The following is a 61408-nucleotide window of genomic DNA, read 5'->3' on the forward strand; positions in this document are numbered from 1 at the left end:
TACTAACCCATTACTCCCAGTAGCCACTTTTTTTCTTTCATTGTTATTTTCTTTTTGATAAGTCAGAGAGAAATTGAGAGGGGAGGGAAAGAGAGACAGACACCTGCAGCCTTGCTTTACCACTTGTGAAGCACCCCCCTGCAGGTAGGGATTGGTGGGGGTGTGTGGAAGTGGGCTTGAACCTGGGCCCTTGACCATGGTGTTTTGTTACTTCGAAGCCCAGAACTTGAAGCTCACCTCCATTCCCCCCCCCCTTTGTACTTTCTGGGGTGACTGTTTTGCTCGGGTGGCTGAGGGTTGGGGGCAGGGCGGTTGGGGAGGTGTCGGCAGCGCAGGCGCGAGGAGCCACCGTTCCGGGAGGTCTAGGGATGAAGGGCCCCCAGAAGGAGCCCCCCAAGAGAGCCTCCAGGCCTCCGGGCCCCGCCAGCTGCCGCAAAGAAGATGCCAGCTGCTCCAAAGCCAAGAGCAAGGACAAGGCGCCAGAGGCCCAGAAGAACAGGAGCCTGGACTCCACGGACCAAACCCGCAGGTTGTCCCTGCTGGCCGCGTTGAAAGCCTATGGCCGACTGAAGCTGTCTATAGTGGAGAAGCGCCAGGCCCGGCTGCAGCAGCTCTATGACCCTCTGACCTTGGACAAGGACATGCTGAAGCCCGAGAAGGAGAACCTGGTTCCCGAGAAGACGTTCTGGGGCGACCAGGAGCCCCTCTCCAAGGTCAGGCCGGGCCCCTGGGGCAGGGGGGCAGGGGGGCAGGGGGGCAGGGGCTGTGGCCTGGGACTTGTCAGGGTGGCGGCGGGCACACTAGCTGGCCAGGGGAAACCAGAGGGACCTGCCTAGCTTCCCCGGGCCGGAGGGAAGTCCAGGGAGTCGTGTCTCCCCGCCCCCCACTGGCACATATGCTAGAGTGATTCTCTCTTTTACATTCTTGTAAACGTTTTATTATCTTTATTTATTGGATAGTAACAGAAATTGAGAGGAAGGGGGAGTAGAGAGACACCTGCAGTACTGCTTCACTTGGGAAACTTTCCCCCTGCAGGTGGAGACCCAGGACTTGAACCCAGATCCTTGAGCATTGTAACATGTGCATTCAACCAGGTGTGCCACCACCCGGCCCCTCTGGTTCTTTTTTCTATTGATAGATAAATATATAAAGCTTTCCTTCCATTCTTTTCTTTCTTTCTTTCTTCTTGTCTTCTTCTTTCCTATCTTCCTACCTTCCTTTCTTCCTTTTTCTTTTCTTGTTTTTTAACTAGAGCACTGCTTAACTCTGGTTTATAGTGGTGTCAGGTGTTGAACCTGAGATCATGGGACCTCAGGCATGTGAAAGTCTTTTGCATAACCATTGCACTATTTTCTGGCCCAAATAAATAAATTTTTTAAATTAATTATTTTTATATTTATGTTCCCTTTTTGTTGCCCCTGTTGTTTTATTGTACTTAATTATTGTTGTTGTTATTGATGTTGCCATTGTTGGATAGGACAGAGAAAAGTGGAGATAGGAGGGGAAGACAGGGGGGACAAGAGAAAGACAGATACCTGCAGACCTGCTTCACCGCTTGTGAAGCGACTCCCCTGCAGGTGGGAAGCCGGGGCTTGAACCCAGATCCTTAAGCCGGTCCTTGCGCTTCACACCACGTGCACTTAACCCCCTGAGCTACCACCCAACTCCCCTCTCTCTTCCTTTTTATCTGTTTCTCACCCTCTGTCTAGAGGAGAAGAAAAGAAAAAGAAATAAATGACTGGGGGGAGAGAAGAGATACCATAATGGTTTTGCAAAAAGTCTCTTGCGCCTGAGGCACCAAAAGTCCCAGGTTCAATCCCCAGCACCACCATAAACCAAAGCTGAGCAGTGCTCTGGTAAAACAGCAGCAATGAGGATCTGTGGAGTTTTGTAGAGGCTGAGCCCCAGTGATAACTCCAATAGAAAATAATAACAATTATAATAATTTCTAGAAATTGACTTTAGAGCCAGACTGCACAGTGCTCTGGTTTAAAAAGAGAAAAAGTTTGTGGTCTGGGAGGTGGCACAATGGATAAAGCATTAGATTCTCAAGCATGAGGTCCCAAATTCAATCCCCAGCAGCACATGTACCAGAGTGATGTCTGGTTCTTTCTCTCTCCTCCTGTCTTTCTCATAAATAAATAAAATCTTTAAAAAAAATAAAAAGAGAGAAAAAGTTCTAGAAATCAAGCCCATAGGATTTTTTGAGAACTCAAAGAAAAAAACATAATAAAGGAACAATAAATATAAAGGAACAAATGAGAAGGGGTCAGGCTGTAGCGCAGCGGGTTAAGTGCACATAGCACAAAGCACAAGGACTGGCATAAGGATCCTGCGGCTCCTCACCTGCAGTGGAGGTCGCTTCACAAGTGGTGAAGGAGGGCTGCAGGTGTCTCTCTGTTTCTCTCTCTCTCTGTCTCTGTCTCTCTCCCTCTCTGTCACCCCTTACCCTCCTAATTTCTGGCTGTCTCTATTCAATAAATAAATAAAGATTAAAAAAAAAGTTAAAACAACAAATGAGAGGCATACAGGAAAGCTCCCAGAGAGCCAACCTGTGTGAATGGTGTTAGGGAGGAGAGGAAGCAGTGAGGACAGCGGAGAAGGCAACAATGAAGGCATTCTTCCCAGGCTGGGAAAGACAAAAACCAAACCCAACCCAACCCAGTCCACACAGGACTCATCTGTTGGCTGGCTGCCTCTGTCCCTAGGGGTGATAGGGTCTCCGTGAGGAAGTCTGTTTGAAGAGGAACGCAGTGTGTGCCAGTGCTTCCCTGTGTTTTCAACTGTGATCTTGTTTCTGTCTTTTTTTTTTTTTTTTTTTTTTGTAAACTTAAAGGGTCACACAGGAATTATATGTATATATTTAGTTTCAGGGTCTGGAAATTGAACTCGGGCCTCATCACATGAGAAGCATAGAATCTGCTACAGAGCTACATCTTGGCCCTTGTATTTTTTTTTTTTTAAATAATTTATTTATTTACTAATGAGAAAGATAGGAGGAGAGAAAGAACCAGATATCACTCTAGTACATGTGTAGCCGGGGATCGAACTCAGGTTGAGAGTCCAATGCTTTATCCACTGCGCCACCTTCCGGACCACTATTTTATTTTATTTTTTATATATTTTTTCTCTCTCTCTGTCTCTTTCTCTTTCTCTCTTCCTTCCTCCCCTTCTCCCTCCTTCTCTCCTACTCCTAGTTTATTTGACCGGACAGTGAGAAACTGAGGGGGGAGAGAGAGAGCGAGCGAGAAACATCCGCAACACTGCTTCACCACCTGTGAAGCTTCCCCCACTTCCTGCATGGAATGTTGGAACCATCACTCAACACTTGTTCATTCAGAGGCTCAGTACAGTCCCAAGATTCAAATTCAATTGTTAAAAGTGTGTGTGTGTGTGTGTTTTTTTTTTCCCCTCAATAAAAAGCAAATTGGGTGGCAGTCCCTCTCCCACAAGCTATCGCATTGTTTCTCTCTATGGGAAGCAATAAGTGCCTCTAGGTTCTTGTCTCCTTACAGAGAATATCTCTGATAGATCAGCATATATAAGTCTATCCTACAGCTCCCAACCCCCCTTTTATTGCTTTTCACATATGTGGGGACATTAGTCCCCTCCACCTAATCTTTAGAATTAAAAAAAAAGGTTTTTTTTTTGATATTTATTTCCTTTTGTTGCCCTTGTTGTTTTATTGTTGTGGTTATTATTGTTGTTGTTATTGATGTCATCGTTGTTGGATAGGACAGAGAGAAATGGAGAGAGGAGGGGAAGACAGAGAGGGGGAGAGAAAGACAGACACCTGCAGGCCTGTTTCACCGCCTGTGAAGTGACTCCCCTGCAGGTGGGGAGCCGGGGGGATCCTTGAACCGGGATCCTTATACCGGTCCTTGCGCTTTGCGCCACATGTGCTTAACCCGCTGTGCTATCGCCCAACTCCCTCCTTAGAATTTTTTTAAGATGACATAACTGAAGTTAAAAATAGAAATCAAAACTGTTTACACCTTGGGAACAGCCTGCTCTACATTCTTTGGGGTGTAATGAGTCAATGTGTACTTTCACTTCAGCGATAAATCCTTCCTGTATGAAAAAGAAGAGGAAAAAAATCCATTAATGCACCTACTTAAAATGCTTTTTCCCCCCTTCTTTTTAAATTTAACACCAGAGCACTGCAGAGATCTGGTTTATGGTGGTGCTGGGGATTGAACCTGCGACCTTTGGTGCCTTTTTTTGGTTTTGTTTTTTGGTTATCTTTATTTATTGGCTAGAGACAGCCGGAAGTCAAGAGGGAAGGAGGAGACAGAGAGGGAGAGAGAGACAGAGAGACACCTGGAACACTGCTTCACCACTCACAAAGTTTTCCCTCTCTCTGGGGGTGGGGTCTGGAATCCAGGTCCTTGAGCTATAATTATAACATGTGCACTCAACCAAGTGTGCCACCACCCGGCCTGGGGATGAATTTTAAAATTTTATTTATTGATTGATTGGAGAGATAGAAATTGAGAAGGGAGTGGAAAGTAGAGAGACAGAGAGACACCTGCTCAATCTCTTGCAAAGCTTTCCTTCTGTGGGTGGAGAATGGGAAGGGAGAGTGTGGACCAGGGCCCTTGCTCTTATAACGTGTGCTCAACCAGGTGCACCACCACCTGGCCCTATTATTATTATTTTTTTTTGTATAACCATTAGGCTGTCTTCCCAACTCCCTAAAATAGTTTTCTTTCATATATATATCTTGGCTCTGGTTCATGGTGGTGGTAGTACTTGAACTTGGGACCTTGGAGCCTTGGACTTGAAAGTCTGTTTGTATAACTACCATGTTATCCCCTTGGCCAAATTTTAAAATATTAAAAAAAAATTATTTACTCCTTTTTGTTGCCCTTGTTGTTTTTATTGTTGTTGTTATTGATGCTGTTGTTGTTGGATAGGACAGAGAGCAATCGAGAGAGGAGAAGACAGAGAGGGGAAGAGAAAGATAAAACACCTGCAGACCTGCTTCACCGCTTGTGAAGCGACTCCCCTTGCAGGTAAGGTGGGGGGGGGGGCTTGAAATCGGATCCTCTTTGTGCTTTGCACCATGTGCGCTTAACCTACTGTTCTACCGCCCAACTCGCCCCCCCCTTTTTTTTTTAACCAGAGCACTGCTCAGCTCTGGTTTATGGTGGTTTGGGGGATTGAACCTGAGACTTTGGAGCCTCAGGCAGTAAAGTCTTTTTGCATAACCATTATGCTATCTACCCCCACTTGCCAAAATTTCTATTAAATGAGATGTACTAAGAAAGAGCTTAGAGATTTTCCCTACCAGTGCATTTTAAACAACTTATTGTGATCCCCTCTCCTCCGCACCCACTGAATAGTATTCCACTGGCTAGCCAGTTGTCCCCTGATGACTTTAATCACTCTCCACTGGATGTACATTTCCATGATTTTTGGCTTCTTTTTTGGTTTTGTTTTGTTTCCTTTTTTTTTTTTTTTAATATCTTTATTTATTTATTGGACAGAGACAGCCAGAAAATGAGAGGGAAAGGGGGTGGTAGAGAATGGAGAGAGAGAGACACCTGCAACACTGCTTCACCACTTGCAAAGCTGCAGGTGGGGGCTGGGGCCTCGAACCCGGGTCCTTGAGCATTGCGACATGTGCACTTAACCAGGTTTGCCACCACCCAGCCCCTTTTTTGTTTTTCTTATCTGAGTTGTTTTTGATCCATCAAATCCTCAGAACCTGAGATCTATTCAATATAAAGCTCTGAAAATCTGTGACCTAAGGCTTGTTTTTGTTTTAAAGGTTTATGTATTATTTATGATAGCGGCAGATTGCAGACTGGAGTGTTTTGTCCAGAGCAAAAGCGGCAGCAGCAGAGCCCACTAACTGGTCGCGCAGCACAAAGGGTTCAAGGCCACTGGCGCCCCAGACCAGCCCTTGGCAACTGAGTAGAGCCATGCCGCGTCTGCCCCCTGGCGGCCGAGCCCCGTCTCTGCAGTCCCTGGAGCGGGGCGGGGGTCGAGATCAAGTCCTGCCGCTCAGTATCCTCATTCTTGGTGTTCCCACACTTCTGGGCATGTCCATGATTACCGAGTTCTGTGGAGGCCAACCCTCTTCTTAACCCTCATCTGAACCCTTCTGGCTGACCCCACCTTAGTCTTTGGAGTTTTCTGACCCACCCTGGGTGCTGCCAGTGTGGCGCCACTTTCTACCTGAATCCCAACATCTAGACCCTAACTTACATGCCAGCCTGGAAAACCCAAGTCCACTATTCTTTTCCTTGCCAACTTATCATATGGATATATGCTACATTTTGTAGACTCATTTATCAATGGGTGAACATTTTGGGTTGGTTCCATTTTTTTTTTTTATTGTTCTGAATAATGCTGCAATAAAAACCTATGGTCAGGTTTTTTTTTTTTAAGATTAATTTTTTTTTTTTTTTTTTTTTTTTTTTTACCAATGAGTGTTTCACATATGACAGAGAGAGATCGAGAGAGAGAGGGAGAGAGAAGGCAGAGCACCACTCCTTCCTGTACATAGGATTATGCTGGGGATTAAACTGCCAGCGTCAGGCATCAAGTCTAGCATTCTACCAGTAGAGCCATTATCCTGGATAGCTGCCCATATTCAAACATTTTTAGTGATTTATTTATTTATTGTGTGTGGCTGAGGCTGGAACCAGGACTTCTCATCTGTAAGGCATGTGCTCCTTCTGTTAGCTGTGGCTTTCCGCGCCCCCCCCCCCCAATTAGAGGGATAAGTGGTTTATAGTAAATACAATTGTTGATACATGTGTAAAATTTCTCAATTTTCTGCAAAACACTCTCCTCCTTCACCATCATGCACCAGGACCTGAAAGCACCCGCCCCTCCCCAACCCTCCATCCTGAGTCCCTTACTTTGTTATAATCCACCAAACACAGGCCAAGTTCTGCTTTGTGTTTCCCCTTCTGTTCTTATTTTACAACTTCTGTCTATGAGTGAGATCATCCCATATTCATCCTTCTCTTTCTGGTTTATCTCAACTTAACATGATTCCTTCAAGCTCCATCCAAGATGGGGATGAAGAAGGTGAAGTCACCATTTTTAATAGCTGAGTAGTATTCCATTGTGTGTATATATACCACAACTTGCTCAGCCACTCATCTGTTGTTGGACATCTGGGTTGCTTCCAGGGTTTGGCTATTACAAATTGTGCTGCTATGAATATAGGTGTACACAGAGCGTTTTGAATGGGTTAGCTCTGTCTTTAGCCACCAACTGAGCTGTCTTACCATCCTTGAACTCTGTGTGTGTGTGTGTGTGTGTGTGTGTGTGTGTGTGTGTGTGTTTGCACATGCATGCTTAGATGGAAGCAGAGAGGCAGAGAGAATGAAAGAGACGCCAATACTGAAGCTCCATTCAGTTTGATAGAGACTGGGCTCAAACCTGCCGAGCAGTATCAGTTGAACTATTTGCCAGTCCTTGAGCCACATTCATTTTTTTTTCCCCTCCAGGGTTATCTCTGGCACTTGGTGCCTACACTACAAATCCACTGCTCCTGGAGGCCATTTTCCCCATTTTGTTCCCCTTGTTGTTATTGTTATTGTTGTGGTTGTTGTTGGATAGGACAGAGAGAAATGGAGAGAAGAGAGAAGACAGAAAGGGAGAAAGATAGACACCTGCAGACCTGCCTCATTGCTTGTGAGGTGACCCCTCCCCTGCAGGTGGGGCACTGGGGGCTCGAACCGGGATCCTTCTGCCACCGGTCAGTGCACTTGGTGCCATGTGCACTTAACCCGCTGCGCTATCTATCGCCTGGCTCCTAAGCTGCATTCTTATGTATATGCAGGTCCACTAGTTCCAGCAACAATTTTTAAAACTTCCTTCAATGTGGTGGGGGTCAGTCTTGAACCTGGGTTGGGTTCCGTGCTAGCCAAGTGAGTTACTTCACTGACCCTGAGTGATCCCTTTTTAAAAGCCGACCTGAGTTCTACAGCCTGCTGATCTGACTCAGCCCCTTCTTGTTTCAGATTCCATTTAAACTGCTGAAGGGACACCAGCATACGGTGAACTCCTGCCACTTCTGTGTGGAGGACACAAAGATCCTCAGCGGCTCCTATGACTGCTCCCTCCTGCTGTGGGTAGGTCACCCAGTGTCAGGTGGTAGCATTGAGTCACTGCATTAGCCGATGCCTCCTTCCCCTCCTCCTCCTTTCTTCTTTTTAAATTGCTATCTTTATCTACTGGATAGAGACAGCCAGAAATCGAGAAAAAAGGGAATGATAGAGACGGAGAGAGACATCTGCCCACCTGTCGGAGGGCAGCTTCATGAGTGGTGAAGCAGTGCTACAGCTGTCTCTTTTCCTCTCTCTCTATCATCCCGCCCCTCTCAATTTCTCTTTGTTCTATCTAATAAAAGAAAAAAGAGACAGAAAAAAGAAAGAGTGGAAGAAAGAAAAAGAAAGAAAGAATGAGAGAAAGAAAGAAAAAGAAAGCGAAAGGCCTCTGAAAGTGGTGGATTAATCCTGCAGGCTTAGCTTGGTGGCAAAAATAAAAAATCTAGTGGTCTGGGAGGTGGCGCAGTGGATAAAGCATCACACTCTTGAGCATGAGGTCCTGAGTTCAATCCCCGGCAGCACATGTACTAGAGTGATATCTGGTTCTTTCTCTCTCTCTCCTCCTATCTTTCTCATTAATTAATAAATAAAAATCTTTAAAAAATAAACAGTCAAATAAAGCATGTGAATTAGAAAAAAAAGAAAAGTTCTTGAAAGATGTTGCTGGAGGCCTCCATGCTGTTTTGGGTAGTCTGCAACTCTGCCCACAGAAAGGCTGCTTTGCCATTGGTGCTTGTGGAATCGTGGGGAGCTTTTTAGGGTGCCATGCTTAGTGAGGTGCCCCCCTACTCCCAGAAGAGGTCAGGGAGGCTTGCTTGCCCCTTTGAGCAGAGGGAGACCTAAGCCTGTGCAGGTTCCAGCCTCGGCGGACCCCGAGTGACCTCCTGCTCTCTATCCTGTTGATTTGAGGACGCCATGGAAGGCACTGTGATTCGGGACTTTCAGGCTCAGCACAGAGCTCCTATCTTTGAGTGCAGCATCACTGCTGACAACAGGAGGTGAGCACCCCTTTGTCTTTTTGTTGTCCTTGTCTCTGGAGCCTCACTGCTTTTTTTTTTTTTCTTGAGGGGGGGTTGGACTTTTTTTATTAAAGATTTTATTTCATTTGACAGGACAGAGAGAAATTGAAAGTGGAAGGGAAGAGAGGAAGAGAGGAAGAGAGAAGGGAGCCGGGTGGTAGCACACAGGGTTAAGCGCATGGATCTTGGTTGGAGGCCCCAGCTCCCCATCTGAAGGGAGGAAGCTTCACAAGTGGTGAAGCAGGTCTGCAGGTATCTGTGGCCCTCTCTTTATCTCCCCCCACCTCTCTCAGTTTCTCTCTGTCCTAGCCAATAAAAAAAAATGGAAAAAACAGCCTTCAGGAGCAGTGAATTTGTAGTGTAGGCAATAAGCCCCAGCAATAACCCCAGAAGCAAAAAAAAAAAAAGAGAGAGAGAGGGAGAAGAGGGAGAAGAGGGAATAGCGGGAGAGAGAAAGAGAGACACCTATTGCCCTGTTTCACCATTTGTGAAGCTTCCCCCCTGCAGGTGGGGAACAGGGGTTCTAACCTGAATCTTTGTGCACTCAACCAAGTGCACCACCCTCGTGGGCAGATTTTCTTACAGAGAGCTGAAGCCAGACGGGGGGCGGGGAGGGAGAAGATAGACAGACAGACAAACAGGCAGACAGACAGACTTAGGTCAACCCAACTTAGGTCCTTTTCAGCTACTGTGCACCAGGAGCCTAAAGGATCCTCAGCCTCTTCCTTACCACTCCCTCCCCAGAGTCCTTTACTGTGGCGCACTATAGCTATTTTTTTTTTAAGGAGTTGGAATATATTTATTATATTTCACCAAATAAAAAATTTTACAGTTTTACAGTTCAATGTCTTGGCAAAATTCAGTGGGGAAATATATCTTTTCCCAGTTAAGAAATCACCACTTCCAGAGTTGGGTGATAGTGCAGAGGGTTAAGCGCAGGTGGCGCAAAGCACAAGGACCCGGCATGGCATAAGGATCCCGGTTCAGTTTGAGCCCCTGGCTCCCCACCTGCAGGGAAGTTGCTTCACAAGCGGTGAAGCAGGTCTGCAGGTGTCTATCTTTCTCTCCCCCTCTCAGTCTTCCCCTCCTCTCTCCATTTCTCTCTGTCCTATCTAACAATGATGACATCAAGAACAACAACAATAACTACAACAACAATAAAAAAATAGCAACAAGAAATCACCACTTCTTAGGCAATGTGGTGGTATACCCAGTAGAGCGTGCATGTTACAGTGAAGAAGGTCCCGAGTTCAAACCCCTGGCCCCCAACAGCAAGTGAAGTAGTGCTGCAGGCCTCTCTCTCATCTACTCTGCCTCCTAGATTTCTCTGTCTCTATCCCAAAATAAATAAATAAGGATTTAAAAAAAAAAGAAAGAAAAAGACTGTCGCCATTTTATTGGCCTGTCTCTGCCTTCCTGCAGTGTCTTTCCTTCATCTTTTGCTCAGATCCACCACCTCAACAGAAGCTAAACTGATCAACTTCAACCAGAGGATTCATTTCCTCCAGGTTTCATAAGAATCTTTAAAAAAATATTTATTTATTTATTCCCTTTTGTTGCCCTTGTTGTTTCATTGTTGTAGTTATTATTGATGCCGCCGTTGTTGGATAGGACAGAGAGAAATGGAGAGAGGAGGGAGAGACAGGGAGGAGGAGAGAAAGACAGACACCTGCAGACCTGCTTCACCGCCTGTGAAGCGACTCCCCTACAGGTGGGGAGCCAGGGGCTTGAACCGGGTTCCTTACACCGGTTCTTGAGCTTTGCGCCATGTGCGCTTAACCCGTTGTGACTCCCGTTTCATAAGACTCTTGAGTTTAGGGGCTGGGTAGTGGAGCACCTGGTTGAGCTTGTGTGTTACTATGCACAAGGACCTGGGTTCAAGTCCCGCCTCTGCACCTGATGGGGAAAAGCTTCCAGAGTGGTGAAGCAGAGCTGCAGGTCTCTCTCTCTCTCTCCCTCTTCCCTCTTGATTTCTCTGTCTCTCTCTCCAATAAATGATAAATAAATAAATATTTTTTAAATGTTGAGAATAAAAAAGCGTCTTGGGTTTTGATACCAAGAGCACAACATGGAAGGAATTTTACCTCCCCCCCAAAAAATATTCCTTTGAAGGAAAGCCTTTCTAAAGAGTAAACTCCAGGATCGCAAACACAAATCAAATTGTATGTATGTATTTTTACTACTTATTCACTTTACCAGAGCCTTGCTCAGCTCTGGCATATGGTGGTGCCTGTGCCTCAAGCATGAACATCTTTTGCATAACCACAACCACTTTACAGTCTCCCTTGCCCTTATTGAGGTTTTTTTTTTTTTTTTTTTTTTGCCTCCAGGGTTATCGCTGGGGTTTGGCACCTGTATGATGAATCCACTGTTCCTGGTGAACTTTTTTTTTTTCCATTTTATTGGAAAGGACAGAGAGAAATTGAGAAGGGAGGGGAAGATAGAGAGGGAGAGAGAAAGATAGACACCTGCAGACCTGCTTCACCATTTGTGAGGGGGCTTGAACTAGGATCCTCGGGCGGGTCCTTGTGCTTTGTACTATGTGTGCTTAACCTGCTGCACTACTGCCTGGTCCCCCTTATTGAGATTTTCTTTTTTAATTTTTTAAAATTATTTTTATTTATTTATTAGCTAGAGACAGCCAGAAATCAAGAGGGAGGGAGGACAGAGAAAGGAAGAGAGACACTTGCAGCACTGCTTCACCACTCACAAAGCTTTCCTTTTGCAGGTGGGGATTGGGGGCTCGAACCTGGGTCCTTATACATTGTAACATATGTGCTCAGCCACATGCACCACCTCCTGGCCCCCCTTATTGAGATTTTCTATGAAGTTTTTTTTTTTTAATGGTTCCTCATAGGAGCCACTCATAGGAGTATACTTCACTGCCTCTGTCATAAATGTTCTCTGTCATTTTATTCCCAGAGTGATTGCAGGATCCTATGACAAAAAAGTGAACGCTTGGGACTTTGAAACAGGCCAGCTGCTGGTAAGCATGCCAGGTCCCACGGGTGGCTTCTCAACATAGTATCTAGGCTGGGCCTTTAGAGCCTGGCGGTGGGTTGTGGGTGGGAGGAGTAGCTGACCTAACAGTGGCCGAGTTGGTAGAAAGACGATGGACCTCGGAGAAGGGAAGGCTTCCAGAGCCAGCAGAGGAGGGCTGGGGAAGGCTGGCTGCATGGGAAGCAAAGGGCTGAGTTGTGGGGAGGTGCATGGCATTCCAGGCTGTGGGATGGCATGAGAAGAGACCCTTCCTCCCCTGTGGAGCGTTTAGATTTAAGGAGGCAGAAGGAGAGAAGCCGAGGCCATGGGGCATAGGGGTAAAGGCCCTGTGACTGAGTCATGGAGGCTTCTGGATCCTCTCCGACCTGTTCTCTCTTCATGTTGGAAGTGCTCAGTGGTTAGCATTGAAAAAGAAAAAAAAGATCTGTTTATTTATTTATTAATGAGGGAGAGAGAAGAGAACCAGAGCATCATTCTAGCACATGTGATATGTTAATCTCATGCTTCTGTAATTCTAGCCATTGTGACACCTCTTAGGTATGTATGTATGTATGTATTATTATTATTATTATTACTACTACTACCAGGGTTACTGCTGGGGCTCAGTGCCTGCACTACAAATCTGTTGCTCCTGACAGCCATTCCCCCCCCCATTTTTTGATAGGCACAGAGAGAAACTGAGAGGGGAGGGTAAAGGAAGGTAGGGGAAAGAGGAAGAGAGAGAGAGAAAGAGAGGTACTTGTAGCATAACTGCACTACTTGTGAAAGTTTCCCCCCTGTAGATGGAAACTGGGGCCGTAAACCCCGGCCCTTGAGCATGGCAGTGTGTTCACTCTGCCAGGTACACCACTACTCAGCTATGAAGAACTACACACACACACACACACACACACACACACACACACACACACACAAATCTTCATAGAAAATCTCAATAAGGAGGGCCGGGCGGTGGCGCACGTGGTTGAGCGCATATGTTACCACGTGTAAGGACCTGGGTTCTAGCCCCCAATCCTGACCAGCAAAAGGAAAGCTTTGTGAGTGGTGAAGCAGTGCTGCAAGTATCTCTCTCCCTTTCTCTCTCCTCCCTCCCTCTTGATTTCTGGCTGTCTCTAGCCAATAAATAAAATTGAAGAGAAACAAAGTGTAAGAGAACAAAAGGGACACACACACACACACACACACACACACACCAGAGTACCACTTGGTACCAAGGGTTAAACTTAGGCGTCAGGTGTGTGAGTCCAGTGCTGAACTATCTCCCCAACCCCAGTCCTTAGGATCTAGGATAGTACATAGATAAAGCACTTCTATCATCGTAGAAGGTTCTGGACAGCTAGGTTAATCAGAAAACAAACTCTGTGTGTGTGTGTGTCACTAGGACTTCATGCATGAGCAGTGTCACTACTCTGGACCACTTTTTCATTTCATCCAGAGAGATAGGAGAGAGACAGAGAGATGAAGAGAAAAGAGAGAGAGAAAGAGAGACCACAGTACCTGGGCTTCCCTGGATTCTATAGCACTTCCCATTTGGTGTTGGGGCTCAAGCCTATCTATCTGGAGGTGACCCTACCCACTGAAAAATCTCTTTGGCCAGAAATCAACCTTTTGAATGTTGCCCTGTTTCAGTGGGAGATGAGTCATGATACCCTCATACTCTCGTGTAAGATTTCTCCTGATGGTAAATACGTGGTCTCTTGCCTGGATGTGGACCGTGGAATCTGTGTATCAGATGCAGAGAGCACTGCCACCTTGTCCCACATCAAAGGTGAGTGTGTGAACTCCTGCTTCTTCTCTGTCACCCTGACAGTAGCCACTTGTGATTTGATTGACAGTGACTTTCCATTGCTTCATTTGGTGAAGCCATAATGGTGTGAACCATGCCCATAAAGATAGGACCGAGGTAGAGTGATCAGTCCACTGGTGCTTAAATCCAAGACTGATATCACCAGCTCTGTGACTGTGATAAATAAAACAGACTTTGGCTCCAGCCTCATGTGCACATTTAAAGCCTAATCACATCCGTCCCTTCCTCTCTCCCCCTTTCTTTCCTTTGTCTCTTTCTCCCTCCCTCCTCCATTCCCTCCACTTATTTCTTTCAGCAGAGAAAGTGAAAGAGACCACAGTACCAATGCTACATTTAAAAATTTTTATTATCTTTATTAATTAGAGACAGCCAGAAATCGAGAGGGGAGGGGGTGATAGAGAGGGAGAGAGACAGAGAGACACCTGCAGCCCTGCTTCACCACTCACAAAGCTTTTCCCTTGCAGGTGGGGACCGGGGGCTTGAACCTGGGTCCTTGTGCATTGTAGCATGTGCGCTCAACCAGGTGCACCACCACTTGGCCCCCCAAAGCTTCTTGCAATACTGCAAGGGCTTGGCTTGAACCTGGGTCTCATACATGGCAAAGCAGTGCACTGTTCAAGTGAGCTATTTTGCCAGACCCTTACAACTTTAAATTATTCATATATATATTTAAATTTATTATTATTATTTTTGCCTCCAGGGTCATCACTGAGGCTTGGTGCCGGCACTATGAATCCACTGCTGCTGGAGGCTATTTTCCCCCTTTCGTTGCCCTTGTTGTTTATCGTTGTTGTTGTTGTTATTATTATTGTTATTATTGCTGTCATTGTTGTTGGATAGGACAGACAGAAGGGAAGACAGAGAGGGGGAGAGATAGACACCTGCAGACCTGCTTCACTGCCTGTGAAGTGGGATCCTTACGCTGGTCCTTGCACTTTGCACCATGTGTACTTAACCCACTGTGCTACTGCCCAGCCCATATAGATATACATACATAGATAGATATAGATATATAGATATAGATATAGATATAGATATAGATATAGATATAGATATAGACATAGATATATATAGATACAGAGATAGAGATAGATAGAGATAGAGAAAGATATAGATACAGAGATAGAGATAGATAGAGATAGAGATATAGATAGATATATAGATAGAGATAGATAGAGATAGAGAGATAGATATAGATAGAGATAGATATAGATAGAGACAGAGATAGATATATAGATATAGATAGAGATATAGATAGATATAGATAGATATAGATGTAGATGTAGATAGAGATAGAGATAGATAGAGATAGAGACAGAGATAGAGACAGAGATAGATATATAGATAGATATATAGATAGATATAGATATAGATATAGATATAGATATAGATATAGATATAGATATAGATATAGATATAGATATAGATATAGATATAGATATAGATATAGATATATATGTTTTACTGACACCAAGGGTTATCCCTGGGGTTTGCTGCCGGGACTACAAATCCATAGTTTCAGGTGGTCATTTTTTCTTTTCTTTTCCTTCTGTATATTTTAGTAGATAGGAACAGAGAGAAATTGAGAGGAGGGGGAGACAAAAAGAGCTTGCAAATCTATTTCATTGGCTGTGAAGCATCTCCCCTGCAGGTGGGAAATGGGGGCTTGAACCGAGGACACTGTTTATGGTAATATGTGTATTCAACCAGGTGTACCACTGCCAGGTGCACCAGCAATGCCCCCCTTGTATTTGTGTTTCTTTTTCTATGTGGTGCTAAAGATAGAATCCAGGGCCTTATGCATAGGAGCAAAGACCACAGCACCAAAGTTTCGCTCAAACCTGGTTCAGGCATATAGCAAGAGCAGTGCAGTATCCAGGAAGTAAACTATGACTCCAGTCCACTTGTATTTTTCAAATATGAAGATAATCAGCACGTTTTAAAAATATATTTATTTATTTGATAGGACAGAGATTGAGAGAGATAGGGAGATTGGGAGATAGGGAGAGAGACAGAAAAACGCCTGTCAACCTATTCCACCTTTTTAAAAAAATTTTAATTTATTTATAAAAATGAAACACTTTGGGAGTCGGCGGTAGCAAGGTGGGTTAAGCACATGTGGCGCAAAGCGCAAGGACCAGCATAAGGACCCCGGTTTAAGCCCCCCGCTCCCCACCTGCAGGGGAGTCTCTTCACAGGTGGTGAAGCAGGTCTGCAGGTGGCTATCTTTCTCTTCCCCTCTCTGTCTTCCCCTCCTCTCTCCATTTCTCTCTGTCCTATCCAACAATGATGATATTAATAACAATAACAACAACAATAATTATTTTATTTTATTTTTATTTTATTTTTTTAAAATATTTATTTTATTTATTTATTCCCTTTTGTTGCCCTTGTTGTTTTATTGTTGTAGTTATTATTGTTGTCATTGTTGGATAGGACAGAGAGAAATGGAGAGAAGAGGGGAAGACAGAGAGGAGGAGAGAAAGATAGACACCTGCAGACCTGCTTCACCGCCTGTGAAGCGATTCCCCTGCAGGTGGGGAGCCGGGGCTCGAACCGGGATCCTTATGCCAGTCCTTGTGCTTTGCGCCACCTGCGCTTAACCCACTGTGCTACAGCCCGACTCCCAACAATAATAATTTTAAAATGGCAAAAACAGGGAAAATAAATAAAAAAAATAAAAAAGGAAACACTTATAAAACCATAGGATAAGAGGGGTACAGCTCCACACAGTTCCCACCACCAGAACTCCAGAACTCCATATCCCATCATCCCTTCTCTTTTGCCTCCAGGGTTATCACTGGGGTTCTGTGTCAGCAGTACAAATCCACGGCTCCATTGAGAGAGATGGGGGAGGTAGAGAGGGAGAAAAACAGATACCTGCAGATCTGTTTGGCTTTTTGTGAAGTGTAGGGAGCCGGAAGCTGATCCTTGCATGGGTCTTATGTGTGCTGAGCCAAGCATGCCACCACCTCCCTCTCCTGTTCTACCACTTGTGAAACTTCCCCCTTGCAGGTGGGGACTGTGTGCTTGAACCTGGATCCTTGTGCATGGTCATGTGTATGCTCTACTGGGTGTGCCATCACCCCGTCCCAGCCTGATGGGTATTTTTTTAATAATGGACACTAGGTATTCCAGTGTTAAACACATGCTGGTTATTAGCAAGATTATCATTATTTCAATATTTTATTTATTTATTAATGAGAGGGATAGGAGGAGAGAAAGACCCAGAGATATCAGTCTGGCACATGTGCTGCTTAGGATTGAACTTGGGACCTCATGCTTGAGAGTCCAATATTTTATCCACTGTGCTACCTCCTGAACCACATGATTATCATTATTTATTTATTTATTTATTTATTTATTTTCCCTTTTGTTGCCCTTGTTGTTTAACATTGTTGTGGTTATTATTGTTGTTGTTGGATAGAACAGAGAGAAATGGAGAGAGGAAGGGAAGGAAGACAGAGAGGGGGAGAGAAAGACAGACACCTGCAGACCTGCTTCACTCCCTTGCAGCTGGGGAGCCGGGGGCTTGAACCGGGATCCTTACACCAGTCCTTGCCCTTTGTGCCACATGCACTTAACCTGCTACACCACTGCCCGACTCCCGATCATCATTATTAATCATGTAGAAAGAAACATATTCAAGGGGCCGGGAGATAGCTCACCTGGTAGTGTGTGTCTTACTCTGACAAAACTCTGGGTTTGAGCCCCAAACCATGTAGGAGCACTGTAGCACTGGGAGCAACTCCATGGATGGTGGAGTGCTGCTTTTGTGAATCTCTTACTCTCTCTCTCTCTCCTATCTGAAAAAAAAAAAGAATGAAAAAATTGGCCTGGGAGCTATGGAATTGTACGGGTGAAAGGCTTGGCTTCATACTATGTGGGCTTGGCTGTTGAAAATAAATAAATAAACAAGTAAGATTAGTATAGATGGGGCCGGGTGGTAACACACCGGGTTAAGCGCATATAGTGTGAAACTCAAGGACTTGTTCAAGGATCCTGGTTCAAGCTCCTGGCTCCCTACCTGAAGGGGGGTCGTTTCACAAGTGGTGAAGCAGGTCTGCAGGTGTCTATCTTTCTCTCCCCGTCTCTGTCTTCCCCGCCTCTCTGTTTTTCTCTGTCCTATCAAACAACAACAACAACAATGGAAAAAGATAGTCTCCAGTAGCAATGGATTCGTAGTGCACCGAGCCCCACTGAGAACCCTGGAGGCAAAAAAAAAAAAAAAAGAAAAGAAAAAGAAAAAGAAAAAAGAAAAGAAAAAAATTTGGATCAGTGAAGGGAGTCGGGCAGTAGTGCAGCGGCTTCAGTGCACGTGGTCCAAAGTGCAAGGACCAGTGTAAGGATCCTGGTTCAAGCCCCCAGCTCCCCACTTGCAGGGGAGCTGCTTTACAGGCCGTGAAGCGGGTCTGCAGGTGTCTCTTTTTCTCTCTCCCTCTCTGTTTTCCCTCCTCTCTCCATTTCTCTCTGTCCTAGCCAACAACGACAACATCCATAACAATAATAACTACAACAACAATGAGAAACAAGGGCAACAAAAAGGAAAATAAACAAATAAATATAAAAAGATTTTTTAAAAAAATCTTAAAAAAAAAAAAAAGATTGGATCAGTGAAATATTTCAGTTGGATACCTTACTGCTTTACCATGTGCATAACCCAGGTTTGAGCTGCCCTCACCACAGCAATGTATCTCTTTTCATTCTCTCTCTGCCTTTCTGTCTTCATTAAAAGAGAGAGAGAGAGAGAGAGAGAGAGAGAGGGGGAGGGAGAGAGAGAGAGGGAGAGGGAGAGAAAGGAAAAGTAAAGTAAGAGGTAGAGATAGCCCGTCTGTCATGCTTAAGGCTCCAAACTCTCAGGTTCAGTCCTCTAAACTACTGTAAACCAGATCTAAACACTAGTGCTCTGGCAAAAAGAAAAACGCATTTTGGGCAAGGAGCAAGGGTCAAGCCCTGAGTCCCCAACTGTAGGAGGGAAATCTTCAAAAGTGGTGAAGCAATGCTGCAGGTGTCTCTCTTCCTTGAGATCTTCTCCATCCCTCTTGATTTCTCTGTGCCTGTCCCATAAATAAATAAATAAATAAATATAAAAAAGTAAATCCACTTCAGTGGGATATTAAAAAAAAAAAGGAAGGAAGGAATGACATTTACTTAAAAAATAATGATCTTATATCAGTTTCCTGACTGTGATCCCATATCCCAAATTCTACAAAATTTTACCAGTGAGGGAAGCTGGGTAATAGGACACTGGCTTGCTCTTTTATCATTCCTTACAGCTGCCTGAAAACTGACAGTTGTCAAAAGTTTACAAAACATAATCATAATTGTTCTAAATTTTTTTTTTTTGGTATGTGTGGAAAGTAAGAAGTGAAAGGATGCTCTACTTCTGTCCTCTCCCCAGTTTGTTAGTGATACCTTCGTGTGTGTTTGTGTGTGTGTGTGTGTGTGTGTGTGTGAGAGAGAGAGAGAGAGAGAGAGAGAGAGAGAGTGAGAGAGAGAGAGACAGAGAGATTTCTTTTTCTCAACTTGGGACCCAGATGAGGTATGCAATACCCACAACATGCAAGTTCCCCTTATTGTCTGACCTCACATTTGCCTCTCTTCACACATCATACACATCCTGTTGCTTCTCTCAGCTTTGACCTACCTCTGGGCCTTTACACACGTTGATCCCTCTGCCTGGAGCACTGTTTCTTTCCTGCTTTTTCTTGCTTCTCTGCTCATGTTTAGGGCCCTTTCCAAGCTTTCAGGGTTGAATTAGGCTTCTGTGGCTATTTTCCTGGGCATACTGTGTGCTCCTTCCACTGGTCTGGGGGTTGTTCTGTGAGCTGTTGTCTGCTCAGAGGTGTCTCCTCAGTGAGCTGGAGGAAGGGGGACTTTGAGGGATGGGATGGAGGGAAGTAGCTGTTTACTGTGCTCTGTGTTCAAAGCCTGACACATAGCAGGCTCTCCAGAACTGTCTGTGCGAAGGACTCGTCCCTTATGGGGACTAGAACTGGGCTTCCCCCTAGGCTGCTGTCTGGGGGTGTAGTTGGGCCTCTGGATCACAGTGAAGCCATCACGTAGAGCACGTGGCACCAGCCCCCCTTCTCTGTGTCTCAGATTATCATGAAAAGTCCATCACGGCCTGTTGCTTTGACCCAGATAGCCAGAGGGTGGCTTCCGTCTCCTTGGACAGGAACATCAAGATCTGGGACGTGTCATCCCAGGCTGCGGTGCTCACCATCACCAAGTGAGGAGTAGTCCTGGGGTTGGGCAGCAGGAAGTGGGGTGGGGGCCCTCACTCCTGCCCTCCCGCCTTCAGCTTGGTTGCTGGTGTCTGGTCGGGCAGCTTCTACTTGGCCATAGTGCCGGAGGAAGCTGGGATGGGGAAGGGTGAGATTTGTGTGTTTGGGGTAGGAGTATAGGCTCACTGACTGTAGCCTGTGGGTGGGCTTGTCTTGCTCGTTTCTGTGGGAAAACAAAATGCTGAGTGTCCTCTCATTATGTGTGAATTTTGGACATTTTGTACTTTGCATTGTAAGGTTTCCCTCCTCCATTGTTAGGTTTACCTTGTTAGGTGTTTTATCTTTTTTAAAATTTTTTAAAAAATTTTTAAAAATCTTTATTTATTGGATAAGGGCAGCCAGAAATCAAGAGGGAAGGGGGTGATAGAGAGGGAGAGAGACAGAGAGACACCTGCAGCACTGCTTCACCACTTGCAAAGCTTTCCCCCTGCAGGTGGGGACCGGGGGCTCGAACCTGCATCCTTGTGCCCTGTGATACATGTGCTCAACCAGGTGCGCCACCACTTGGCCCCAGGTGTTTTATCTTTTTTAATTAAAAAAGGTGATGATAATGGGGGTTGTATATATTTATTTTATTTTTTAATCTTTATGTATTTATTGGCTAAAGACAGCCAGAAATAGAGAGGGAAGGGGGCGATAGAGAGGGTGAGAGACGCCTGCAGCCCTGCTTCACCACTCGCAAAGCTTTCCCCATGCAGATTAAGACTGGGGCCTCGAACTCGGGTCCTTGTGCATTGCAACATGTGCGCTCAACCAGATGTGCTGCCACCCACCCCTGCTAATGAGGAGCTGGGGAGCATAACCACTATGCTATCCACCCCAGCCCATAGTATTTTATCTTTATTTATTTTTAAAATAGTCTATTTATTTATTATTGATAGAGACAGAGAAATTGAGAGTGGAGGGGGAGATAGAGAGGGAGAGAGACAGAGAGACACCTGTAGCCCTGCTTCGCTGCTCATGAAGCTTTCGCCCTGCAGGTGGGGATCAAGGGCTTGAACCTGGGTCTTTGAACACTGTAGTGTGTGTACCTGATGCTCCACCGCCTGGTCCCCTGTTTTGTCTTTTTTTGTGTGCCACATGTAAATGGGATTGCTACCTTGATTTCCTTTTTCTCTGGGGACATTTCTGTTTATTCCATTACAGGAACTGCTGGCATTTAGTGGGTGGAGTCCAGGAAAGATGCTAGATATTCTTTTTCTTCTCCCTTCCCTCTTCCTCCTCCTCCACCCCAACCTCCTCCTCCTCCTTCTTTAAGTATGTTGTCTTTTAAATATATGTGTTACTTATTTTTTATTGGATAAAGCCAGAGGGAGGGAACACACACACATACACAGAGAGAGAGAGATAGGTGCACCTGCATCACTGCTTCACCACTCTTGAAGCTTTCCCCCTGCAGGTGGGGACCTGGGACTTGAACCCATATTCTTGCGTGTCCTAACAGGTGTGCCTAACTGGGTGCATCACCACTTGGCCCTAGATGCTGGCTATTCCACAATGCGTAGGCTAGCCCTGTGCTACAGAGAATTGCTTACCACACTGGCCAGCATTATTGTGATGGAGAGACTCTGGAATAGTGTGGTATCATCGGAGCAATTGCTATCTCAATCCTAACAAGCAGTTATCAAAAGAGTGATGTCCATGAAATCCCATTGGGATTGGCTCCAGCTCCTCCTCTCCTGCCTCCCTGTGGGTGGGTCCTCAGATCCCCCAGGAGCGAAATGCTAACACATGCACCATTTCCTCTGTGTTTCAGGGCACATACTAATGCGATCTCCAACTGCTGTTTCACCTCCAGTGGTCATTTTCTGTGTACAAGCTCTTGGGATAAAACCTTAAAGATATGGAATGTCCACACAGGGGAGTTTCGACACTGTGGCGCCTGTGTGACTCTGATGAAGGGCCACGAAGGTTGTGTGAGCTCCTGTCACTTCTCCAGGGACAGTGAGTAATTAATGTGTGGGAAGCTTCTGCATCCAGACAGGTGCTGGGGCCAGGGAGCTCCTTGTGTTCCATTCCTGAGGACTTTCTTTAGTACAAAGAGGCAATTCCCTGTGATGCTGACAGTGGAGGGGAGGGGGGGATAGGGGATGGGGGTGGGGTTTTATCTTCTACATGAACCCAAAAACCGAAAGGGAGATTCACAAATGCCCATTCAAAAGTGACAAAAACTCAACTCCACATGACATATGCATTAACAACAAAATGATCAGCCCTAGGTGAGGCAAAAGTCCAGGAGGAGTCTTGCTTCAAGTGTGCCTGGGAGCAGATACTGTCACCTGTCTCTCAGCTCAGCTTTTCTCTCTGTTTCTTTTTTTGAAATATATATATATATATATATTTCTTACCCAAGCTCTTCATAGTTCTAGCTTATGATGGTCCTAGAGATTGGACCTGAGACCTTTTGTACTTCAAGCACGAAAACCTTTTTACATGACCATTATGCTGTCTCTCCATTCATTTTTAAATCAGAGAGCACTGCTCAGTTCTGGCTAATGGTGGTGCTAGGGACTGAATCTGGGAATTCAGAGCCTCAGGTGTGAGAGCCTTTTGCGGTCTCCTCCATCCTCTCCCATTTTTAAAAGATTTATTTATTAACACGGGAATACATGGGTGAAAGAGAGAGAGAGAGAGGAAGAAAGAGAGAAAGAAAGAAAGAGAGAGGACACAAAAGCATCACTTTGGCATATTCGATGCTTGGATTCTACCCTGGTATTGGTCTTTATCTTCAAGGAGGCAAAGATGGCTTCTGGTAGTCTAGGCCAGAGCTTATTCTGGCTCCTAACAGTCCTGGAGAGATCATCTTTTTTTTTTTTTTTCTTTCAGTTGAGAGAAGGAGATAGAGATAGGGGGAGAGAGAGGAAGGTGAGGGTAGATAGCCTAAAGGTTATGCAAAGAGACTCTGATGCTTGAGGCTCCCATGTCACAGGTTCAGTCCCTTACACCACCATAAACTAGAGCTAATCCGTGCTCTGGTAAAAGAGAGAGGGAGAGGGAGAGGGGAGAGGGAGAGAGAAAGCTCCAGCAAAGCACTACTCACATGTGCAAAGCATTCTCCTTCCCCTCCTCTCCCTTAGTTGAGAGACCACTAGTTTGGAAGTGCCAGCACAAATCCCAGAGAAGACTCCCATTGGCTCATGTTGGATCACGTGGCCAACCTCTGAACCAATTAGCAGAGTCTCATGACTCTTACTGGTCAGGTCTGAGTGACACACCCACCCTGACAGCTAGAGGCTGAGGTTGGTATCCTTTGAATCAGAGGGACTGAGAGTAAGGGTTTTTCCCCCATGGGAAATCGGAGCATATGAATAATGATAATTGACACTAATTGGTTGGGGACTCAGAACCACACTGAGAAGGGATTTGAATGTCCTCAGAGTGGGCCTGGTGGCATCTCACAAATGTATGGTCAAATATTTGACCTCACCAGGAGCAGGAGCACTTGAATGGTGTAGATGACCCCTAAGGCTCTTTCAATTTGTGTTGCAGCCTCTGTTCTTGCATCTGGAGGGTATGACAGGGCCGTGGTCATTTGGGATGTGGCAGAAGGCTACAAGAAGCTCTCCTTGAAGGTACCACTGCCAGCATCATATAGCTAGTCAGACATCACCATAATTTATGTCCTTTGACATTATTTGTATATAGCTGTGCTACCGGTTGCTTCTGTTCTCCCTGGCATAGGCTTTATTTATTTATTTATTTTCCCTTTTGTTGCCCTTGTTGTGTTTTATTATTGTTATAGTTATTATTATTGTTGTAATTGATGTTTTTGTTGTTAGGACAGAGACAAATGGAGAGAGGAAGGGAAGACAGAGGGGGAGAGAAAGACACTTACAGACCTGCTTCACCGCCTGAGAAGCGACGCCCCTGTAGGTGGGAAGTGGGGGCTCGGACCGGGATTCTTACGCTTGTCCTTGCACTTCAGGCCACCTGTGCTTAACCTACTGAGCTACCTCCCAACTCCCCTGGTCTAGGCTTTTGAGAGAGTCAACATATCAAAGACTCAGCCTATGTATTAAAAAGACTCGGTATGTGCTTTAAAAAGTTTGAGACATACAATCAATTTTTCCCCTCCCATATTAATTAAATAGTGATTTATATGATTACAAATTTATAAGAGTGTACATAAACACCATTCCCACCACCAAAAGACTGTGTCCCATCCCATCCCCCACTCCCACCCCATGAAGCCAAACATCCACCCTCACCTCAGGTTTTTTGCTTTGGTGCCCTACTCCAAATTCAGTCAAATCCTGCTTTTAGTTTCCCTTTCAGATCTTCTTTCTCAATTTCTGTTGATGAGTGGGATCATCCCATACTCATCTTTATCTTTCTGACTTAGTTCACTTAACATAATTCTTTCTAGCTTCATCCAAGATGGGTCAGAGAAGGTGGGTTCATTGTTCTTAATAGCTGCGTAGGGGTATACTTTCACATGAAACTCTGTGCTCGGGTGGAGGGTAGATAGCACAATGGTTATGCAAAGAAACTCATGCCTGAGGCTCCAAAGCCCCAGGTTCAATCCCCCACACCACCATAAGCCAGAGCTGAGCAGTGCTCTGGAGAGAAAGAAAACAAACAAACAAACAATGTGCTCATGCCTGTACATTTTACATAATCATGTCCAAGAGATGATTTGGCTGACTTTTTTTTTTTTTTGCTAGTTCATATATTTCAATTCTCTGTAATCAACATATAAATGAAGCCATTCAATATTTGTGCTCCGTCTCTTTTTGCTTATTTCACTTAACATAAGCACCTCCAGTTCCATCCATTTTCTTCCAGATGACATAATCTCATCTTTTTTTTTTTTGACTGTAGATTAGTGTTCCATTGACTAGAGATTCCGTGAATTCTTTTAGAAGTGTGTCTTTTATATTTATTTATTTATTTATTTATTTTTATCAGAGCACTGCTCTGCTCTGGCTTATGATGGAGCCATGGATTGAACCTGGAACCCCGGTGCCTCAGCCATGAAAGACTGTTGCATAAACCACTGTACTATCTCCCCAAACACGAAAAGCCTATTTGTTCCAGTGAACATCAAGTTCTCATCCTCTTCCTCTTCTCTTTTATTTATTTATTTTCCCTTTTGTTGCCCTTATTTTTTTTATTGTTGTTGTAGTTATTATTGTTGTTATTATTGATGTCATTGTTGTTAGGACAAAGAGAAATGGAGAGAAGAGGGGAAGACAGAGAGGGGGAGAGAAAGATAGACACCTGCAGACTTGCTTCACTGTGAAGTGATTCCCTGGCAGGTGGGGAGCCGGGGGCTCGAACTGGGATCCTTACTCTGGTCTTTGTGCTTCACGTCACGTGCACTTAAGCCGCTGCACTACCGCCCGACTCCCCCATTCCTCTTCTTTTTCTGTCTTTCTACTTTTATCCCTTCCTCTTTTCTTTTTATATATTTCTACCCTCAAGCTCCGGTCCTTTGTCCTGCAAAACAGTTGAACCTTTCTGTAGCTTCTTGTCCTCCTATCATTTGCTATGTTGCCCCTTTCTATAGGGAAAAGGCCAAAGAACAAGAAAGAGGCAGACTGGTCCTGGAGTTGGTGCAGTGGGTATAGTGTTGGACTTTTAAACAGGCGATCCCTAGTTCTATTCCTAGCAGCACATGTATCAGAGTGTCTGGTTCTCTTTCTGTCTCCTGTCTCTCTCATTAATAAGCAAATAAAACCTTTAAAAGAAAAATAGAAAGAGTGGTCCGGGAGGTGGGGCAGTGGCTAAGGCACTAGATTCTCATGCATGAGGTCCTGAGTTCGATCCCCGGCAGCACATGTACCAGAGTGATGTCTGATTCTTTCTCTCTCTCTCTCTCTCCTATCTTTCTCATTAATAAATAAATAAAAATCTTAAAAAAAAGATAGAAAGAGAAAGATGCTGACACAGAACCTAGGAGCCAATAAATATCTGACCCAGCCCCAATATTTGCCCCCACCCCCCACCCCTCGACAGGGTTCCTGAGGAGCACCGCCCACCCTCCCTTGATTAAACCACAGTAGAGAGAATTGCTGTTACTTAAAGTCATAGGTCCCAACCCAATGGGATTTCCAAGTGGGGTTTCTTAGAACAAGGAATACAAATACATCTGCAAGAGGTGCCGTGGGACTAGCTGGAAATGTAATAATTTTTCCCATCCTGCTGAGAGCTTTGTTTTAAAAAAATATTTTATTTATTTATGAGAAAGATAGGAGAGAGAAAGAACCAGACATCACTCAGGCACATGTGCTGTTGGGGATTAAACTCAGGACCTCATGCTTGAGGGTCCAATGCCTTATCCACTATGCCACCTCCTGGACTACATGATAGCTTTCTTTCTTTCTTTCTTTTAGATAGGACAGAGAGAAATGGAGAGAGGAGGGAAGACAGAGAGGGGAGGGAAAGACAGACAGCTGCAGACCTGCTTCACCACTTGTGAAGTGACCCCCCTGCAGATGAGGAGCCGGGGGCTCGAATGGGGATCCTTCCACCAGTCCTTGTGCTTGGCGCCACGTGTGCTTAATCTGCTGTGCTACCGCCCGACTCCCGCATGATAGCTTTAAAAAAGATATTTACTTATTTATTATCAGATAGAGACAGAGAGAAATTGAGAGAGGAGGGAGAAGTAGAGAGGGGAGAGAGACAGAGAGACACCTGCAGCCCTGCTTCACCACTTTGGAAGCTTTCCACCTATAGGTGGGGACCAGGGGCTTGAACCTGGGTCTTTGCACATTCATTGTAATGTGAACATTTAACCATGTGAGCCACTACCTGGCCCCACTTTTTTTTTTTTAAGATTTAGTTTGTTTTATTACATATGAGGGTATTTCTTTGTTTTAGATTTTATTTATTTATTAATGAGAAAAGATAGGAAGAGAGAAAAAGAACCAGGCATCACTCTGGTACATGTGCTGTTGGGGATTGAACTCAGGACCTCAGGCTTCAGAGTCTAATGATTTATCCACTGCACCACCTCCTGGACCACTGAGAGAATTTCACAAGACCGGGGCCGGGGGCAGGGGTGGTTAGTCAGGTGGTGCCAGGGATTGAACCTAGAACTTCTGGTGCCTCAGCAATGGGAGAGAGGGAGAGTGGAAGAGGGAGCGGGAGAAAGAGAGAGGTGTGTATGTGCACGCACAGGGAGGTCAGGACACCACTATGGTTTATTTGACACCAGGAGCAAACTAGAAACATTAGGCATGAAAGTCCAGTGCTCCTTCAGTGGAACTATTTCCCGGCCACCAGAATACTCTTTCTAAAAAAAAAGCAAAAACATACATACAGGGCTATGGTCCACACACAGATAGTATCCTTTGTATCCAGTGCTTCCTATTCCACCTTAAATGTCACTAGTGTTAGTACGTGTGTTGCTCTTTTTAAAGCAAATTATTTTCATTTATTTAATTTTGACAAGACAAGAGATTAACTGGGGGGGGGGGGACTGAGTAGGAGAAAGAAAGAAACAGGGAGTTGGGTGGTAGCACGGCAAGTTAAGGTGGTGCAAAGCACAAGGACCAGTGTAAGGATCCCGGTTGTAGCCCCCAGCTCCCCAACTGCAAGGGAGTCGTTTCACAGGTGGTGAAGAAGGTCTGCAGGTGTCTATCTTTCTCTGCCCCCCTCTGTTTTCCCCTTCTCTCTCAATTTCTCTCTGTCCTATTCAACAACAACAGCATCAGTAACTATGACAATGAAAAACAACAAGGGCAACCAAAAGTAATAAATAAATAAATAAATAAATATTTAAAAAAGACAGAGAAACCTGCAGTACTGCTACATTGCTTATAAAGCCTCCCCTCCTGTATATGGGGAGCAAGGATTTGAACCCAGGTTCATGGTAGCATGTACTTAGTGTAAGCAACAGTGGGTTCCTGACTTTCCTGGTTTTGTTCATGAAGTTCTTATAGAGGCTCTTCCTTTCACTCCTTGCTGAAATTCTGTTATTCTTGTTCTTTTTTAAAGACTTTCTTTTATATTTATTTATTTTCCCTTTTGTTGCCCTTGTTGTTTAACATTGTTGTGGTTATTGATGTCATCATTGTTGTTGGATAGGACAGAGAGAAATGGAGAGAGGAGGGGAAGACAGAGAGGGGGAGAGAAAGACAGACATCTGCAGATCTGCTTCACCGCCTGTGAAGCGACTCCCCTGCAGGTGGGGAGCCAGGGGCTCAAACCGGGATCCTTATGCTGGTCCTTGAGCTTTGTGCCATGTGTGCTTAACCTGCTGCACCACTGCCCGACTCCCGACATTCTGTTATTCTTCAGGGCCACGATGACTGGGTGACGGATATTGCCATCAGTGCCAACAAGAAATGGCTCCTGTCTGCCTCCAAGGTAAAGGCGGCCAGCCTCTGTTGCACTTGTGAGAATTGTGTTTTTGTCAACTAAATTCCTGAGCAGGTTTGGTCCCCTCAACCATGTCCGAGGTGCTGCCTGTCTGTTCACAGTGGAGTGGGAATGGGGGGCTGCGGGGTATGTCTGCACTGCTGACATTTGAGTTTTGTTGGAGTAAGGCCAGACTGGTGAGTGATAAGGTCACTAGGGGCCTTGAAGGGGAGACAGTAGCTTAAAGACAAGCAGCAGAGACCCCAACACACACTCCCTGAATTCACAGGTGGGTTGTCCCATCCTATGTCATGACACCAAAAGAACTCCCATTCTAAGGGCACATAACAGCTAGACTGGACTATCCCATGGCTGTTTTCCAGGTGTGAACATTAGAGAAATTGGGGGAGAAATCATCTTTGATTCCCACCCACCTTGCCCCTCATCTTTGATTTTGTTGTTGTTGATTTTTTCCTGGCTCATTGTTTCAGATAGAGACAGGGAGGGAAACATACCACAGCACCAAAGCTTCCTTCAGTGCGGTGGAGGTTGGACTTGAACCTGAGTCATGTCCATGACAAAGCAAGTGCTCTAACCAGGGGAGATATTTTGCTGGCCTGTCTCTCACCTTATTTAGAGCCATGCTATTCTCTAGACTGGGACTTTTTGGAAAATGATTTATTTATTTATTTATAAAAATATTTATTTATTTATTTATTGGATTCAGACAACCAGAAATTGAGAGGACAAGGAGAGGTAGAGAGGGAGAGAGACAGAGACACGTGCAACACTGCTTCACCATTCTCAAAGCTTTCCTCTTGCAGGTGGGGACCAGGGGCATGAACCTGGGTCCTTGCACACTGTAACATGTGCACTCAACCAGGTGCACCAGCACCCAACCCCTTTTTTTGTTTATGTGTTTGTGTGAAAGAGAGAGAGAGAGAGAATGAGAACATCAGAGCATCACTTTGACACAATGTCAGGGATCAAAACTGGGAGTTTTAATTTTTTTAAATTTCTTTATTGGGGAATTAATGTTTTACATTCGACATGCCTATTTTTTTTTTAATTCTTTTGAGTATGTTCTCAGGAGTAGAACTGCTGGGTTATATGACAACTCTATATGTTTAACCACTTGAAGAACTGCCAGGCTATATTCCTAAGTGTTTAATTCCTTTACCATCAGCCCCATTACCATCAGCAGATAAAGTCAAAGGCAGCCTTTTTTTTTTTTTTAAAGATTTTATTATTTATGAGAAAGATAGGAGGAGAGAGAAAGAACCAGACATCACTCTGGCACATATGCTGCTGGGGATCGAACTCGGGACCTCATGCTTGAGAGTCCAAAGCTTTACCATTGCGCCACCTCCTGGACCACCTGTTTTTTTTTTAATATTTATTTATTTTCCCTTTTGTTGCCCTTGTTTTTTATTGTTGTTGTTATTGATGTCGTTGTTGTTAGACAGAGAGAAATGGAGAGAGGAGGGGAAGACAGAGAGGGGGAGAGAAAGACACCTGCAGACCTGCTTCACCGCCTGTGAAGTGACTCCCCTGCAGGTGGGGAGCCGGGGAATCGAACCAGGATGCTTATTCCTATCCTTCCGCTGTGCTACAGGCTGATTCCTGGCAGTCTGTTTTAACTGTTACATTTATAATGCAGTTAGATTATTTTATTTATCTTTGTCATTGCCAACTTTTTTCAGATAGAAAGAGAGAGAATGAGGGAAAGACACCACAGCCACTGCCAAAGCTTCTTCCTGTGCAGTGTGGCCAGGTTTGAACCTGGGTCACCTGGAAAACAAAACAGGCACCTTCCCAGGTGAGTTATCCTGCCAGCCTACACTGCAGTTAGATACTTAACTGGTGTCACTAGAAGTGAATCACATTAATGGAAGATCCATTTCAAAGATCTGAAAACAGTGACAGCACATGAGAAAAGACCCTATCCATTTGAAAAAAGGTCCTATCCATATGGGGTTAAAAAAGAGTCCTGATATGTGGAAAGCTGAGCAATGTTACACATGTACCAGCTAGTGTATTTTACTGTTGAGTATAAACCATTAATCCCCCCAATATAGAAAAAGAAAAAAAAAGGGGTCAGGTAGTGGCACACCTGAAGAGTGCTTATGTTACAATGCGCAAGGACCCAGGTTCAAGCCCCTGGTCCTCACCTGCAGGGGAAAGCTTTGCAAGTGGTGAAACAGGGATGCAGGTGTCTCTCTGTCTCTCTCCCTCTCTATCTCCCCTTCCCTCTCGATTTCTGGCTGTCTCTATCTAATAAATAAAGATAATTAAAAAAAAAAGAAAAAAAAGTAGTCCTTGTTTTAGGAGTGGCACACCCAGTAGAGCTCACATATTAACAATGTGTGAGGACTGAGGTTCAAACCTTCTACTAATTACAAGGGGGAAGCTTCATAGGCAACGGAGCAGTGCTAGCAGTTGTCTTTTTTCTCTTCCTCTTCCCCTCCTTATCTCTATCTCTATTAGAAAGGAGAAAAAAATAGTCATATCCATTTGGTTGTGCACCCAATAGAGTGCACGCATTTCCATGTACAAGCCCCAGCTCTCCACTTGCAGCAGGGAAGCCTCATGAGTGGTGGAGCAGTGTTGCATGTGTTTCTCCTCTTTGTTACTTTCATGTTATTTATTTATTTTCCCTTTTGTTGCCCTTGTTGTTTTTTATTGTTGTTGTAGTTATTATTGTTGTTATTGATGTCATTGTTATTGGATAGGACAGAGAGAAATGGAGAGAAGAGGAGAAGACAGAGAGGAGGAGAGAAAGACAGACACCTGCAGACCTGCTTCACCACCCGTGAAGCGACTCCCCTGCAGGTGGGGAGTTGGGGGCTTGAACCGGGATCCTTACGCTGGTACGGCTGTGCTACTGCTTGACTCCCTATCTCATTCCCATTTTTATTTCTCTGTCTCTTGTCCTATTAAAAAGGAAAAAAAGCAAATCCTTGCCCCACTAGGGGAAGAGAGAGACAGGCTGGGAGTATGGATCGACCTGTCGACGCCCATGTTCAACGGGGAAGCAATTACAGAAGTCAGATTTTCCACCTTCTGCATCCCATAATGACCCTGGGTCCATGTTCCCAGAGGGTTAAACAATAGGAAAACTATCAGGGGAGGGGATGGGATATGGTGTTCCGCTGGTGGGAATTGTACCCCTCTTATCCTATGGTCTTATCAGTGTTTCCATTTTATAAATAAAAACTTAAATAAATAAAAAAAAGACCATGAGGAAACAGTGGTAGAGCCATGTAGACATTGAGCCCCAGTGATAACCCTCATGACAAAACAAGGTCCTATTTGGGAGGCCGACATATGGGTTTTGTATTCTCTTTCCTGTCCCAGTGTCCACAATGAGAAATGGGACTTTTGCACCCCTGAAGGAGGTTTCTGGGTAAGCAGTGGGATGTGAGGCTTAGTGTGTTACAGTTGTGAGAGTGCTGGTGAATCCAGGACAGCTGGTCACCCTAACTCTGAATGTGATGCACCTCTCTGGGTAACCCTCCCCTTCCTGCCCCCTATTAACTAGCCCACTCTGTGACTTCTGGCTTGCTGTTTGTTTTAGGATAAGACCATGAAATTATGGAATATTGAAGAACTTGACCAAATCCCTCAGGTTATTGAGAACAAAAAGGCCTTGGGCTTAAAGATCGGAAAGGTTGGTACTATAGAATGCCATACATTAAGAAAAAAAAAAGTTGATGAAACGGAGTCATTCATTATTTCTGCCTCAAATTTATTGATTCTTTTTTTAATATTTATTTATTTATTCCCTTTTGTTGCCCTAGTTTTTTTATTGTTGTAGTTATTATTGTTGTTGGATAGGACAGAGAGAAATGGAGAGAAGAGGGGAAGACAGAGAGGGGGAGAGAAAGATAGACACCTGCAGACCTGCTTCACCGATTGTGAAGCGACTCCCCTGCAGGTGGGGAGCCAGGGGCTCGAACCCGGATCCTTAGGCCGGTCCTTGTGCTTTGTGCAACCTGCGCTTAACCCGCTGTGCTACTGCCCGGCTCCCTAAATTTATTGATTCTTTGCAGAAACTACTGACTGGGGATGAAACCATGAACAAATGCATTGAAGTCTTGCCCCAAGGGAGCTTATTTCTTCTTCTTTTTAAATTTCTTTATTGGGGAATTAATGCTTTACATTACAGTAAATACAATAATTTGTGCATGCATAACATTTCCCAGTTTTCATATAACAATACAACCCCCACTAGGTCCTCTGTCATTCTTCTTGGACCTGTATTCTCCCCACCCTCCACCCCAGAGTCTTTTACTTTGGTGCAATACATCAATTCCAGTTCAGGTTCTATTTGTGTTTTCTCTTCTGATCTTGTTTTTCAACTTCTACCTGAGAGTGAGATCATCCCTTCTAAAAAGGAAGACAGTGACAAAACTGGTGTTAAGTTTCATAGTGATCAATAATCTTGGAGAAAAATACCATAGGAAAGGGGAATGGAAGTGCAGATGGTTGCAATATTTTCTGTATTTATTATTTATCTTAAAAATAAAAAAGATTTAAGGGGCCAGGCAGTGGTGCACCTGGTTAGTGCACATGTTACAGGGTGCAAGGACCCAGGTTCAAGCCTCTGGTCCCCACCTGCCGAGGAAAAGCTTCATGAATGGTGAAGCAGTGCTGTAGGTGTCTCTCTGTCTTTTTCCCTTTCCCCTCTCAATTTCTTTCTGTCTCTACCCAATAATCAATAAATAAAAATATTTATTTAAATTTTTTTCCCCTTTTGTTGCCCTTGTTATTTAACATTGTGGTTATTATTATTGTTGTTTTTAATGTCGCCGTTGTTGGATAGGACAGATAGAAATGGAGAGAGGAGGGGAAGACAGAGAGAGGGAGAGAAAGATAGACACCTGCAGATCTGCTTTACCACTTGTGAAGCGATTCCCCTGCAGGTGGGGAGCTGGGGGCTCGAACCGGGATCCTCACACCGGTCCTTGTGATTCGTACCAGGTGTGCTTTACCCACTGTGCTACTGCCTGGCCCCCAATAAAACTATTTTTAAAAAAAGAAAAGAAAAAAGATTTATTTATGATAAATGAGGGAGTTTCACATGAGACACAGGAAAGAGATAAGCCAAACACCAATAGGTTCTATGCAGCACTGATGATCAAACCAGGAATCTCATGTATGCAAGTCCAGTGCTCTACCAGTTGAGCTTTTGCCCTAGTCAGATAGCAGCCTTTTATTTTATTTATTTATTTTTAATATTTATTTATTTATTCCCTTTTGTTGTCCTTGTTTTATTGTTGTAGTTATTACTGTTGTTATTTGATGTTGTCATTGTTGGATAGGACAGAGAGAAATGGAAAGAGGAGGGGAAGACAAAGGGGGAGAGAAAGATAGACACCTTCAGGCCTGCTTCACCGCCTGTGAAGCGACTCCCCTGCAGGTGGGGAGCCGGGGGTTCGAACCGGGATCCTTCAGTCGGTCCTTGCGCTTTGCGCCACATGCGCTTAATCTGCTGCACTACCACCTGACTCCCCTTTTATTTTATTTTTAAAATAATATCTATTTATTTTAGATATTTACAGAGATAGAGATTCTCTCTCTCTCTCTCTCTCTCTCTCTCTTTCTCTCTCTCTATAGCACCAAAGCTTCCTTCAGTGCAGTGGGGCCTGGGCTCGAACCTGGGTCATGCACATGGCAAAGCAGAACACCATTCATATGAGCTATTTCACCTTACCTCAAGCCAGAGCTGAGTAGTGTTCTGGTAAAAAAAAAAAAAAAAATTCTATCTTCGAACTGAAAACTGTAACAATGAGGAACCTTCTGAATTTGATTCCTTCTGGGTCTATGAGAAACTCAGAGGCCATTTTCCAGAGGGCAGGGCTTGCCTGTCTCTTTTACACACTTGAGCTAGAAGTGGCCAAGGGGTGGGGGTCAGGGGGTTCCAGGATAGGAGAATGCCACCTTGCAGGGCAACCATGAGTGGCTCTGAGCAGCCCCTGTCTACTTGCTGAAAATCCAGCCTGTGGCTTTGCTCACTCATTTTTATTTTTGCTTTTATCTCTTTTTTGAAAGATAGATACAGAGAGAGAGAGAGAGAGAGAGAGAGAATCACAGTGCTTCCTCTAATGCCAGATTGGGTCGCCCATATGGCAAATCAGCACACTACCCAAAGTGAGCCATTTTACCTGCCTTTGCTTGATTGTTTATGGGAAGCAGAGGTTGGAGTGAATTTTTAATTTATTTTGGATAGAGACAAAAAGAGAGAGAGACATAGAGAGAGAAGAGGGAGACCTACACCACTGCTTCACCACGTGTGAAGCTTCCCCCCTGCAGGTGGGGACCAGGATTTTGAACCTTGTCCTTGTGCGTTGTAATGTGAGTGCTTAACCAGGTGTGCCAACTCTTGGCTTCTTGCTCAGAAATTTTACCTACTTGCTTCCATGGTTCTGTTAGAGTTAAGTGTACCCATGATGTTGGGGAGTTAGCATGTCTCTTCAGTTCTGCTCTGCACAGAACAACAGACAAAGTTACACACCCACCCTGTCCATCCATTCCACTGCCAGGTGACTTGCCACTTTTTACTCTCGGACCCCAGGGCATGAGCAGTCAGTCCGTGTATAGCTTTGGATAGCTCTGGTGGGGGGGGGGGGGCGGGAACCTGTACTCATTCTTTCTTACTGGGCTGCAATTTCCAACTTGTAGATCTAGAGAGGAAAAGGAAGCTCTTTCCTGGGCCCAGCCCAAGGTGAATCAGGTGAGAGAATCCTTGATCCTTTCTAACCGAAGCCTTCTTTCTTTTGAAATATTTCTTTTCTTTTCTCTTTTCTTTTTTCTTTTTTACCAGAGCTCAGCTCTGGCTTATGGTGGTGTGGGGGAATTGAACCTGGAACCTGGGAGCTTCAGCCTTGAAAATCTGCATAACCATTGTGCTATCTCCCCCACCCGAAATGTTTCTTATCAGTGCAAAGTATGTGACAGGCCTTTCTCCAACTATGAAAGTGACATCTTCTCCGACGCAGTCACCAAGTGTGCCCTCTGCCGGATGAATGAAACTAGTCACTAGAGAACTCATCGAAATCACTGGACAAAGAGCCCTCGATAGGGGTCCCAAGAGAGGAGCCCTGCAAGAACAATGATGACTAATGCCCACCAGACCCTGTGAGTGACGAGAAAAAAAGAAAAAGTCATCCTCATGTAGTTATGGGGCTCTGCAGGGACCTTTTGTGAAAGCCCTTCCTTGCCTGGATGGGCCTGTCAGTGGGGGTAGGGGGTAGAGGTTGGGATGGGAGGGGTTGTCAGCAAGCTCTGACAAGTCTCCCACCACTCTGCAGCCGCCTCAGCTCCAAGCACGCTTGGGGACTGAAGACTAATTGTAAATTTTCGTGTAGAATAAATCTAGATTGCTCTGGGACAGTGTGCATGTGGGTTCTAGCATCGGATCTGCTATTTCTAAGCTTGTCTCATTTTCGTGACTTATTCCTTGGTGTGACTCCTGTCTCATTTTCGTGACTTATTCTGGATTCGAATCGTCCTGTAGGGTAGGACCCCACCCCCCACCCCAGAGCTGCTGAATGAATGGGAAGATGGTGGGGCCTCTTCACTGAGGAGACCCAAATGGGGCGAGAGAGGAGGCCGGATAGGGAGGATCCGTGAGCCCAGAAGAGAGCCAAAGATGCCAGCAGGGGCTCGTTTTCGCCGGACAGACCAGGGGACACATCCCCTGCGCCAGCTGTAGAAGGTGAGAGGGCCGGAGCGCCAGTGAATCTCCCTTGGGAGCAGTGTATATAGAAAGGTCTGCCCACGGGCTCCCGGGCCCCGCCCACGACGTGTCACTCAAACTTCCGGCTTCCGCTTTTGACTCGGGATTGCGAACGCCACACACAGGATGAGTTTGCGCATGCGCATAGTTCGCAATGTGAATGGTGATGAGGAACAGATTCTGGCGCTGTCTTCGCGGGCGGCGCCGTGGCTTAGTTGGTTAAAGCGCCTGTCTAGTAAACAGGAGATCCTGGGTTCGAATCCCAGCGGTGCCTCGTTTCAATTTTCATTTTACTCTTTGCTCCTGCTTTAATTCTTTCCGTTGCGGGAGTCAGCTAATGAGTGTGAGGAATCCTTTTAGTTAGCTGAGCCCTCCCCTGCCCACAACGAGATGGGGCGCTGCCACCTTGAAGCCCAGACTCAGGCCTCTGCTAGCTGCCCAGCTGCAGACCGGACATCTCCGGGAGGCAGGGGGCTCTGAATTTGCCCGCGTGCGAGAGTGGCTGTGAAGCCCATGGGGCGGGCAAGGCGCGTAGCTTCCCCGCGTCTTTGGGGGGAGACAGAGCAGCGGCGCCCCCCTCGCTCCAGGCTGCAATCGGTTCCTTACCCACAGGTTGCAGACACGGCGCTGCTCGGTCAGATGAGGCCCAGAGTCACGGCGGGGAAACGCCCCACATCTGAGAGCTCCAGGCAGAGGTCAGGGGGGCTCCAGAAGGCTAGGTGTGATGCTGAACCCCAAGGCCCGCTGTGCACGTGACAGTTGTGGGGTCTGACCCAGCAATAGCACTGGGGTCTCTTGGGGTGAGTCATAGTCTCATAGTCAAGTTATCTAGAGATTCTTTCTTTTCTTTTCTTTTTTTCTTTCCCTTTGGTCATGCTCTAAGTGGCCCATGACTTTAATAACTGACTTGAGCTTGGTAGTTAACATGCAGGTGACATGAAAGTATTGTCTGGGAAGATGGTGTCAGAGTTGAGAATAGGGCTAGAAAGTGGGATTGGGTTCAGAGACTAGCTAACAGACTCGAAGCAAATATATAAATACAATGACCTGTTTACCCCATCCATCCTGTGTCACCTCTGAGTCGCAGGTGGTCCGACCTCACAGTTCACGGTCACAGCTGGGAACATTCTAGGCTGCACTCATGTCAGGACCAATCTCCCTTGAGTGGCAGAGTAGGATGTCACAACCTCCCTTGGGAGAGAAGATCCTCATCACAAACTCAATACATTTCATGCCAGATCCAATGGGATAGCCCAACGATAACAATTGCAGGTGTGTCAGTTCAGCCTGTGTTCCCAATACTCAAATCCATCAGCTTAGACCAGCTCTTCTAGGCTTCTCCCAGTGGTGTGAGTTTAGTGTGTGTGTATGTGTTTTCTCCCCTTTCTTATGTTTTTGTCCTCTACAACATGGCTGTTTTTTTTTTTTTTTATCCTGCTTTGTATCTTTTTAAAAATTTATTTATAAAGAGGAAACATTGACAAAATCATAGGATAAGAGGGGTACAACTCCACACAATTCCCACCACCAGATCTCTGTATCCCAACCCCTCCCCTGATAGTTTTCCTATTCTTTAACCCTCTGGGAGTATGGACCCAGGGTCATTATGGGATGCAGAAGGTGGAAAGTCTGGCTTCTGTAATTGCTTCCCCGCTGAATATGAGTGTTGGCAGGTTGATCCATACTCCCAGCCTGTCTCTCTCCCTAGTGGGGAAGAGCTCTGGGGAAGCGGAGCTCCAGGACACATGGATGGGGTTGTCTGTCCAGGGAAGTCTGGTAGGCATTCTGCTGGCATCTGGAACCTGGTGGAGTTGCATTTGGTGAGTCTTAGGGGAGTCCTCTCCTCCCTTCAGCCATCTTTTTGTTGGTGAAACAGACTGGAGGTGGTGTCTCAACTGGTAAACTGCCGGACTGCTACCAGCCACTTAATCTCTCCCTAGGCTCCTCTCTGGCCACGAGCCACATGTGTTTGCACTTATTGATGATTTGGTGGGTTCCTGAAGTCATTCTAGTCCTGTCTCGCTGCAATCCCAGATGATCTCCTTTGATATTCCTAGTTGGCCTGGGAGAGGCAAGGAGAGAAACACCAACATGGCTGTTTTTGATTGTCTTGAAATCGTCTGTTTGTCTGGAAAGCTGTTCAACACGAATGGACTTCTCTGTGGCCTTAGCTCTTCTCTCACCACACACCTTTTAGGAGTCCTGCTTCCAGTACATCATCCTGCTTACTTCCTCTTCTTATTTCTTTTTTTTTTTACAATGTGAAGGTCTATTATTTGATGTTTTAAAAATGATACTATTATGGGAGTCGAGCAGTAGTGCAGTGGGTTAAGCGCAGTGGGTTAAGCTCAGGTGGTGCAAAGCACTAGGACCAGCTCAAGGATCCCGGTTTGAACCCCCGGCTCCCCACCTGCAGGGGAGTCACTTCACAGGCGGTGAAGCAGGTCTGCAGGTGTCTATCTTTCTCTCCCCCTCTCTGTCTCCCCCTTCTCTCTCCATTTCTCTCTGTCCTGTCTAACAATGACATAAACAACAACAACAACAATAATAACTACAACAACAATAAAAACAACAAGGGTAGCAAAAGGGAAAATAAATAAATAAATATAAAAAATAAAAAAACATAAACAAAAATGATAATATTATACACCGCATTTTTACATCTGGACAGGTAACCTATCTTTTCCAAATGCTGTAAGACAAGAGTTCTCAAAATGAGGTTCACAGACCCCTAAGATATCCCCAAGATTCTCTGAAGTGGTCAAATTCATTTTCATTGTCATACTGAGGTGTTATGTTATGTTTCAACCACTTTGTCATCTGAAATAATGTGCAAAAGCAGTTGAGTGTAAAACTGCTGACACCGAAGGGCCTTGATTATTGTAGGGTTTTTTTTTTTTTTATCCTATTACATTCTAGCAGGAAAAAAGGAGTTTTATTTAAAAAAAACTTTCTTTTGTAGTCATCATGGGGGTTCACTGCTCCAGACTGACTTTTTTTTGGCTATAAAGAAAGGAGGGAAAACACCACAGGACTGTAGCTTCCTCCAGTGTGGTTGGGGGGGGGGGGGTCAGGCTTGAACCTGGACCTTGCACATAGTAAAGCAGATACACTATCCAGGTGAGCTATTTTGCCAACCCTTGGTTTACATGTTTTTGTTTATTTGTTAACGTGATAAGCATGCCATCAGCTCTGGGTATAAGGGGTCCTGGGGGTCATCCTTGGCACCTCTTGCATGCAAGTGGTATGTATTACTGCTGTGCTGTTTTCTTGGGCCCCGCTTTAGTTAAGAAGGAACCACACATACTAATTTTACTACATCTTGACACCTGACACTTTTGCATCTTTTTGTGTGAGTGCATGGGAAGCAGGCAGGGAGCATTTCTGTGGGGCATGGGAGTGCAGTGGTTGTTCTGAGGAAAAGTTCTTGTGTGATTGTTTGAACTGCAATGTTTTCTTTTTCTTTTTATTGTTGTAGCTGTTGTTGTTGTTATTGATGTTGTTGTTGGACAGGACAGAGAGAAATGGAGAGAGGAGAGGAAGACAGAGTGGGGGAGAGATAGACACCTGAGGACCTGCTTCATCGCCTGTGAAGTGACCCTCTACAGGTGGGGAGCCGGGGCCTCGAACCGGGATCCTTATGCTGGGCCTTGCGCTTTGCACTTTGTGTGCTTAACCTGCTGTGCTTCCGCCCGATTCCCCTATTTATTATTTTAATCAGAGCATTGCTCAGCTCTGATTTATGGTGATGCCTGGGATTGAACCTGAGACCTTAGAGCCTCAGGCATGAGAGACATTTTGCCTAATCATTATGTTGTCTGTCCAGTGCTGAGATGGGGAATAGGGAGGGTGAGAGCTGTGAACCCGTCTACACGAAGTTCTGTAGATGCCTGGCAAGATTTAATTTGAACTTGGCTTCAGCTACTTGAGATTATTGTAAATACTGTTCTGGTGCCAGATAACTTGCTTTTCTTCTTTGTTGTTCTAGACTTGTTACTGAGAGGAGACAGGTAAGCTTCTTGGCACTGATTAGTTTAGCTGCTGTTACGATTTGCATGATGAGAAAAATAAAATATCCTGGAAGCCTTCTGCTAAGGGAGAAATCTCTAAGCACATTTGTTCTGCTGACAGATGTGTCCTGAGACACACAGTGTATCTGCTTTGGTTTCTGAGATTAGTAGCTTCCTTTTTTCTGAACACATTTCTTTTTCTTGGAAAAAAAAAGTCCCAAGAGGCAGGAATGGGCAATTCACAAAGAGAGACAAATGGCCAATAAACATATGTTCAGTCTGATAGATGCAAACTAAAGCAGTGAGGTTTTTAACTCTCTTGCCACATAAGGAAATACTATGTAAAGGTTGAGAATCTTTGGAATTGCTGAGAAAAAAATCATACTTTCTGGGAGTGCAGGTGGGAAGCCGGAGTCTCGAACTGGGATCCTTCTGCCCTCGCGCTTTGCCACCTGTGCTTAACCTGCTGCGCTACTGCCCAACTCCCTTCTTTTTTCTAATATGTTATTATATTATATTGGTTAGAGACAGAAATCAAGAGGAAAAGGGAGAAAGAGAGGGAGAAAGACACCTCTTAAAATTGCTTCATTATTCATGAAGCTCCCCCCCTGCAGGTATCTGAACCCAGATCAACGCAAGGTAACTTGTGGGCTCAGTTGGCTGTGTGAAACCACCGGCTCTAAGAGAACCATCTATTCCTGGAAGTTAGTTAGCAGTTAGCTTTCAGGGTCGTTTCACAAGCTGCTTTCGCTGCCTGCAAAGATGTTTCCAAGCCTTTGCCTGGCTGGTTCTGTGTGCCTCCTGTGCAGGTGTTGGAAGTGTTGGTGTAGCCCTCTGCCAGCCACCTCCTCTCCCTCCATCCTGACCAATGTGTTTTATTTCCTCGAATGCATTTGCCTCCACCAGAAGGTGTTGTGCTCTCTGAGACACCTGTGCTACCTGCAGTCACCTCTGTTAGTTCTTGTTTTAGTCAGCCCGAGCTGCCAGAGCAAAACACTGCAGCCTAGGGCCCTACAGCATAGAAACATGAGTTCTTGGGGAGTTGGACGGTGGTAGCTCAGCAGCTTAAGCGCACTTGGCACAAAGCACAAGGACTGGCGTAAGGATCCCGGTTCGAGCCCCCGGCTCCCTCCCACCTTCAGGGGAGTCACTTCGCAAGTGGTGAAGCAAGTCTACAAATGTCTGTCTTTGTCTTCCCTTCCTCTCTCCATTTTTCTCTGTACTATCCAACATCAGTAACAACAACAACAATAACTACAACAATAAAACAACAAGGGCAACAAAAGGAAATAAATAAATATTTAAAAAAAAAAGAAATGTCAGTTCTCTCAGTGCTGAGGTCTGAAAACCCACAAAAGGTTTGGTTTCTTGTGACATCTCTCTCCTGGACCTGCAGATAACCAGCTTCTTCTCACTGTCTCCTCATGAGCTCTTTTTCTCTATGTGTTTGCATATCTCTGTCCAGATTTCTTAAAAAGATATTTTTTGGGGACCTAGGAGTGCACATGTTACCATGCACAAGGATCTGGGTTCAAGTCTTTGGTTCCCACCCGTGGAGGGGAAGTTTCAGGAGCTGTGGAGGTTTCTCTCTCTCTCTCTCTTTCTGTCTCTCTCTGTCTCTCTCTCCCTTTCTCTCTGTCTGTCATCCTCTATAAAAAAACAGAATAAGGGAAAAAAATATTGGCCTCTGGGAAGGGTGGAGTTGTATAAGCATCAAGCCCTAGAGATAATCCTGGTGGTGAAATGAAATAAAATAAAATAAAATAATTTCATGCATGAGGCACCAAGGCTACAGGTTCAATCCCCAGTACTATCATAAGCCAGAGCTAAGCAGTGCTCTGGTAAAAATCAACCAATTACACAGGGAGTGATGTGCAGATACCTATCACAGACAGGAGAAATTGTACCTATGTGGCAACAGTTGTCTTGTAAATCACTATTTACTTGAAGCGATTTAAAAATCAATACTTTTTTTCCTGGAGCTGGGGTCTTGCACATGCACTATTTCACCACTTCTGTGTGCCTTTTTTTTCTTTTTCTTTTATAGAGACAGAGAGGGCGAGACCCCTCTTACAGCAGAGTTCCTCTGGTGTGTTCATATTCCCATGTGGTTCTGGGGTTTCAGTCCAGGTCATATGCATGGTAAACCATGTGCCCTACCTAGTGAGTTATCCTGTGGCCCCAACTTTCCTCTACTTATAAGGACAACAGATTGAATCAGGGCCTACCACAGTGGCCTCCATTTGGCCTAGTTCTCTAAAGACCCTGTCTCCAGTGGCAGTCACATTCTGAGGTTAAGGGTTAGGGCTAAACTAAACAGTCTTTTTATTTTTTATTTTTTTATTTAAGAAAGGATTAATTAACAAAACCATAGGGTAGGAGGGGTACAATTCCACACAATTCCCACCACCCAGTCTCCATTTCCCACCCCCTCCCCTGATAGCTTTCCCATTCTCTATCCCTCTGGGAGCATGGACCCAGGGTCATTGTGGGTTGCAGAAGGTAGAAGGTCTGGCTTCTGTAATCGCTTCCCCGCTGAACACTAAACAGTCTTAATTTTTTCTTTCCATGGCTGTATCACTCTTGCTTAAACTATTGCCTCAAATATATCTGGAGAATGAATGAATGAATGAATAAGTGACTCTTGGGGGCATTGTGGAGTTAAGAACTGACAGGTGTGTGTCCTAGGAGAGAGTGCAGTGGATAAAGCATTGGACTGTCAACCTGGAGGTCCTGAGTTTGATCCCTGCTATCACATATGTCAGAATGATGCTCCAACTCTCTCTGCTTTTCCTCTCTCTTTCCGTCTCCATCTCTATTTAGTGGAATAAATAAAATAAATCTTAAAAAAAAGATAACAGGTGTGTCCAACTTGGTGATGGTGCTCTTCCCAGTAAAGCAAAGTGAGCAATAGATGAGTCTAGTTATAAGAATGTTGGCCATGGGGGCCGGGAGATAGTGCGGCGGGTTAAGCGCACATGGCGCAAAGTGCAAGGACCAGCATAAGGATCCCGGTTTGAGCCCCCGCCCCCCGCCCCCACTGCAGGGGGGTCACTTCACAAGCAGTAAAACAGGTCTGCAGGTGTCTGTCTTTCTCTCTCCCTCTCTGTCTTCCCCTCCTCTCTTGATTTCTCTCTATCCTGTCCAACAATGACAGCAATAACAACAGCAACAACAATAATAATGAAAACAATGATAAACAATAAAGGCAACAAAAGGAACAAAAATAGCCTTCACCTGGGAGTATGGATCGACCTGTCAATGCCCATGTTCAGCGGGGAAGCTATTACAGAAGCCAGACCTTCCACCTGCATCCCACAACGACCTTGGGTCCATACTCCCAGAGGGTTAAAGAATAGGAAAGCTGGGGGCCGGGAGGTAGCGCAGTGGGTTAAGTGCACATGGTGCAAAGCGCAAGGACCTGCATAAGGATCCCGGTTTGAGCTCTCGGCTCCCCACCTTCAGGGAAGTCGCTCCACAGGCGGAGAAACAGGTCTGCAGGTACTTTTTCTCCCCCTCTCTGTCTTCCCTTCCTCTCTCGATTTCTTTCTGTCCTATCCAACAACAACAACTGTGACAACAGTAACAATAACAACTACAACAAGCACAACAACAAGGGCAACAAAATGGGAAAAAAATGGCCTTCAGGAGCAGTGGATTCATGGTGCAGGCACAGAGCCCCAGTAATAACCCTGAGGAAAAAAATAGGAAAGCTATCAAGGGAGGGGTTGGGATACGGAGTTCTGGTGGTGGGAATTGTGTGGAGTTGTACCCTTCTTACCCTATGGTTTTGTCAGTGTTTCCTTTTCATAAATAAATAAATAAAAAAGAATTCACATTACTATTTTAAAATAGTTACAAATATGTAAAAGAATAACTGTTCATAACAGGTTGAAGTTGTATAAAACTCAAATGTCAGTGTCCAATAAGTCATATTATAACATCCATACTGATTTATGTCTGATTGGTTTTGACATATTTGCAGAGTTAGATAGTTGTGATAAAAACCTATAGCCCTCAAAGCCTATCATATTTGCTATCAGGCTGTATACAGAGAAAGTTTTCTGATTTCTGGTTTGCTATGAGCCAGGTAATATTTGGTAGGACTTTCACACCCTGTGTCTTAAAACTATTTTTTCTAAAGTTTTGTTGGTTTACTAGCTCATAAATACTTGAAAGAAGTCATATACATAATCTAGAAAACATGTTTTATTTGTAAACATGTAGGAAAATGTAGTGAGTGGGAGTCCGGCGGTAGCTCAACGGGTTAAGCGCACGTGGCGCTAAGCGCAGGAACTGGCATAAGAATCCCTGTTCGAGCCCCTGGCTCCCCACCTGCAGGGGAGTCGCTTCACAGGTGGTGAAGCAGGTCTGCAGGTGTCTGTCTTTCTCTCCCCCTCTCTGTCTTCCCCTCCAGTCTCCATTTCTCTCTTTCTTATCTAATAATGACATCAATAACAACTACAATGATAACTACAACAATAATAATAATAAAAAGAAAATGTAATGAGTATCCTTCTATAATAAAAGGATAATAAAATTTTAAAAAGAAAAAAAAAAGCCTCCAGGAGCAGTGAATTTGTAGTACAGGCACTTAAGCCTCAGCAATAACCCTGGAGGCAAAAAAAAAAAAGAATGTTGGCCATGCCATGCTGAGGGGAAGATTCACAGCTAGTTCAGGAGAAGGTAAATATATCTGATGTTCATGAATATATTTGGCTATAGTACTGGTTACTAATATGCATGGCGAATCATCCCAAAGCTAAATGACAATGATGTTTTTCCTCAAGAACATTTGTGGGTCAGACTCAGACCAGCTGGGCATCCCTGACTCAGTCTTTCCTGAGGTTACAATCGAGGGGCCAAGGAGGGCTGTGGGGTTTCACTTGATGGAGCTTCACAGGGGAGGGTCTCCTGTGCCAAACTCACTCAGTGACTTGTGATGGTTTTGGGTTCTTGATGGCTTCTCAACGTAATACAGATATCATGGCGTCATGGAGAAGAAGGAGGAAACTCAATTCAGTTTCAATTTGGTGTTAAAGTCAACCAGAAGGAAAGGACAGGGATATTTTATTGGCTGATGTCCTCACCTCAGTATTGGATAGAAGTGTCCTCATAGGGAACAAAGAAGAAATTAACAGTGTGATAGATGTTCGCAACCTTTAATAGTAACAGAACAAAATACCCTGGGAAAGCACATACTTTCAGGCAAAAGTACATGGATGTCTGACCCTTCTAAGGCCAGTTATCTTTCTAGGTAAGAGGAAGTACCAATTGAGGATCAAGTATCTTGTTAACATTTTATTGTGTGAGAGGACTTTTCTGGTCTTTGTGTGTAAGGAGGCTGGAAGAAAGTGGGGGAGGGAAATGATATTAACAGACCTTTCTTGGTCAGGACAAAGGAAACTTTTTTATTTTCCTAAGACTGAAAAGGGGTGGGATGGGAACCTGTGATCACCCTTTGTCTTATTCGACTTTCTCTCACAGATTCCTTCATTCTTTACCATGTGGCTTTGAGGCAAACGCTAGAAGAAGAATGTGGCTTTGTCATTGGGATGGTTCAGCTTGGTTTGTCTCTGAGTGGTCAGGTGCACAGCAGGAGAGGGGAGACAGTGCTCCTCAAAAGATGGAGATAGTGATTTTTGGGAAGCCCTATGTTGGATGGTGACATCTATTGCTTTTTCTTTTTTAAAGATGTATTTATTTTATTGGTTAGAAACAGAAACTCAAAAAGGAAGGGGGAGATAGAGTTAAAGACACTTACAGCACTGCTTCACTGCTTGTAAAGCTTCCCCTTCTCCCCCTGCCCCCCCCCCCCCCCGCAGGTGGACTTGAACCCTAGTGGTCATACATATGGTAATGTGTGCACTTAACCAGGTGTGCCACTACTCAGCCCCTAGCTTTTGCTTTCCATAGAAGGGAGTCACTAGATGCAGCCTATACTCAAAGAGAGGGCCATACACTTGACCCTGACTTCTGGGAGCTTGGCATCATTGGGAATTAATGTGGATCTAAGTCCCCTGGTGCCAAGTTTAGGGCTGAATTGAGTGGTGAATTCCCTAGAGCTTGAGAACTATGGGATATATCAGCATTGATGATCATAGCAAAACCCTAATGCAGTGAACATCTTCCTCTTCATGAAATGCCTGCACAAGTGGGATCATTCTGTATACAACAGAATAGTTAGTAAAAACTAAGAGGAGGGGTTGGGCGGTAGTGCACTGGGTTAAGTGCACATGGTGCAAAGTGCAAGGACAGGCCTAAGGATCCTGGTTCGAGCCCCTGGCTCCTCACCTGCAAGTGGGTTGCTTCATAGATGGTGAAGCAGGTCTGCAGGTGTCTATCTTTCGCTACCTCCCTCTGTCTTCCCCTCCTTTCTCAATTTCTCTCTGTCCTGTCCAACAGCAGCAGCAACAACAACGATAAACAAGAAGGGTAACAAAAGCGAAAAAATAGCCTCCAGGAGCAGTGGATTCCTATTGCAGGAACCAAGCCCCAGCAGTAACCTTGGAGGTAAAACAAACAAACAAACAAACAACCAAAGAGGAACTGTGTTCATTTAGGCCCTTTGAGAGGCAGACACTAAGTTGGAACTAGATCTGCAAGATGTTTTCTGGGGAAAGTGCTTACCCAGTAATGGGATGCAGAGAAACGGAGTACAGTCTCTAGACTTGATGCCAATGGGACCCCTGTGAGAGGAGCCCCACACCTCACAGCTATGGGTTGGCATTGGCACCCCGGTTGAAGGCCAGAGTAGGGAGCATGGCCTGGGAATGGCTGGGTGAATAGTCTAGATTTGTGCTTCTCAGTGTGAAAGAACCTTAAAGATGTAACATTAGGTGAAAAAAAGCAAATTGCCAGGGAGATGGGTGGCGGCACACGTGGTTGAAAGCACATGTTGCAATGTGCAAGGACCCAGGTTCAAGGCCCCAGTCCCCACCTGCATGGGGAAAGCTCTGTCTTGCCTTCTCTATCGCTCCCTTCCCTCTATTTCTGGCTGTCTCTATCCAATACATAAATAAAGATTAAGAGAAAAAAAGAGATTTAAAAATGCAAATTGCTAGTTGATACAAGTCACACACACAATTATTTTTAGTTTTTTTTTTTTTTTTTTTTTTTTTTTTTTAGTGTGTGTATGAGAATGAAGAGGTACAGAAAGAGGCACACAGAGAGAAAGACCAGAGCACTGCTCAGCTCTGGCTGGGAATTGAACCTGGGACCTCAGAGCCTGAAAGTCATTTACATAACCATTATGCTGTTTCCCCAGTAATACAAACAGGATACTGTGATCTATATAAAACCTTAAAATACATAAAACTATCTGATACATAGCTCACAGGCACATTAATATAGGAAAGTATAAAAACAAAGAAGGTGGCAGGGAAAGTAGCTCAAATGGCGTAGCACTAGATTTGCATGCCTGACGTGCCCAGTTCAATCCCTGGTTCCTCACAGACCAAGCTGGTATCTCCTCTCCCTCTCCCTATCCCTTTTCAACTCTTGTCCCCTCTCTGTCTTCCTCTTCCTCTCTTTTTTTCCCCCCTTTCTCTCTGTCTTGTATGAAACTCTCTCACTTTTGTATGTAATGAATAAAACAAATACATATTTTAAAAATGTGGAACTGGAGGTGATTATGCTTAGTGAAGGATAACTACCAGGTGATTTTACTTATATGTGGAATCTAGAGAATTGGAATACATGAACTTGAAAAAAAAATTCAACCCATATCCAGGACCTTGGGAGACCTGTGATGGTTACTGTCGGGGGTGGGGGGGTAGGGTGATGGTTACTGTTGGGAGGGTAGGGTGATGGTTACTGTTGGGGGGGTAGGGCGATGGTTACTGTTGGGGGGGTAGGGTGATGGTTACTGTTGGGGGGGTAGGGTGATGGTTACTGTTGGGGAGGTAGGGCGATGGTTACTGTCGGGTGGGTAGGGTGATGGTTACTGTCGGGGGGGTAGGGTGGGTGGGGGCACAGAACTTTTTTTGGTGGGAGTGGTTTGGAACTACACCCCTATTATCTTAATATAAATCACTTAAAATAATTTTATTTTAATGAGAGATACAAGGCTAAAGACACAGAAAGACCAGAGCACTGCACATCTGTGGTTTATGGTGGTGCTGGGGATTAAACCTGGAACCTCAAAGCCTCAGACCTGAAGGTCTTTTTGCATAACCTTTATGCTGTCCCCCCAACCCAATGTCAATTAAATCACTAATAAAAAAGTTTTATTTATTTTAATTTATCCCATATTAGACATAAGCACGTGCGCGCGCGCACACACACACACACACATACAGCGAGCCAGATATCATTCTAATATGTACAATGAAGCTGCTTGAATTCAGAGGCTGAAGAATGAGAGTCTTGTACTCTGTAAACTGAGCTATCTTTTTTTTTAATTTGGTCATGAATAAAAATAAATCTTCAGCATCTGGGGAAATAGTTCACATGATAAAGAATCAGATTTTCATGTCTGATGCTCCTGATTCGATCCCTGGCAGCACATACACTGGAATGGTGCACTGGCTTTTCCCTCCCTTTCTCTTTGTCTCTTTCCTTTTTGCCTTATGTGAAATTGTCTCTTTTATGTGTGATAAATCACATAAATCTTCATTTATAGAAAATAAATCTTTAGGGCTGGTGGACTAGTGCATTGCTTTGTCATGTATGAGTGCCCCAGGTTTGAGCCTGGCCTCCATCGCATTGAAGGAAGCTTTGGTGCTGTGGTCTCTTTCAGTGTCTATTTATCTCTGCTTCTATCTAAAAATAAATCAATATAAATAAATAAATCTTAAAACAACAAACTAAGAAGAGGAAGTAGGGGTACTGGCCCCAGGATGGGTAGAGGGGAGGGGAGCGTGGGCCAAGGCAGGAGTCTCTGGAGGTGATGCCTGGTTCCAAGAGCCGCAGCTGGGACTCCTTCCCTTCAGTCTAGGATTGGGGTGGTGTTGTTGGTGTTGGTGAGAGGCTGGAGCCAGGAACAGGGTCTCTGAGGGCAGCAGAGGCTTGCTGTCTTGCGCTTCATGTCCCAATGGAAAACCTGCTGATCATTTATTGTGTTGACGTGCACAGAACTGAGCTGCCCCTAGTGGTGGGGATAGAGAAGGCACCTCGACACCTTTAGAAAGAAGCTGAGGACTTAAGGACCAGAGCAGCCATGAAGATGAGGTGAAATAAGTAACGAGATGAAAGTCGATCGTCAGTTTCACTCTGATGTGGAATATAGTGAATTGCAACACATGAACTTGCAAAAAGAAGGCGGAGGGGGGCAGCCAAATTGTTTTTTAAGACTTTGTGAGAATTATGGTGGTTATCATCGAGGGCACAGAACTTTCTTTGGTGGTAGATGTGGTATGGAACTATACCTCTGCAATCTTGTAAGCCATTATTAAATCATTAAAAATAAGATAAACAGGGGCCAGGTGGTGGCGCACTTGGTTGAGCACACATGTTACAATGTGCAAGGACCCAGGTTCAAGTCCCTGGCCCCCACTTGCAGGGGGAAAGCTTCACAAGTGGTGAAGCAGTACTGCAGGTGTCTCTCTGTCTCTCTCCCTCTCTATCACCCCCTTCCCTGTCAATTTCTGACTGTCTCTATCCAGCAAATAAATAAAGATAAAAAAAAATAAGATAAACCTTGAAAAAAAAAAAGGGGAGTTGGGCGGTAGTGCAGTGGGTTAAGCACACATGGCGCAAAGCGCAAGGACCCGGTGTAAGGATCCCAGTTCGAGCCCCGGGCTCCCCACCTGCAGGGGAGTCGCTTCACAGGCAGTGAAGCAGATCTGCAGGTGTCTATCTTTCTCTCCCCTTCTCTGTCTTCCCCTCCTCTCTCCATTTCTCTCTGTCCTATCTAACAACGACAACATCATCAACAACAACAATAATAACTACAACAACAATAAAACTACAACAGCAAGGGCAACAAAAGGGAAAATAAAAAAAACCCAATAAAATAAAATCTAAAAAATAAATTTTAAAAAGATGAGTCCTCCCCTCTCTATTTCTCTCTGTCCTACCCAACAACAACAACAGCAATAACAACAGTAACAATCATAACAAGGGCAACAAAAATTGGGAAAAATGGCCTCCAGGAGCAGTTGATTCGTAGTGCAGGCACCAAGCCCATACATTATAAGGTGATGCTGTGAGCCACCACGGAAACCTGCTTGAGATACTGAAGGGATCATGAGTTTCATCTCCCTTGGGGTTCTGGTGGTGGGCAGGGAAAGGATAGCTGCCCTGGGTTCTGAAGGCTGAATAGGAGTTTTCCTGGAGGAAAGCAGTTCAATATTGGCCATTACTGGGTGGGAGTAGATAGCATAATAGTCATAAAATACTCTCATACCTGAGGCTCCAAAGTCCCCAGGTTCAGTCCCTCACACCACCATAAAGCAGAGCTGAACAGTGCTCTGGTAAAAAAAGAATAAAAAAAAAGAAAGAAAAAAAATATCGGCCATTATTCAAATGATACCAACAGACAATTCTCTAAAGAAGAGATACACAAGGCTCACAGTCATAGGTGGAAGCGTTCCACTTCACTCATCATTAGAGAAACGCAAATTAAAACCACATTTAGATTCCACCTCACACCTGTGAGCATAACCTCCGTCAACAAACAGGAAATGACAGGTGGTGGAGAGGGTGTGGAGGAAGAGGGACCCTATTAAACTGCTGGTGGGAATGGAAACTGGTGCAGCCACTGTGGAGAACAGAATTCTTTAGCAACCAACCCAAGGCATGTATCCAAAAGACATGAAAATACTAATTCAAAGAGTTGCATATACCTTCATGTTCATAACTGCATTACTCACAATAGCCAAAATATGGAAGCAACTTAGATGCCTACCGCAGATGACTGGAAAGAGAAATTATGCTCATATACCCAGTGGAGTTTTGCTCAGACATTAAAAAAAAAAAAAGACAACATGTGTCCTTTGGGACAGAATGAATAGAACTACAGGTGATTGTGCTTAATGAATTAAGGAGGGAGTGAAGGATAACTAGTGGATGCTTTCATTCATATGTGGACTCGAGAGGACTGAAACATACGGACTGGAAAAAAAGTGTCTAAGAGCTTGGAAGAGTTATGGTGGTTATTACTGAGGGGTGCTGTGACGTGGATCTATATCCCTATTACAATCCTATAAACCACTATGAAATTACTAATAAAAATTAAAAAATATTGGCCAATATTTACCTAAGTCAGGGGAGGGGGGGCAGCTCTCAGTAGCTGCTTTCGCCTCTCACAGGTGGTGGTGGTGGTGGTGGTGGTGGTGGTGGTGGTGGTGGTGGTGGTGGTGGTGGTGGTGGTGGTGGTGGTGTGATGAGAGTGGCTCTCTTATCTCTGCTCCCACCTGGATCTAGAAGGAGACAGTCCTTGGGGCAGGCAAGTTTGTCTCAGTGACTCTCCCAACTTGCCTATCCCCTGCCTGGGGATTTCCAGGTCTACCACTGGACTTGAGCTTATTCCACCTGTTGTCTTTTTTTTTCAAAAATATTTATTTATGAAGATTGATAGTGTGGTGCTCCTCCTATCTCCTATCTCTCTCATAAATAAATAAATAAATAAATGATTAAAAAAAAGATTGATAGGCAGAGAGAGAAAGAACCAGATATCACTCTGGTACGTGTGCTGCTGGGGATTGAACTCAGGACTCATGCTTGAGAATCCAATGCTTTATCCACTGCACCACCACCTAGACCTGTTGTTTTTATTACAGTGGCAGTCACAGGGTTAAAGCTCAAGCTCATCTGTTAACAAACCTTGGGGTTCTGCTGTGCTGCTCTGCGCTCCATTAATAATTTAGCGAGGTGGATTGAATTGGATTGATTCTGCCCCTGATCATTGTTGCAGGGCACTTCTGACTGCGCCTTAGTGAGGCCGAGGGGAGACTTTCCACTGGAAATGGGCCTGTGCTCGCTCGATCAGTCAATATGATTGTGGTGAGGATTATGCTAATCAAGGGGGTGACCTGAAATTAACATTTTTACAGTAAAGAAAGCTTTCCCCCCTTTTTGGGGGGTGGTGGTGGTGGTGTCGGTGCTTTTATGACATACTATCAGAGTTCCAGCCCTATAATTTTAAAATTATTGCTCAAGACTGCAGGTGAAATGATTTTTTACTGCCAGCAGTCTATTAAAGCTATAAAAGTCAATGACTTCAAGAGTATCTATGACCAGAAGAGACACTTGGTCACACCAGACCCATCAGAGCAGGTGTGTCTGTAGAAGTAACAGGGTAGGTCAGTGGGCAGGGCAGGGCCGCACCCCAGCATCTCATAGGAATGAAACAGGCAACAGTTTCTGGGTTCTTCTCCTCCACCTCTGCCAGTGGGCAGATCAACTCCTAAAGGGGAAAGACACCAGGAAGTCACACTCATCCCAAAGCAGCAGTCCAAACTGGCTGCTTCAGCTCACAGACTCAGGTGGAAATGTTATGACAGCCTTGACCTTGGCCAGTTTACTTTGAGTATCTTTAAAGATTAATGTATTTATAATGAGAATGAGAACCAGAGCATTCCTCCGACTGATGCAGTGCCAGGAATCACATGTGGGACCTTACACATGCATGTGCTGTGCTCTACCACTCATCTGCTTCCTCAGGCTTAGTGTGCTTTCTCTCTCTTTTAAAGATTTTATTTATTTAAATGAAAGGGCTACAGAGAGGAGGATACAGAAAAAGATCAGAGCACTTCTCAGATCTGCTTTATAGTAGTGTTGAGGATTGAACCTGGAATCTCAGAGCCTCAGGCAATAAAGTCTTTTACATAACCATTGTTATTTCTTCCTCCCTTCCTCCCCTCCTCCCCTCCTCCCCTCTTACCCCCCCCCCCCCCCCCCCCCGTCTTCTGTTGTCATAGCTTCACTGGAACTTTTGAGCCTCTATGAGTAGAATATACAACTTGAAATTTTTGTGTAGGAATTTTAGAAAGGGTTACCCTTTCCACTTGGGAAGATTTTTCTTTTTTGAAAAGATATTTATCTATTAGAGAAAAAGAATCAGAACATAACTCTGGCATATTCACTGCTGGAATGCTGGGGCTTGAACTTGTGACCTCATGCTTGAGCATAATACCTTACTTATTGTAACACCTCTCAGGTTGTGGGAACACACACACACACACACACACACACACACACACTTTAGTTGTTTATTAATGAGAGAGACGAGAGGGGGGGTGGGAGGAGGGAGAGAGAGGGAGAACTAGACATCACTCTGGTACATGCACTGCCAAGGACTGAACATGGGACTTCATGCTGGTGGTCCAATACTTTATCCACTGTGCCACATCTAGGACTGAGGGGGGAATATTTTGATAAGGGACTTACACTTTCCCCTTTGCTTCCAGTCCCAGCAGGATTCCCCGTGGCTTGATCTCAAATCTAGATTCCTTGTACAACTTGTAATCTATGCATAGAAGCGGAAATATCCTCCAGTGGAAACAACTTCAGAATTTCCTTGCCAGAGCCCCTGCCTCTGTTGAACATGTGTGCCATACACACTTGCTTGTTACATGGGCAGACAGCAAGCAGGCTGGGGAAATCCTGAAACCAAATTACAGTGGGCTAGTGTGCTTGGCCATAAGCTAGTCATTTATCTTGTTACCGGAGTCTGAAATCCTTTAATACACTCTTTAAGAAGTAGGCTTTGCAAAAACCACCAAAGGAATTGGAAGAGAACAAGAAAACCTGAAAAAATTAAAAGATGTTTACCCCCTTCGGTTAAAAACAAAGAACAACTAAGATGTCTAGTTGATCTGCACAGAAGGGTTTAGTGACACTGTGTACAACTGTTGGCAATGTAGCATCATTCCCCCCCCCCCAGACGGGTTATCCTAAGGGGAAGGGGATTTGGAGAGGCGTCTTGAAGCTGTGGACAGGTGGACCAGACCATGAGGAACCTTCACACTTCAATCTTTAGGAACCTCTGCTTTCACTTCTGTCCCAAGGAAAGAGTACTGACTCTCCTGGGTTCTAAATGGCCTCCCTCCTTAACCGTCTGGAGTTCTCTTAATTTTCTCTGCATCTTCTGGAAGAGGCTTCTTCGCTGACTCTCATTAGCTGTCCCAAGCCTGCAAAGAAGGCAACTTTTTCATTTCCCAGTGCCTGTTGGACAACCATATGGGCTCAAGGGTCCCTGGGAGGGTGGGTTTCCAGAGGCCCCGTCAGATCTCTCACAGGGTCACTTGGACTGTGGCAGAGAGGGGGACAGGTCCAGCTGCTGGAACGAGGCCACCACGCTGGGAGGCAGATCCAAGCGCTGCGCCACCGCACGCTGCTGTCCTCAGGTGCCCCGGGCAGACCTGAGTAACCCTTTCTCCGCCGCTTCCCGCCGATCCTCGCTGCGCCCCCCTCCCTCCACTCCCAGCAGAGCCAGGCCGAGGGAGGGCCCCGGGGGCGGCCAGAGCGGACCCGGGCCGGCCGGGGCTCAGCACCCCGAGGGCGCGGGTGGGACCCCGGCCACCTGCGCGGAGCTGTCCAGCACCAGAGGCGGAGCGCGCGCCCCCGGCCCGCCCCGCAGCCTCCGCCCGCGCAGCTCAGCGCCACTGCGGCTTGGCCGGCGCGTCACGTGGCCGGCGCGGCGCGGCCTCCAGGCTCCGGGCTCCGGCGAGGGCCGGGCGGCGGGACCCGCACAGCCGCGGGCGCAGGAGCGGCAGCCGGGGCGGGCGGGGTGGGCGCGGCCGAGGGGCGCCGGGGCGCGGCGGGCTGCGCGGCGCGGGGCATGGGCGCGCCGGGGGCCCGGGGGCCCCGGGCGGGCGCGGCGGGACGGCCGGGGCGAGGGGACAGCGGCGGGTGGGGGTCCCCCCTGGCGGCCGCCGCGAAGCCCCCGCGGGGCCCGTGACGCCGCGGCCGATGTGGCCCCGCACGCGCTGCGGGCCTGCACCGCCGCCTTTCAGCGACGACACCGCACCCGCCCGGCTCTCAGCCTTCCGGGGAGCCGGTCCCCCGGCATGGAGAAGCGGGCGGTCGCGGGGCTGGAGGGGGCGCCGGGCGCCCGGGCGCAGCTCGCTGTCGTCTGCCTGGGTGAGTGGACTGCACAGGCCTGGGGTGCGGGGTGCGGGGTGTGGGTCCCCCGTCTCGGCCTGCAGTCCCGCGCCTCTCCTCTGCTGCCGGGCTCCTTGCAGCCGCGCGAGCGCCCCCTTGCCCGCACCCCGGGCCGCGGGGCCTCTGGGCTCGGAGGGCGGCTCCCTGTGAGCACCCAGCCCGGAGGACACAGGGCTTCCGTGGCCGCGGACAAAGACCGCCGGGACCCGCCTCCTGCCGAACTTGGGGTGGGGACCCCGGGTCCCCGGCGGGAGGCAGAAGGACTGTTGTCCTCCCACCTTTGTGTGCGCTCAGAAGCGGCAGGCCGGTCTGCGCAGCTGGAAGGCAGCATCTGGGGAGGGAGTAGGAGGGAGAAAGCCCAGTCTGGCACCTGTCCACTCAGGACTTTTACTGTTTGTCTTTTTAGGGCCACCGTGATGGTGCTGGTTGGGGGTGGGGAGGAAAGAGTTAAATCCTCAGCCCACATGGCTCCTTTATTTACGGCGATGGAGGAGAGAGGCCATTATCTGGGGGCAAGCAGGTGTCCTTAGCGGATACCTTATAGTGTCCGTAGTGAAGGCTCAGTCACCTCATAGGCTTGCCTAAGTGAAGTGACAGAGTCAGAAAGAAGCTTTATAAAGCTGCACCCTCCTCAGGGAGTTCTGAGTCTGGGGGAGGCCTCAGCTGCCGTGACAGGGTCTAACTGGCACAAGTGACACCCATTTACCCCCCCCCCCCCAGTGCCCACTCCTCAGACTGTCAGTGGCTCTGGGCTCTGGGGTTTCTTATGCTTCCCCAAGACCACATGGACTCTGCCTGGCAGAGCCTGGAGTGGGGGCCAGGGTCCTGAGAGGGGAGTGGCTGCCTCTGCTTTCTCATCAGGTAGGCTCTGATCTCTGCCGAGTTGTTCTCTGCTTCATAGCCCTATAGGGAAAGCAGAGGCCAAGTGGTGGGTGCCTGGGGGTTTTGGTGGCAGGTTTTGGTACCACCCTCCTGGTACAAGAAAGGAGGACCTGAGCCCTTCTAGCTGCATATCCCTGTGAAATGGGGGTGGTCAGAACTGCTCCCCATCCCTCCCTTGATGCTACTGGTTGAGGTGGTGGGGGAATAGCTCCAGAGAGAAGGGAAGCCTTTCATGAAGTGGCAGGGGCTCTCCCATGGTCAAAGTCCTGGGCCCCCAACCTAATGGGAGCTGAAAGACACCCCCTCCCTAGTGAGTTAGAATCTACTCTGCGGGGAGCACTGGAGTGGTCTGGTAGGGCTCGGCTTGAACTCTGCTCTCCTCTGTGTGCTGGGACTCTGTGAAATTGTCACCTCTGCTCCACCCAGCAGGTCCAGGGGCTAGAGTTTGGGTTGTTGTCTGTAACCCCATTCTCCTGGCTGAACCCTCTTTTGTGTCTCCCACAGTGAACATCGTCCTCACCGGGCGGCTGAGCAGCGCAGTTCCTGCCCTAGGTGAGTAGCGTGATGCTCTGCTTCCGCTTCCTCTTCCGTTTTGCCCTACTGGCTTAGTCAACTCAGTGCTCAGGTCTTTGAGGTCCTGGTGCCACTCCTGTGGCCAGTGGCCTCTTCTAGTCTCAGTCCTTGGGCATCTTTTCTGCACCACAGAGGAGCTGTTGCTTCCCTCCCCCCCCCCAACAAACTTAAGTCTCTCTGACTTGGTTTCCTTTTCTGTAAAATGGGTGTAGTAACAAGGCTGACTTCAAGGCCTGTTATCAGGCTTATATTATAGTAGTCACTTATTAATTTTTTTTTTCTGTAGTACTTGCTTAGCTCAGACTTGTGGTGGTGCTGAGGATTGAACCTGGGACCTCTGGTGCCTCAGAGTGAAAGTCTTTTGCAGAACCATTATGCTATCTACTGCTCCCTATTTTACAATATTTTAGAGAGATTTATGTATTAATTAATAAGGGAAAGAGAAAATGAGAGGGCCAGGTGATGGCACACCTGGTTGAGTGCACAGGTTACAGTGCACAAGGACCCAGGTTCGAGCCCCCAGTTCCCACCTGCAGGGGAAAGCTTTGCAAGCGATAAAGCAGTGTTGCAGGTGTCTCTCTGTCTCTCTCCATCTCTGTCACCCCCTTCTCTCTAGATTTCTGGATGTCTCTAACCAATAAATAAAGATAATAAGAAAATTAAAAAAAAAGAGAGAAAGTGAGAGATAGGTGAGAGGGGAAGAGAGAGAGAGAACCAGAAAAATCACTCTGGCACATGCAATGCCAGGGGTGGAACTTAGGACGTCTTACTGGAGAGTACACTGGTTTATCCATTGCTCCTTGTCCCTGGTCTGACTCTACTGTTTCCGGTGAACTCCCCTCCCCCCTTTAATATCTGCTAGAGAGAGGCAGAGAGGGAAAGAGAGAGACAGAAGGAGAAGGAAAGACACCATTGCATTGCTCCTCCATTTGTGAAGCTTCTCCTGGTGCCATGAAAGGTGATCACTTGTGGTGCCAGCAGCTTAAACTCGGATCTTGCCATTTGGCAAAGACTGTCCTCCACTGGGGCAAGCTACCTTCTGACTGCTGTTATTAGGTATAAGTGAGGGAATGAGACAAGGTGCTCAGCAGGGTACTGGAGGCTTAATACCTCTAGCAAGCTGTCACAGACCCAGCATGACTGGACAGATTGTGTTTTCCATTGGCCATGGGTTTCCCTGAGGGCCATAAGGTGCCATTACTGCCCACCTGTTTCACAGTATGTCTGGGATGTAATGTCTAAAGCTATGACTGAGCAGAGACAGGGAGACGCCATCGACAGGAAGATTTGTTGCTTAAGTGTCTTGAGAGGCGAGGATGTGCCATACCACATGGGGTCTCCAGGGAGCGAGCCCCCAGGTGTGGTCAGGCTCAGAGTGAGGGAAGATCTAGGCCAGAACCCTGGATGGAGTCTGCGTGGGAAAGGCAGCAGAGAATGCAGGGCAACCAGGCTATGGTGGCCTGTCAGGTCTGTTGCCATGGTGGTCTTTGGGTCACGGAGTGGGTTTTGCTGCCCAGGGCCTGGTTCTGGGATGACCCGGAGGTCAGAAGCTGCATTGGCTTGGCCTGTGCATTTGGCTCAGAAGTTGCATGGGGGCTGGGTTTTCGGTCAGCCAGTCTGCAGAGGAAAGGCAAGTTCCAGGCAGCCTCGAAGGACGGAGGGAAGCACTCTGGCAGAGAGCCTGGCCCTGTGATTAGTGGGTGCCTAGTAGACAGAGAGAGTCTAAGAGAGCACACTTGCAGCCCCACCCTGCGCCTGCCTGTCGGACTGGGTCCATTCACTGGCTGGCGGTGCAGGCCCAGTGCTGAGCACACCAGGGACTATTGAGATGGGAGGGGTGGCCATCAGGGTCAGGGACATTTGCTCTGCTGAGAAGGCTGCCAGTGGCCTGTGAATTCCAGACACCAGATCCCTCTGGCTCTTGGTGTATCATTTGAGTTTGGGGAAAATGTTCAATGCACAGTCTGGGGGCTTCTGACTTGCCTGTGGGGGTGCTGTGCTGCCTGTAGGAACAGCAGGTGCTTGGGGTTTCTGGCTCTGCCCAGGTCCCAGCTGGTAACAGAGACCCACTGAAGCTGGCTGAGGGAGAGGGTGCTATGCTGGGCCTGTGTCTGGGGTGGGGAGGCCCAGACCCTGTAGCAGAGGCAGCATAGCCTCTCAGACTCCCTGCAGCCTGGCCGCCTCTGCTGACTCAGCTGGCCCAGGCCCAGTGCCGGCTGAGCCTGCTGATCTGACCCCCACAGCTATGGCTCCAGGCTTCCTGTCCCAGTTTGCACAAGACTGGTCAGCCCTGCTTGGGCCAGGTGTCCATGGCCATTGTAGAAAGTTGGGGGTGGGTGGGCGGTAGTGTACTTGGTTAAGCACACATGCTACTATGTGCAAGAATCTGATCAGGTTCGAGGCCTCATGTCCCACCTGCAGAGGGGAAGCTTCACAGGTGGTAAAGTAGTCTGCAGGTGTCTTTCTCCCTCACTATTTCCTCCTTCCTTCTTAATTTTGCTCTGTCCTATCAAATGAAAAATAGAAAGAAAAAAAGAGTGAGAGGAAAAGGAAAAAAATGGCCTCTAGGAGCAGTGGATTTATAGTGTGGCACCAAGCCCCAATGATAACCTGAAAGAAAGAAGACAGAGAGGGAGGGAGGGAGGGAGAGAGAGAGAAAGAGAGGGGGGAGAGAGAGGGAGAGAAGAAAAGAAGGAAAGGAGGGGAGGGAGGGAGGAAGGATGGAAGGGAGGAAGGAAGGGAGGAAGGAAGGATGGATAGAAGGATGGAAGGGAGGGAGGCCAGGTGGTGGCTCACCTGGTTAGGTGCATATAACACCATGAGCAAGGATCCAGATTTGGGCCCCTCCTCCCCACCTGCAGCGCGGATGCTTGCTGAGCAGTGAAGCAGGTCTGCAGGTGTCTCTCTTTTTTTCTCTTTCTCTTTCTCTTCCCCTCCCTCTCAATTTCTCTGTCCTGTCAATTTCGAAAAGAAAGAAAGGAAGAAAGAAAGGTCAGGCAAAGAGTTTGAGTGGTGGTATCTTACAGACCTGAGCCCAGGCGAGCTGTCCTGCCGGCATGGTGTGGCCACACCACCCTTCACTTGTCTGCTATGCTCATGTGTCCTGGGTTTAGAAAATAATTCCTTGGTTGGCGAAAGAGCTCACTTTGAATAGCATTCTGCTTTGCCATGTGTGTGGCCAGCCACCACATTGAAGAAGCTTCTGTGCTGTGTTTTTTTTTTTCTCCCCATTCTTTCTCTTTCTCCCTCCCTCTTTGTCTCTATTAAAAAAAAAAGGGAGGGGGTCAGGTGGTGGTGCCCCTGGTTGAGTGCACACATTACCATGTGCAAGGACCTGGGTTCAAGCCCCTTGTCCCCATCTGTGGGTGGAGTTTTCACAAGCTGTGAAAGCAGTGCTGCAGGTCTCTCTCTCTCCCTATCTCTTCCTCCCCTTTCAATTTCACTCTGTCTTATCAAATAAAAAGAAAAGTTTTTTTTTAATGAAATAATGTGATGCTTCAAGGACAAGAACCACTCATAGAAAAAGGGTGAATGAACCTCTCCCTCTAGGCCCACAGGTTAGCTGGATCTTAGCTCCTGGGTTGATCAGGTCCAGAAGGGTCTAGGAGCTGTGGGCTTCATTTTGATGCTTACTCCTAGTACTCCATGTGCTCCTAGTGCTGCATGCAGACCTGGTGATCACTGGCCTGGGGTCCAGCTCTTCTGGAGATGAACTCTGTCCCTTAGTGTTGATCTTGTTAACGTACTAGCAGAGCAACTTCTGGTGACCTGAGGTTAATGCCTATCTCTGCCCCAAACACTCTACAACTTTCCTTTTTTTTTTTGGGGGGGGGGTGTCTTCCCCTAGGATTACAGCTGCCAGGATGCTGGGATTGGAACTGAATCTCCAGTCCTGTCTAACCCTCATGGGGCTGAGATGCTGCTGAGGGTCTGGCTGCACTGCTCAGTCACTGAGTATCTGGGGAGTGGCTTCCAGTCTGGAGTCACACCGGCCAGCTAGACCCGAGTATTGATTGCTTCTGGAACCTAGCTCGCCAGCTGCACTGTCCAAGTTCAGCCCCCTGAGGAGCACCGGGTGGCAGTTGGGTTCAGGAGGGAAAGACTGTCCTGTCAAAGTGTCTCTGTCATTCCTTGTCCGTGTCAGCTGGCCTCCTTGGCCTGAGGGTTGTGGGGATCTTCAGGTCACTTTCAGATAGGGCATAAAGACCTCTCTGAATGTCCTCCAGCCCCCCAAACCAAAATAAACAAACACCTCTGTGTTCCCTCATGCATCTGCCAAGATTTACAGTCCACCCAGCTTTTGTCATGGATGCCTGTTATCACCTAGGCCTGGCTGGGGCTGGTGGGTCTAAGCTTGACTCCCAGGTCCACAGGCAAGTGGTGTCCAGCCCTGCCCTGAGCACCCAGCCCCTGGCAAGCCCCCGGCCCCCTCCTATTTTACATCTACCCTGCTGAGGGTTGCCAAGACCATGGTCTCTGTGAAAACCCTATTATTATTATTATTATTATTATTAATTTTCAGATAGATACAGAGAGGCAGAGGAAGAGAGAGAGAGAGAGATAGAGAGAGAGAGAGAGGGAGGGAGGGAGACTACAGCACCAAAGCTTTCTTCAATCTGGTGGGGGCTGGTGTCAAGTCTGGGTCGTGCACATTGCAAAGCAAGT

The 61408-nt window shown here is 46.2% G+C and overlaps 2 protein-coding genes and 1 non-coding gene across 4 annotated transcripts in view; all 3 read left to right on the forward strand.

Annotated features, from left to right (window-relative positions):
• The first annotated feature begins 368 nt into the window (after positions 1-368).
• On the forward strand, positions 369-35733 carry WDR88 (WD repeat domain 88). Its single transcript, XM_007539505.2, has 11 exons — positions 369-713; positions 7986-8096; positions 8982-9070; positions 12014-12077; positions 13721-13859; positions 20001-20130; positions 21942-22129; positions 23675-23757; positions 28430-28498; positions 32067-32159; positions 35433-35733. Exons 1-11 carry the CDS (start codon positions 369-371, stop codon positions 35532-35534), a joined length of 1413 nt encoding a protein of 470 aa, XP_007539567.1. The 3' UTR covers positions 35535-35733.
• A 697-nt stretch (positions 35734-36430) lies between these two features.
• TRNAT-AGU (transfer RNA threonine (anticodon AGU)) lies at positions 36431-36504 on the forward strand. Its single transcript has one exon. It is a non-coding gene; the product is annotated as a tRNA-Thr (tRNA).
• An 18322-nt stretch (positions 36505-54826) lies between these two features.
• The window catches only part of LRP3 (LDL receptor related protein 3), a 13603-nt gene continuing 7021 nt past the window's right edge, over positions 54827-61408 (forward strand). Inside the window, exons 1-2 of one of the 2 annotated variants that reach the window (XM_060185677.1) lie at positions 54827-55267; positions 56675-56722. In XM_060185677.1, the coding sequence (XP_060041660.1) occupies positions 55195-55267; positions 56675-56722 (121 nt within the window). In that variant the 5' untranslated portion in view covers positions 54827-55194. The remainder of the gene's footprint in view (positions 55268-56674; positions 56723-61408) is intronic. The other variant, XM_016195356.2, reaches the window with a different exon arrangement.

Source organism: Erinaceus europaeus, chromosome 2, assembly GCF_950295315.1.
Source record: "Erinaceus europaeus chromosome 2, mEriEur2.1, whole genome shotgun sequence".
NCBI lineage: Eukaryota > Metazoa > Chordata > Mammalia > Eulipotyphla > Erinaceidae > Erinaceus > Erinaceus europaeus.

Coding starts and splice junctions, on each gene's coding strand:
- WDR88 (XM_007539505.2), top strand. CDS start 369: ATGAAGGGCCCCCAGAAGGAGCCCCCCAAGAGAGCCTCCAGGCCTCCG. Junction 9,071..12,013: donor ATCACTGCTGACAACAGGAG/GTGAGCACCCCT, acceptor TTTTATTCCCAG/AGTGATTGCAGGATCCTATG. Junction 12,078..13,720: donor TTGAAACAGGCCAGCTGCTG/GTAAGCATGCCA, acceptor GCCCTGTTTCAG/TGGGAGATGAGTCATGATAC.